General features: G+C 38.2%; 1 protein-coding gene and 1 pseudogene across 1 annotated transcript; one reads left to right on the top strand and one right to left on the bottom strand.

Annotated features, from left to right (window-relative positions):
• Positions 1-27,191: 27,191 nt before the first annotated feature.
• On the top strand, positions 27,192-67,313 carry LOC125136751 (disintegrin and metalloproteinase domain-containing protein 20-like). Its single transcript, XM_047797542.1, is given in 4 exon segments — positions 27,192-27,220; positions 27,222-27,320; positions 27,322-29,397; positions 67,169-67,313. Coding segments are annotated over 4 exon segments (2,349 nt in total).
• Positions 67,314-67,499: 186 nt separating this feature from the next.
• LOC125136238 (disintegrin and metalloproteinase domain-containing protein 21-like) lies at positions 67,500-69,966 on the bottom strand (annotated as a pseudogene).
• Between the last annotated feature and the right edge of the window lie 2,123 nt (positions 69,967-72,089).

Here is a 72,089-nt window from a genome sequence, read left to right as displayed (position 1 = left end):
AACCATAAACAAAATGAAAAGATAACCCCCAGAATGGGAAAAAATCTTTGCAAACAAAGTAACTGACACGGGATTAATCTCCCAAATATATAAACATCTCATTCAGCTTTATACCAAAAAAATCAAACAACCCAATTAAAAAAACGGCTAGAAGATGTAAACAGACAGTTCTCTAAAGACAACAGACAGATGGCCAAAAAGCACATGAAAAGATGCTCAACATCACTAATTATTAGAGAAGTGCAAATCAGAAGTACATTGAGGTATCACTTCACACCAGACAGAATGTTCATCATCAAAAAGTCTACAAACAGTAAATGCTGGAGGGGATATAGAGAAAAGGGAACCCTCCTATACTGTTGGTGAGAATGTGAATTGGTGCAACCACTATGGAGAACAGTATGGAGGTTCCCTTAAAAACTAACTATAGTACTACCATATGATCTAACAGTCCCACTCCTAGGCATTTATCCAGAGAAAACCATAATTACAACAAAAGATACATGCACCCTAATGTTCACTGTAGCACTATTTGCAATAGCCAAGATATGGAAGCAACCTCAGTGTCTATCAACAGATGAATGGATGAAGAAGGTGTGGTACATATATACAGTGGCATATTACTTAGCCGTAAAAAATGAGATAATGCCATTTGCAGCAACATGGATAGACCTAGAAATTATACTAAATGAAGTAAGAGAAAGAATTAAATGAGATCACTAATATGTCATGTCTAAAAAAAAGTGATTCAAAAGATCTTACAAAACAGAAGCACTGAAAGATTTTGAAACCAAATTTATGGTTACCAAAGGAGAAATGTGTGTGAGAGGGTTATATCGGGGGTTGGGATTGATATATACACACTACTATGTATAAAATAGGTTGTAAATCAACTACACTTTAATAAAAATAAAAATTCAGAAATCAGTCACATTTCTGTATACTAACAATGAAATATAAGAAAAGGAATATGAAAATACAATACTTTTAAAAATTGCACCTCAGGAGTTCCCATCGGGGTACAGTGGTTAACGAATCTGACTAGGAACCATGAGGTTGCAGGTTCGGTCCCTGCCCTTGCTCAGTGGGTTAAGGATCTGGAGTTGCCGTGAGCTGTGGTGTAGGTTGCAGACGTGGCTCGGATCCCGCATTGCTGTGGCTCTGGCATAGGCCAGTGGCTACAGCTCCGATTCGACCCCTAACCTGGGAACCTCCATATGCCGTGGGAGCGGCCCAAAGAAATAGCAAAAAGACAAAAAAAAATTGCATCTCAAAAAATCAAATACCTGGGTATAGACCTAACCAAGGAGGTGAAAGACTTATATGCTGAGAACTATAAAACAATCAAGGAAATTAAAAAGTTTCAAAGAAATGGGAAGATACCCCATGCTCCTGGGGTGGAAAAATTAATATTGTAAAAATGGCCATACTACCCGAAGTGATCTACAGATTCAGGGCAATTCCTATCGAATTACCCATGACATTTTTCACCAAACTAGAACACACAACCCAAAAATTGATATGGAACCACAAAAGACCCAGAAGTCCCAAAGCAATTCTGAGGAACAAAAAGCAAGTAGGAGGTATAACTCTCCCAGGCTTCAGGCAGTATTACAAAGCCACAGTCATCAAGACAGTGTGGTATTGGTACCAAAACAGAGATACAGACCAATGGAACAGAATAGAGAACCCAGAAATAAACCCAGACACCTATGGTCAATTTGTCTTTGACAAAGGAGGCAAGAGCATAAAATTGGGAAAAGACAGTCTTTTCAGGAGATATTGCTGGGTAAACCTGGATAGCTGCATATAAATCAATGAAACTAGAACGCACCCTCACACCATGCACAAAAATAAACTCAAAATGGCTTGGAGGGGGTGTGGAGAAAAGGGAACCCTCCTGCACTGTTGGTGGGAATGTAAACTGGTACAGCCACTATGGAAAACAGTATGGAGATACCTTAGGAAACTATGCATAGAAGTATGTGACCCAGCAATCCCACTCTTGGGCATATATCCAGACAAAACTTTCCTTGAAAAAGACACATGCCCCCCTGCCCCCTGCGCACGTTCCTTGCAGCTCTATTCACAATAGCCAAGACATGGAAACAACCCAAATGTCCTTTGACAGACGACTGGATTAAGAAGATAGGGTATATATACACAATGGAATACTACTCCAACATAAAAAAGAATGAAATAATGCCCTTTGCAGCAACATGGATGGAACTAGAGACTCTTCATACTGAGTGAAGTAAGTCAGAAAGAGAAAGACAAATACCATATGATATCACTTACATCTGGAATTTAATATACAGCACAAATGAACTTTTCCATAGAAAAGAAAATCATGGACTTGGAGAACAGACTCGTTGTTGCCAAAGGGGAGGGGGAGGGAAGGGGATGGATTGGGAACTTGGGGTTAATAGATGCAGCTATTTCTTTTGGAATGGATTAGCAATGTGTAGCACTGGAACTATGTCTAGTCACTTATGATGGAGCATGATAAAGAGAAAAAAGAATGCATACTTGTATGTGTGGTTGGGTCACTTGGCTGTACAGTAGAAAATTGACAGAACACTGTAAACTATGTATAATAAAAAATCATTATATAAAAAGTTAAAAAAATAAAAATAATAAAAATTACAGTAGGTTACAAGGACCTACCACATAGCACAGCGTAACCTGCTCAATACTGTGTAATAACCTATATGGGAAAAGAATCTGAAACTGAATGGATATATATGAATATATATAACTGATTTAATTTATTCTTCACCTGAAAGTAACACAACAGTAAGTCAACTATACTCCAATAAAATCTCTTAAAAATTGTGGTAAAATAGAAATAATGTAAAATTTACCATTTTAAGCATTTTTAAATAAACAGTGGCATTACCTAAATTCACATTGTTGTGCAGCTGTCACCACCATCCATCTCCAGAACTGCTGTAGGTATCTTACATAAGTGGAATCATACAATATTTGTTTTTTTGTGTCTGGCATATTTCACTTAGTATATGGTCTTCAAGGTTCATCCCCATTCTAGTATGTGTTAGAATTTCCTTTTTGAGGTTAAATAATATTCCGTCATAGGTATGTATGTGTACACTTACATTCTGTTTATTCATTCATCAGTCAGTGGGCATTTGAGTTGTTTCCACTTTGGGTTATTGTAAACAATGCTGCTATGGACATTGATGTACAAATACCTGGCGATGCATGTGGGAAGGGGTACAGAGCCTCCATGCTCTTTTTGGTTGCATCACTCTGAATCTCCACATGTTCATCAACCCTGAAGTTCTCAGAACCCTGTCCTTTTGGGGGTTTTATAGAGGATTTATTGCTTGGATACAATTGATAAAGTAATGGATATAGGTAATTGAAACCAGTCTTCAGCCCTTTTCCCTCCCTAGAGGTGGTAGTGGATGGAATGGGATTGAAAGCATCTAATCACAAGGTTGTTTCTTCTGGTGACCACTTCCCATCTTTAGGTGACAGAGAGGCTTTATAAAAGTCATCTGATTACAATTAATAATATTTTATGATTCTCCTCTCAGGAAATTCCAAGGATTTTGAGAGTTCTGTGCCAGAGAAGACCATACATATATTTCTTATAAATTACAATATTATAGCTAACAGTTAATGATGTTGACCATCTTTTCATGAGCTTATTGGCCATTTTTACATATTTTTATATATTTTAATAATAGTCAAAATTAATACAGGAAATGTGTGTATCATCTTTGGAGAAATGTCTAAGCCTGACATTTAAAAATTTTTAATTATAGTTTATAATATGAGTTTCAGGTGTACAACATAGTGACTTACAATTTTTAAAGACTGAACCTGATTTATTACTATAAAATATTGGCTATATTCTCTTTGATATGCAATATATCCTTGTAGCTTATTTATTTAACACTTGGTAATTTCTACTTCTTAATACTGATCTCCTATCTTGCTCCTCCCTCCTTTTTCTTTCCCCACTAGTGACCCCTAGTTTGTTCTCTATGTTTGCCTCTGTTTTTTTGGTCATATTCACCAGTTTGGCTTTTTATTTTAGATTTCACAAATAAGTGATAACGCACAGTATTCGTCTTTATCCGTCTGACTTATTTCACTAAGCATAATACCCTCTAAGTCCACTCATGTTGTTGCAAATGGCAGCACTTCATTCTTTATGGGTGAGTAGTATTCTGTTATGTGTGTGTGTGTGTGTGTGTGTGTGTACCAGATTGTCTTTATTCATCTGTTCATGTACACTTAGATTGCTTCCACATCTTGGCAATTGTAAATAATCCCACTATGAACATTGGGGTGTATGTATCTTTTTGAATTGTTGTTTTTGTTTTCTTCAGATAAATACCCAGGAGTGAATTTCTGGATCATATGGTAATTGTATTTTAGTTTTTTGAGGAAACTCCATGATATTTTCCACAGTGGCTGCACCGGTTTACATTCCCACCAACAGTATGAAGGGTCACTTTTCTTCACATCTTCACCAATGCTTGTTATTTATGGTTTTTTGATGATAGCCATTCTGATATGTATAAGGTAATAGTTCACTGTGGTCTTGACTGGCATTACTCTGATAATTAGTGATGTTGAGCATCTTTTTATGTGCCTTTTGGCCATCTGCATGTCTTCTTTGGCAAAAAAATATCTATTTAGGTCTTCTGCCCATTTTTTTAATTGGGTTCTTTGTTTTTTTGATGCTGAGTAGTATAAGCTGTGTGTGTATATATATATATATATATATATATGGTATTAACCCCTTGTGGGTCATATAATTTGCAAATATTTTCTCCCATTCAGTAGGTTGTCTTTTTATTTTGTTGTGGTTTCTTCTGCTCTGCAGAATCTTTTATGTTTAATTAGGTCCCATTTGTTTATTTTTGCTTTTATTTGTTTTGCCTTAGAAGGCAGATCCAAAAATCTTGGATTTATGTTAAAGAATATTCTGCCTATTTTTTTCCTAAGAATTTTATGGTTTCTGTTTTATCTTTTAGGTCTTTAACCCATTTTGAGTTCATTTATGTATATAGTGTGAAGGAATATTCCAATTTTACTCTGTCACATGTAGCTGACCAGTTTTCTCAATCCTGCTTATTGAAGACTGTTTTTTTTTCACTGTGTATTCTTGCCTCCTTTGTTGTAAATTCATTGACCATAAGTGCACTGGTTTGTTTCTGGGCTTTCTCTCTATTCTGTTGCATTGATGTATGTGTCTCTGTGTCAATACCATATTGTTTTGATTGTAATATCTTTGTAATATAGTCTGAATTCAGGGAATGTGATTCCTCCAGCTCTGTTCTTCTCTTCAAGATTGTTTTGTGTGTGTGTGTGTGTGTTTGAGTCTTTTGTGTTTCCATGCAAATTTTAAAACTGTTTGTTCTAGTTCTGTGAAAAATGTCATTGGTAATTTGATAGGGATTGCATTGAATCTGTAGATTGCCTTGGGTGGTATATTCATTTTGATAATTTTGATTCTTCCAATCAAAGTACATGGTATATCTTTCCATCTGTTTGTGGCATCTTCAATTTCTTTCATCAGCATCTTATAGTTTTCAGAATACAGGCCTTTTGTCTCCTTAGATAGATTTATTCCTAGGTATTTTATTCTTTTTGATGTGATGGTAAATGGGTTTCCTTAATTTCTCTTTATGATATTTTATTGTTAGTATATAGAAATGCAATGGATTTTTGTATGTTAACTTTGTATCCTACAGCTTTACCAAATTCATTGATGATCTCTAGTAGTTCTCTAGAGGTATCTTTAGGATTTTCTTTGTTTAGTATCATTTCATCTGCAAACAGTGACTTTTACTACATCTGCAAACAGTGACTTTTACTACTTCTTTTCCAATTTGGACTCCTTTTATTTCTTTTTCTTCTCTGACTGCTATGACTAGGACTTCCAATATTATGTTAAATAAAAAGTGGTGAGAGTGGGCATCCTCACCTTGTTCCTGATTTAGATGAAATGCTTTCAGCTTTTCATTGTTGAGTATGATGTTAGCTGTGGGCATACCATAAATACCCTGAAATTTGTTGAGATACAGTCCCTCTATATCCAGTTTCTGGAGAATTATCGTAAATGGATGTTGAATTTTGTCAAAACCTTTTTCTGCATCTATTGTGATGATTATTTGATTTTTATTCTTCAGTGTGTTAATATGTATCACATTTATAGATTTGTGGATATTGAACCATCCTTGCATTTCCTGGGATAAATCCCACTTTGTAATTGTATATGATCTTTTTAATGTATTATTCAGTTTGTTTTACTAATATTTTGTTAAGAATTTTTACATCTATGTCCATCAATGATATTGGCCTCTAATTTTCTTTTTTGGCGATATTTTTGTGTTTGGATATCAGGATGATATTGGTTTCATATGATGAGTTTGGAAGGCTTCCTTCCTCTGCAACTTTTAGGAATAGTTTGAGAAGGATAGGTGTTAACTCTTCTCTAAATGTTTGGTAGAATTCAGCTTAAAACCCTCTGATCCTGGACTTTTGTTTTTTGGGAGTTTTAAAAATTACAGATTCACATCTTGTTTGATCCACCTCCTAGAATAATGACAGTAAAGACAAAAAGAAACCAATGGGACCAATTAAACTTAAAAGCTATTGCACAGCAAAGGAAACCATTTTTAAAAAGTGAAAAGACAACCCACAGAATGGGAGAAAATCTTTACAAATGATGCAGCCGACAAAGGCTTAATCTCCAAAATATACAAACAACTCACGCAACTCAACAACACGAAAACAACCCAATCAAAAAATGGACAGAAGACCTAAATAGACATTTTTCAAAAGAAGACATATAGATGGCCAGCGGGCACATGAAAAAATGCTCAACTTCACTAATTATTAGAGAAATTCCTATCAAAACTACATTGACGTAGTTTCACAGCAGTTAGAGTGGCCATATTATTAACAAGTCAACAAACAACAAATGCTGGGGAGGATATGGAGAAAAGAGAACCCTCTTGCACTGTTGGTAGAAATGTAAATTGGTACAACCACTGTGGAAAACAGTATGGGGTACCTCATAAAACTGAATATAGAACTGCTATATGATCCAGCAATCCCACTCCTGGGCATCTATCTGGACAAAACTTTCACTGAAAATGATACATGCACCCCTGTGTTCATTGCAGCACTGTTCACAATAGCCAAGACATGGAAACAACCAAATGTCCATCGACAGAGGAAAGGATTAAGAATATGTACATAAATACAGGGGAATACTACTCAGCCATAAAACACAAAATAATGCCATTTGCAGCAACAGGGATCGAACTAGAGATTCTCATATTAAGGGAGGTAAGTCAGAGAAAGACAAATGCCATATGATATCACTTACATGTGGATCTATAATATGGCACAAATGATCTATCTACAAAACAGAAACAGATCATGGACATAGAGGGCAGACTTGTGTTTTCCATGGGGGAGTGGGGAGAGAGGGGGACTGACGAGTTTGGGGTTGGTAGATGCAGACTGTTACATTTAGAATGGATATGTGATGGGGTCCTGCTGTATAGCACAGGGAACTGTGTTCTGTCACTTGGAACATGATGAAAAATGAATTTAAAAAAGGATGTGTGTGTGTATGGACTGCTGGTCACTTTACAGCAGAAACTGATGGACCGTTGTAAATCAACTATACTTTAATTTTAAAAAATTAAAAAAATAAAAATTACCAATTTACTTTCATTACTGATAACTGGTCTGTTCATATTTTCTATTTCTTCCTGGTTCAGTCTTGAGAGATTGTACATTTCTAAGAACTTGTACATTTCTTCTAGATTCTTCATTTTATTGGCATAAAATTGTTAATAGTAATCTCTTTTGTATTTCTGTGGTTATAACTATTTTCATTTCTGATTTTATAGATTTGGATCCTCTTTTTGTCCTGTAGCTGGTGCCTGTCCACTAGTGGGAAGAGTTTGATCCCAGTGTTTCTGGTTGCAGGGCCTTGGAAGTCTTGGGTCTAGTGTTTGTACACTGGTATGTGGTGCTGGGTCCTGGGCCTTCTTTTGGGCAGATCTATGACCAGGGGTGGCTGTGGGCTTGGAGGTTCTTAAGGCAAGGTGTCTGCTGGTGTATGGGTCTGTGTTCCTGCCTAGTTAGTTACTTGGTCTATGGCATCCCAGTATTGGTGCCTTTAGGCTGTTGGGCAGGGGGAAGGCTGAGTCCTAAGGCTAAAAACTAGAGGGAAGAGTGTCCATGTGATAGAACGATCTCTCAAAAATGGCCGTTGCCAGTGTCTGTGTCCCAAGGGTGAACTCTAGTTCCCTCCTGCCTCTCAAGAGACTCTCCAAGATGAGCAGGTAGACCTGACCTGGCTTCTTTCAAATTAGTACTTCTGCCCTGGGTCCCTAAGCATGTGAGATTTTGTGCATGCCCTTTAATTTGTCTCCATTTCTCATTCCATCAGTTCAGGTCAAGGAAGTAACAAGGATAAAAAGATCATGAGGTGGGGTTATGCTTTGGTGTGTTAGTAGATTATCAAGAACAGCTGAAATGGAATGAATAAAGGGCAGGATAGGTAGGAGATAAATCAGAGAGACAAGGAGGAAGGACAGTGGGAGCAGGAGATGTGTTGGGTAGGACCCTGTAGAGCATTCTATAGCATTTTATTGTGAATGAGATGGGAAATCATTAGAGGATTCTGAGCAAATGTCTGGTGATGTGACATCATTACATGTAACAGAATTTACTCTGTCTCCTATGTGGGAATTCAGTGTTAAGGATCAGAATGGAAGCAGAAGACAAGTTAGGAGGCTATGGCAATAATCAAGGTGAAAGATGATGGTGGCTTTGACCATGTGATAATAGTGGGGATGGTGAAAAGTGATCTGATTCTATGTATATTCTGAAGGTTTGAACAGTAGGATTTGCTGACAGATTGGTTGTGAAGTATAACAAAAAGAGGAATAAAGGATGTAAGATTTTTGTCCTGGGTATATCAAAATATAGATTTGTCATTAACTGAGATGGGGAAAAACGGAGACAAGCAGATTTAGGGATGAGAGTGGGTGGAGGAGATAAATAGTTCAGTTTGGACATAATTATTTTGAAATACTAATTAGACATTTGAGAGGTGATACCAAGTGGGCAGGTGGAAGCATATATCTGGATATTAAGAAGTCTCAGACTGGAGATACATATTTTGGAGTCATCAGTATATATATGGTCATTAATAGAATGAGATTACCAATAGGATGAGCATGTAGAGAGGGGAAAAAAATGTCCAAGGACTGAACACTAGAACAATCCAGCATTTACATTTGGGCAGATAGGAAGAAATAGCCATGAATATGAGAAACAGCAGTCAGTTAAGTGAGCCTCTGAAAACCAAATGAGGAAAAGCAATTCAAGGGGAGGGAGTGATCAATTTGTCAAATGCCAATGATAAGTTTTTGTATGTATTTCCTTTTGCATTCAGTTTGTACATTCGGCTTCCTAGCTTGCTTATTTTTACTTCATTTCCACATCACAAGTCAAGTGTCTCTTTCTCAGGGAAGCTTTTCTGACTCAGACTAGTTCATAACTTTTCATAGGCTCTAACACTCCCTTTTGGGGGTTTTCAATACAGTTGTACTTAATTATTTGTTTAAAGTCTGACTCCTGTATTATTTAACGTTGCTAACGTCCATAAGCAATGTCAGATTTGATCACTGCTATATCTGCAGCATTTCTCACAGTGCCCAACGTCAGTAAACATTAATTGGATGGAAGTATGAATGAGTGAACACCCATATCCATGTGTGCTGTGACTGGCACATTTTAGGATAACTTAGAAAACTCCACCCTAAAAGTCTTGGCCCGATTCATACTTCGGAGCTTATACAACAGCAAAGCAAAAGGCCAAGTTCTTGGCCTTGACTTTTGCCCATGGGGAATAGCAGAGCATTTGGAGGACAACATCACCATACTTTCTATGCGACAGGTTTTTTTGCATGTGCTGTCTTTAATGTTTGCGTGAACTTTGTATGCTACAGATAGTGGTGTTGCAATCAAGGATGTAAAAATTTGCAGAGATTAAAGTGTCGAGGTATTGTTGTACTAAGTGGCAGATCTTGGATTCTCCCACTTTAAAGCCTGTACTGTCTTCTATGCTGTGCAGATTTTTAACTTTTACTTGCAGTCTAATGATTAAGAACACAGCTGAGGTTTAAATACTGTTTCACTTTGCCAGCTATGTCCTTGGGTTTATTATCCAATCTTTTTGTGCCCAGTTCTCCAACTATAAAATGGAGACCTTAGAAATACTACGTCAGGATTTTTTTGAAAGTTAGATGAGGTAATATTTAGACTAGAACCTGATACTTGGTAAAGCATTCAGTAACAGGTAGCTACTTTCATTATCACTCCTCCTTTTGAGTTAACTCAATTTAGCTGTTACCCCTTTGGGGAAGGCTTTCTGATGGCCTCCTCCCCCCTCCAATAACTGGTGCTTACAAGAATCCTGTGCACACCATTTAGAGCACATGTCCTACTCTATTGTAATTCTGTAAATTCTCATGTTTGTTTCCCCAGCTAGACATTAAACAACTTTAGAGGGCTGGAGAGTCTCCACAGCTCTGTGCCATGTACCTGGCACTACACACACACACATATGCCCAAGCACACAGGTGCACGCATGCGTGCGCGCGCACACACACACACACATACACACACACACACACACACACAATATGTTTGAAAAGTTAATTCATCAGCACCACTACCTAGAGACATCTTATTGGGTGTGAAAGGCAGCTAGAGTATCCAGGGTTCCTTTCTAGTAGCCATTATAAGGTTTGGTGCCTATTTTTATTTTAGACTAGACTTGCCCTTGCCAGATCCCTTTGTGGAGCTATTCACTGGAGATCTTTTCAGACCGTTAACCTGCTTTTATGAAAACCATAAAAACAGAAAGCAGGAGTTCCCATCATGGCTCAGCGGGTAATGAACCCAACTAGCATCCATGAAGACACGGGTTCAATCCTTGGCCTCTCTCAGTGGGTTAAGGATCCGGCATTGCCGTGAGCTATGGTGTAGGTTGCAGATGCGGCTCAGATCCTGCATTGCTATGGCTCTGGTGTAGGCCGGTGGCTTTAGCTCCAATTGGACCCCTAGCCTGGGAACCTCCATATCCTACAGGTACGGCACTAAAAAAACAAAAAAAAGACAAACAAAAAACAAAACAGAAAGCACATATGCCTGTGCTTTCCTTTGACTCCGTGAGCTTTACTTCTTGTCTCTTCTGGCTCTCTTCTTATCTCTCCTCTGGCTATTTTGTTTATTAGCCTTATTCTTTCCCTGATATCGTCTGCCATTTCTACTTCAGCTATTACAAAGAGAGCCTTTGTTTTTTTAATGCTTTGTTTCAGTTATTGGGCCACACACTTGTTACTTTATACATGATTAAAGGGTGTAGCCACGGAGCTAATATAATGAAATCATTGGAACACATTTCCAGGGTTTCCTGCAGAGAGCAACCCTGCCTTAAATGGAAAGAACTAAATATTAAGGAAAAGTGAACGGCATTTAATTTTAGAAGTTAAGTGCCTGCCTATCTTTCAGTATAATGCAGAGAACCAAGAATATCTGCTGTTAATCAGACCTTCTAAATTAATGACCTGTGGGTCATTGGACAATGGTCATGAATGTCTTCTCTTTCCAAAGACATTTTCTTTAAATCAGTGGATATTTTGTCGTTGTCTGTTTCCTGTCTTAAATTCTAAGGATATTTTCTTGAAATTACTCTTAAAGTAGTGTTCTGATAAGAACATAAGATACTGAGGCAAGAAAAAAGAGAGGGACTAAGGTGACTGTGTAAAGACTTGTCAGTAGTGAGGGGAGGATGTTGCCTCTTGGAGCAGGGTCACTGAGCTTTCCCTATAGCCTGTAAACTCATGTTAGAGAGCAGCACACCCATACTAATGGTGGAAGTGTTTTTTAGCCTTGTATACTCCTCTCTTAAGACATTTTTTTAAATTTGTAGTCATCGTTGGCCGTCAAATAATTGACATAGCTCCTTCTCAGTATGAAGAGTCTCTAGTTCCATCCATGTTGCTGCAAAGGGCATTATTTCATTCTTTTTTATGTTGGAGTAGTATTCCATTGTGTATATATACCCTATCTTCTTAATCCAGTCGTCTGTCAAAGGACATTTGGGTTGTTTCCATGTCTTGGCTATTGTGAATAGAGCTGCAAGGAACATGCGCAGGGGGCAGGGGGGCATGTGTCTTTTTCAAGGAAAGTTTTGTCTGGATATATGCCCAAGAGTGGGATTGCTGGGTCACATACTTCTATGCATAGTTTCCTAAGGTATCTCCATACTGTTTTCCGTAGTGGCTGTACCAGTTTACATTCCCAACAGTGCAGGAGGGTTCCCTTTTCTCCACACCCCCTCCAGCACTTGTTATTTGTGGACTTATTAATGATGGCCATTCTGACTGGTGTGAGGTGGTACCTCATGGTAGTTTTGATTTGCATCTCTATAATAATCAGGGATGTTGAGCATTTTTTCATGTGCTTGTTGGCTATCTGTTTATCTTCCTTGGAGAAATGTCTATTCAGGTCTTTGGCCCATTTTTCCACTGGGTTGTTGGCTTTTTTGCTCTTGAGTTGTATAAGTTGTTTGTGTATTTTAGAGATCAGGCCCTTGCCAGTTGCATCATTTGAAACTATTTTCTCCCACTCTGTAAGTTGTCTTTTGTTTTCTTTTTGCCCTTGCTGTGCAAAAGCTTGTCAGTTTGATTAGGTCCCATTGGTTTATTGTTGCTTTTATATCTGTTGCTTTGGGAGACTGACCTGAGAAAACATTTGTAAGGTTGATGTCAGAGAATGTTTTGCATATGTTCTCTTCCAGGAGTTTGATGCTGTCTTGTCTTGTATTTAGGTCTTTCAGCCATTTTGAGTTTATTTTTGTGCATGGTGTGAGGGTGTGTTCTAGTTTCGTTGATTTGCATGCCACTGTCCAGGTTTCCCAGCTGTTCTTGCTGAAAAGACTGTCTTTTTCCCATTTTATGTTCTTGCCTCCTTTTTGAAGATTGACCATAGGTATCTGGGTTTATTATCCATTCCATTGGTCTGTATGTCTGTTTTGGTACCAATACCACACTGTCTTGATGACTGTGGCTTTGTAATATTGCTTGAGGTCTGGGAGAGTTATGCCTCCTTCTTGGTTTTAGTTCCTCAGAGTTGCTTTGGCACTTCTGGGTCTTTTTTGGTTCCATATCAATTTTTGGGTTGTGTGTTCTAGTTTGGTGAAAAATGTCATGGGTAATTTGATAGGGATTGCCCTGAATCTGTAGATCGATTTGGGTAGTATGGCCATTTTTACAATATTAATTTTTCCACCCCAGGAGCATGGGATACTTTCCATTTCTTTACATCTTCTTTAATTTCCTTGATTAATGTTTTACACTTTTCGGCATATAGGTCCTTTGCCTCCTTGGTCAGGTATCTTCCCAGGTATTTAATTTTTTGGGGTACAATTTTAAAAGGTATTGTGTTTTTGTATTCCTTTTCTAATTTCATTGTTAGTATACAGAAATATGACTGATTTCCTTCTTTTCTTTTTTTTGTCTTTTTCTAGGGCTGCTCCCACGGCATATGGTGATTCTCAGGCTAGGAGTCTAATCTGAGCTGTAGCCACTGGCCTATGCCAGAGCCACAGCAATGCACGATCCGAGCTGCGTCTGCAACCTACACTACAGCTCATGGCAGTGCCAGATCCTTAACCCACTGAGCAAGGCCAAGGATCGAACCCGCAATCTCATGGTTCCTAGTCGGATTCATTAACCACTGCGCCACAATGGGAACTCCAAAATGTGACTGATTTCTGAATGTTAATCTTATATCCTGCTACTTTGGTGAATTTGTTGATCAGTTCAAGTAGTTTTTGGGTTGAGTCCTTAGGGTTTTCTATATATAGTATCATGTCGTCTGCATCCAGTGACAGTTTTCAAAACTGAATCAAGAAATAGATCAACTGAACAGACTGATCACTAGAACTGAAATTGAATATGTCATAAAAACACTCCCTACAAATAAAAGTCCAGGACCAGATGGCTTCATAGGCAAATTCTACCAAAAATACAAAGAGGAACTTATACCCATCCTTCTTAAACTTTTTCAAAAGGTTGAAGAAGAAGGAACACTCCCAAAGACATTTTATGATGCTACCATCACCCTAATTCCAAAACCAGACAAAGATACCACCAAAAAAAAAAAAAAAGAATACTGTAGGCCACTATCTTTGATGAATATAGATGCAAAAATTCTCAACAAAATTTTAGCCAGCAAATCCAACAACATATCAAAAAGATAGTATACCATGACCAGGTGGGATCCATCTCTGGTTCACAAGGATGATTCAACATATGCAAATCAATTGACATCATACACCACATTAACAAAAGAAAAGTCAAAAACCACATGATCATCTCAAAAGATGCAGAAAAAGCATTTGACAAAGTCCAATATCCATTCATGATAAAAACTCTTACCAAAGTGTGTATAGAGGGAACATTCCTTAACATAAAGCAATTTATGACAAACCCACAGCAAATATAATACTCACTGGAGAAAAACTGAAAGCCTTCTCACCAAAATCTGGAACAAGACAGAGATGCCCACTCTTACCACTGTTACTCAACATAGTACTGGAAGTCCTAGCCACAGCAATCAGACAAACAAAAGAAATAAAAAGCATCCAAATAATAGAAGAGTTAAAACATTCTTTTGTTTTACGTTTGTTTCAGTTGTTCCAGCACTGTGTGTAAAAATACTGCCCTCCTTGCTGTACAGTGGAAAATTGACAAAGCACTGTAAACCAGCTATAATGGAAAAAAAATTGTAAATTAAAATAAAATAAAAATACTGTCCTTTCTCTAGTGATTTACCTTTGTACCTTTGTTAAAAATCTTTTGTCATATTTGTGTGGGTCTATTTTTAGTCTCTCTGTTCTGTTCTATTGGTCTACCTATTGTAACACAAATATCCCATTGTTTTGAGTACTCAAAACAGAAATATATATGACTTTAGATATCTTGAAATCAGGTGGTAATAGTCCTCTATTTTTTTATTCTTTTTCAAACTGGGTTTTGATTATTATAGATTCTTTGCATTTTTATGTGGATTTTAGAATCAGTTTGCAAATTCTACAAGAAAAACTTTGGATCTCTTTGATCATTTTGGGGAAGATTGATATTTTAATGATTGAATTTCAGATCAATGAATAAGTCTCTTATTCATTGATTTAGTTTAGTATTTATTTAGTGTAGTATTTATTTCTCTCAATGATTTTTATAGTTTTAAGTTAGAGTTCTTTCACAACTTTTGTCAGAATTATTCCTAAGTACTTAATTTTTTTTGCTGTGTGACAGTATTCTTTAAAAATTTTTATTTCCAATTGTTCATTGCTAGTATATAAAAATAGAATTGATTGTTGCATATTCAGTTTGTATTCTTTGAACTTATTAAACTCATTAGTTGTAGCTTTTTGTAGATTCCATCAGATTTCTACATAGACATCTATAAATGTCATTTATAAATAAAGATATTTTTAAATCTTCCTTTTATTTCTCTTACTTTCCTGATTGCACTGCCCAGACCCTCTAATACAGTGTTGAATAGAGGTAGTGGGAGTAGGTGTTCTTGTCTTGTTCCTGATCTTAGGAGGAAATTGCTCCATCTTTTACCATTAAAAGCTACCGTTAGTTGTAGATTTTTCCATAGGTGCTCTTTGTCATATTGAAAATCTCCCCTTTTTTTTTTTGTCTTTTTGTCTTTTTTGTTGTTGTAGTTGTTGTTGTTGTTGTTGCTGTTGCTATTTCTTGGGCCGCTCCCGCGGCATATGGAGGTTCCCAGGCTAGGGGTTGAATCGGAGCTGTAGCCACCAGCCTACGCCAGAGCCACAGCAACGCGGGATCCGAGCCGCGTCTGCAACCTACACCACAGCTCACGGCAACGCCGGATCGGTAACCCACTGAGCAAGGGCAGGGACGGAACCCGCAACCTCATGGTTCCTAGTCGGATTCGTTAACCACTGTGCCACGACGGGAACTCCAAAAATCTCCCTTCTTTTGTCAGTTTTCTGAGAATTATTAGAAATGGATGTTGGATTTTGTCAAATAATTTTTCTGATCCTTTGATGTGATTATATTGTTACTGGGCTTTCTCTGGATTCTTGGATAGCAGTACTGTAGAAATGAATATTACTCCCACAAGATTCTTCGGCCCAGGAATATTTTTTATTAGAAGGATAGCCTGCACACAAGGGAGAAGGCGAAAGAGTGCCAACTTCTCAAGGAGCTTCAGGGAAGGGTTTTAAAGGCAGTGTGAGGGAGGGGGCCGCAGAGTGCCTTATATCAGCTTGTGCTCAATTCTCAGATTGGCTGGCATAAAAGTGTAATTTTGAGCATCATTAGCCTTCTTGTTTTAATCAGTCTGAGGTCTATATGCTTGTAGTTATCAGTTTTCGTCTGGTGGGAGTCTGCTTCCTGCAAAAACAACTTAGGAATGGTGTGTCAGGCCTTTATATCTTTCAGGGAACTGAGAATTTGGTGATTCTGCTATGTAGTGGATTTATAGTTCCACTTCTGTCCTTTGGAAACTAGGTACATACATACATCAGTGGAACAGAAATAATCTACTTCTGTGGTTCTCTAATTGTTGTCTCCAAGACCCAAGCCTTCAGGGACTTTGTTTTACTGGACTTGTTAGGCCTGTTTGCTCCACGCTGTTCCTTCAGTCCTTTTCCAAAATGGCTGTACTCTTTTATCTTCCTGTCTCAATATGATCATTCATTTTTAGTTTTTTAATATGGTAATAATGTACATTAATTAATTTTTAGATCAACCCTGTATCCATAGGATAAACTTCATCTGGGCTTGGTGTATTACCTTTTTTATATATTGGTGGTTGCTAACATTTTATTTTGGATTTTGCCATCTATATTCCCAAAGGACACTGATTTGAATTTTTGTATTAATGTAGTGTTTTTATTTGATTTTCACATCCGGGATAATGCTGGCTGCAAAGAACTAGCTGTATTTCCTTCTCTTCAGTTTTCTTGGAGAATGTGTAGAATCATTATGTTCTCTTCCTTGAATTTTTGATGGTATTCATTAAGTGAAATTGGTGTGGGCTTGGAGTTCTCTTTGTGGGAAAGTTTTAACTACAAATTGTTTCTTAAAAAGATACAGGGCTATATAAACTATCCATTTCCTCTTGCATTAATTTTCTTAGTTTGTGTCTTCCAAGGACTGTTTCACCTCAAAGTTGTCTAATTTATAGACACAGTTACTTATAATTATCTTTTATTATCCTTTCAGTAGTCATGGAATCTGTGACATCATCCTTTAACCATTCCTCACACTGATAATTTTTATCTTTCTCCTGATCATTATGACTAGAGGTGAATGAGTATTTATGGCTTTCTCAAAAAAAAAAAAAAAAAAAAAGAGAGAGAAAGCCCTTTTTTCTCCCTTTGTTTTTCTGTTTTCCATTTCATTAATTTTCATTCATTGTATGTTTCTATGAATTTATCCAGTTTTTCTGTGTTGTCTAATTTGTTGGCATGTAGTTGTTCACAGTGGTCTTTTATGATCCTTTATATTTCTGTAGTATTATTTGTAACATCTCTGCCTTCATTTCTAATTTTATATGGGTACTGTTTATTTTTTTCTTGATGAATCTAGCTAAAGGTGTCTTCTATTTTGTTTATCTTTTAAAAAAACCAGGTTTTAGTTTCATTCATCTTTTCTATTATCTGTTTAGTCTGTTTCATTTATTTCTGCTTTGATCTTTATAGTTTTCTTCTTTCTGTCTTTCTGTGAACTTTAGACTTGGTTTGTTTTTCTTTTCCTATTTCCTTGAAGTATAAGGATGGTTGCTTGAAATTTTTCTTGTTTCTTAGTGCAGGCATGTATTGCCATGAATTTTCCTCTTAGAACTGCTTTGCTGTATCTCATAAGTTTTGGTATGTTGTATTTCCATTTTTATTTCTCTCAAGATACTTTTCGAGTTCTCTTTTGATGTCTTATTTTGATCCATTTGTTGTTATAACATGTTTGATCTCCATGTTTTTGAATTTTCCAGGTTTTTTCCTTGTATTTGATTTCTAGTTTTGTACCATTGTGGTTGGAAAAGATGCTTGATATGATTTCAGTTTCCTTAAATTTGTTAACACTTGTTTTTGGCTCAACATATGACCTATCTTAGAGAATGTTCCCTGTGCACTAGAGAAGAATGAGTGTTCTGAAAGCCTTCTCACTCAAATCTGGAACAAGACAGGGATGCCCACTCTCACCACTGCTCTTCAACATAGTTTTGGAAGTCCTAGCCACAGCAATTAGACAAACAAAAGAAATAAAAGGCATCCATATAGGAAGAGAAGAGATCAAACTGTCACTGTATGCAGATGACATGATACTATACATAGAAAACCCTAAGGACTCAACCCCAAAACTACTTGAACTGATTCATAAATTCAGCAAAGTAGCAGGATATAAGATGAACATTCAGAAGTCAGTTGCATTTCTGTATACCAGCAATGAAATATTAGAAAAGGAATACAAAGATATAATACCTTTTAAAATTGCACCTCACAAAATCAAATACCTCGGAATACACCTGACCAAGGAGGTAAAGGACCTATATGCCGAGAACTATAAAACTTTAATCAAAGAAATCAAAGAAGATGTAAAGAAATGGAAAGATATTCCATGTTCCTGGATTGGGAAAATCAATATTGTAAAAATGGCCATCCTACCCAAAGCAATCTACAGATTCAATGCAATCCCTATCAAATTACCCAGGACATTTTTCACAGAACTAGAACAAACAATCCAAACATTTATATGGAACAACAAAAGACCCAGAATCGCCAAAGCAATCCTGAGAAACAAAAACCAAGCAGGAAGCATAACTCTCCCAGACTTCAAGAAATACTACAAAGCCACAGTCATCAAAACAGTGTGGTACTGGTATCAAAACAGACAGACAGGCCAATGGAACAGAATAGAGAATCCGGAAATAAACCCTGACACCCATGGTCAATTAATCTTTGACAAGGGAGGCAAGAACATCAAATGGGAAAAAGAAAGTCTCTTCAGCAAGCATTGCTGGGAAACCTGGACAGCTGCATGCAAAGCAATGAAACTAGAACACACCCTCACACCATGCACAAAAATAAACTCAAAATGGCTGAAAGACTTAAATATACGACAGGACACCATCAGCTCCTAGAAGAAAACACAGGCAAAACACTCTCTGACATCAACATCATGAATATTTTCTCAGGTCAGTCTCCCAAAGCAATAGAAATTAGAGCAAAAATAAACCCATGGGACCTCATCAAACTGAAAAGCTTTTGCGCAGCAAAGGAAACCCAAAAGAAAACAAAAAGACAACTTACAGAATGGGAGAAAATAGTTTCAAATGATGCAACCGACAAGGGATTAATCTCTAGAATATATAAACAACTTATACAACCCAACAGCAAAAAAACCAATCAATCAATGGAAAAATGGGCCAAAGACCTGAATAAACATTTCTCCAAAGAAGATATACAGATGGCCAGCAAACACATGAAAAAATGCTCAACATCGTTGATTGTAAGAGAAATGCAAATCAAAACTACCATGAGATACCACCTCACACCAGTCAGAATGGCCATCATTCATAAATCCACAAATAACAAGTGCTGGAGGGGCTGTGGAGAAAAGGGAACCCTCCTACACTGTTGGTGGGAATGTAAACTGGTACAGCCACTATGGAGAACAGTTTGGAGATACCTTAGAAATCTATACGTAGAACTTCCATATGACCCCGCAATCTCACTCTTGGGCATCTGTCCGGACAAAACTCTACTTAAAAGAGACACGTGCACCCGCATGTTCATTGCAGCACTATTCACAATAGCCAAGACATGGAAACAACCCAAATGTCCATCGACAGAGGATTGGATTCGGAAGAGGTGGTATATATACACAATGGAATACTACTCAGCCATAAAAAAGAATGACATAATGCCATTTGCAGCAACATGGATGGAGCTAGAGACTCTCATACTGAGTGAAATGAGCCAGAAAGACAAAGACAAATACCATATGATATCCCTTATAACTGGAATCTAATATCCAGCACAAATGAACATCTCCTCAGAAAAGAAAATCATGGACTTGGAGAAGAGACTTGTGGCTGCCTGATGGGAGGGGGAGGGAGTGGGAGGGATCAGGAGCTTGGGCTTATCAGACACAACTTAGAATAGATTTACAAGGAGATCCTGCTGAATAGCATTGAGAACTTTGTCTAGATACTCATGTTGCAACAGAAGAAAGGGTGGGGGGAAAATGTAATTGTAATGTATACATGTAAGGATAACCTGACCCCCTTGCTGTACAGTGGGAAAAAAAAAAAAAAAGGAATGAGTGTTCTGATGCTTTTGGAGAAATGTTCTTTATCAAGTTCAGAAAGTTTCTATTTCTAGTGTGATAAGAGTTTCTCTCTTGAATGGGTACTGGATTTTATCAGATTCTTTTTCTGCATCTGTTGAAAGGATTATGTGGATTTTTCCTAGTCTGTTTATATGATGCATTACATTAATTGGCTTCCCATACCTAAAATAAATCTCACTTGGTCATGGTGTATAATTCTTTTTATACATTGTGAATTTGAGCTGTTGTATATTTCAAACGATTTTTGCATGTATGTTCATGAGTAATATTGGTCTGTAGTTTTCTTGTAACATCTTTGTCTGCTTTTAGTATTAGGATAATGCTGGCCTCAGAGAATGAGTTAGGAAATATTTCCTCTGCTCCTATTTTTCCTCTGCTCTATAATAATTTCCTGAATTCTTTCCTAAATTATTATATAGCAGAGAATAATAATAATAATTTCATATAAAAATTATTTCATAAATTATTATAATTATTTCCTAAATTATAAATTTCTATATTATTATATAGCAGAGGAATAATAATAATAATAATTTCATATAATAATTATTTCCTAAATTATAATAATTTCTTAAATTATTATAGAGAATTATTATAATTTCTTCTTTAAATATTTGGTGGAATTTACCAGTAAATCTATTTTGGGTCTGTTTGGAAGGTTATTAATTATTGATTTAAGTCCCTTTTTTTTTTTTTTTGTCTTTTCACCTTTTCTAGTGCCGCTTCCCGTGGCATATGGAGGTTCCCAGGCTAGGAGTCTAATTGGAGCTGTAGACGCTGGCCTACGCCAGAGCCACAGCAATGCAGGATCTGAGTCGCATCTGCAAACTACACCACAGCTCATGGCAATGCCAGATCCTTAACCCACTGAACAAGGCCAGGGATCGAACCCACAACCTCATGGTTCCTAGTTGCATATGTTAACCACTGCGCCATGACGGGAACTCCCATTGATTCAATTTCTTTAATAAATATAGGCCTGTTCAAATTATCTATTTCTTGTATGAATTTTGGCAGATTGTATCTTTCAAAGAATTGGTCCATTTTTTTTGGTTATCAAATTTGTGCTCATAATATCCCTTCATTATCATTTTAATATCCATAAGATCTGTAGAGATGTCTTCTTTTTCATTCATGATATTAATAATTGTGTCTTCTTTTTTTCTAAGCCTTCCTGATCTTACTGATTTTATTGATCTTTATTTACCTCTTCAAAGAACAAGCTTTTTGTTTTGTTGTACTTATTTATCTTTATTAAAGTATAGTTGATTTACAGTGTGCCAATTTCTATTGTACAGCATAGTGACCCAGTCATACATATATATACATTCTTTTTCTCATATTGTCTTCTAGCATTTTCTATCCCAAAAGATTGGATATAGTTCCCTGTGCTGTACAGTAGGATCTCATTGCTTATCCATTCTAAATGTGATAGTTTGCATCTACCAACCCCAAACTCCCCGTCCATTGAATCACTTTGTTGTGCAGCAGAAATTATCACAACCTTGTAAATCAACTGTATTTCAAAAAACTTAAAAAAAAAAGAAAAAAAAAGTGTGAGGGTCCCCTTAAACTGGCCCTTCCTATAGTTTTTAATTCTGTGACCTGTCTACACCTAGACTCCAGCAGATTGTCAATTATAGTGTAGGTTTTCCTATCCCATTCCTGTTTCCCACAGAGGTTTCTGCTTCTGGGTTTCCACTCTGATAAGTTGTGGTTGTCTAGATTCACTGGTGGTCTCTTCACTTTTGAGGACAGTAAAATTTCTCGTGATCTCAATTCTTTTATGGATCTAAGAAGAGTTAGTTCGTTTAACTTTTTACTTCTTGTTAGGATGGAGTGATGACTTGCCATTTCCATATATGTTTCACCAGAAACACCAAGTCTCCTTATGTACATTTTTCTTGGTGTTTATGTTGATTGGTGGTATTTTCCCATATTGCTAAAATTTTCAAATTTTTGACATGAAATTATTTAAATGTTCATTTTTTAAATGTCTATATGAATGGTTACTGTATTTTCTCAATTTAATTCTTGATTAGTAGTGCTGGATGTTTGTCAGTTCTTTACAAGGAACCAATTTTTGGTTTTGATTTTTTAAAATATTCATCTTTTATGTCATTGTTATGCACTATTTCTTAATTCTACTGTTAAGGATTAATTAGCCATTATCTTTCTAGCTTTGTAATATTCTATCTTATAATAAAATATTTTCAATTTTCTCATTTTCTCCAAAGCCAAAAATTTCAATGTAAGCGTTACCTTAACTGCAGTCTCTAAGTTTAATATGTTAATTTTCATTTAGACCAAAATAGTTTTAATTACACATTTTAATTATATTTGGACCATAGCTTATTTAGAGGGCTATTCTTTAACTTTGAAGCAAATAACTATTTTCTAGTTCTTTTTCTCTTTATTTCTTCTTTTTCTTTGATATAATTTTCTTTTTAAATTCTGCAGGTAAGGAACATTATGCAATTTTTATTTTTATCATTTGTAAGACTTCCTTTATGATCATGGATATCATTGATTCTGGTACATATCATGTGTATTTGAACCTAGTGAGTATTCAGCATTGTTGCTAGTAGTGTTTTATATGCGTCAGCAAGGTTAATTTGATTAACTTTGCTTAAATCTTCTACTTCCTTACACTTTTTTGTTTTGGTCTGGTTTTTCTATCCATTGCTGAAAGATGTGTGTTAATACATACAAATACATTTTAAATTTTTGTATTTCTCTTTTTGGTTCTTTCAGTGTTTGCTTCATATATTTCAAAGCTATTAAGTAGACAGAAATTCCAGTTGAGTTTATCATATTAAATATATCTTTATCTCTGTAACTACTTTATCTTTTCTGCTATTAATATGACTTCTTTCCTTTCATTTGCCAATATAAATTAGTAAACTATTGTCACTATTTTAGAGTAGATGTTCTTTCCTTTCAGTTCAGATGCTTAACTTTTTCCTCTGGAGCATGTTGAATTAGATTCTGATTTGCTTTTAGAGCCAATAAAGGGGAATAGGAATATGTCTTGAGCACACTAGGCATCCCCTAGCAGGGTAATTTCACCAGCTGAGATAATTAGAGGATGTAGGCTCCCTCTGTGGTGAAGGACAGTCAGGAATACTTGAGAGAATCTGGATACTCAGAACCAGTCCAGTCCTAGAATTCCCATTTTCAAGTGTCAAGGTTTTCCCCTTCTCAATCAGATTTCCTACCAGAGTCTTGGGAAATCTCTGTATTCAGTTTACACTGTAATTCTGCAACTCTCCAATTAAATTTTTATTTTCTTTGAGGTTGGCCTTGTGGCTAAAAGAGAGATAGAAAGATTTTTTTCGGTCCACTTATTAGCAGTCTGAGCTTAGAATTTAGAGCCTTGAGCCTCATTGTGCAAAATCTCCATTAGAATTCAGTATGGCCATTCCACCCCTCAGTCCTTAGGATACCCATAGGCATCATTACAGCCATCCCTTGGTCCCCCACACACTTAGGGCACTTCATCACAATCAACATTGAGTAGTAATTTAATTAATTGTGATGCCACTATGTACCCATTTTCCATTCAACAGAAATTTAACACTATGTTAAGGCCATGGACATAGCCAAGTGAATTCCATAGTCCCCTTTTGTCTGTTTCTCTTGGCAGCACTCTTGGTACCAACTCCTTTATCTGTCAAAATTTAGTCCAGAAAAGAGAAACCCATCAGGAGTAATTACCCTTGGGAATTCTTGAAAAGGTATTAGAGGACTGAACAGGTAAAAAGGGAACACTGAGTTACACAGAAATAAGAGTTGATAGAAGCATTTCTACCCCTGAGATTGGGAGAATAAAGGGAAGAGGTTGGGGTTATCATAACCTAGAAGCTGTCACAATTGTCCTCATAGATCTGAACGTGAACTCAAGAAGATAGGGCATTACCAGCCCAGGTAATGATGGTAATTAGAAACTCAGAAAAGGGTACTAGCTATTCTGAGGTTAATAGCTGTACCTGTTATAATGTGATGCTGAGCTGGCACTGGTTCTTTAGAGATTTGGAAGAAGGACCTCCAAAACTCTGACTCCTCTGAGAGAGAGAGGTGCTACTTGCATGGGGCTTCTATTAAGGAGTTCTGTGGTATGGCTGGGAACGTCGGAGAAAGAGACACTGGCTGGCGGGGCGAGGGTTACCCAGGGTACTAGAGGATGGTTCTGAAAATCTGGTTCTGAGAGTTCAGTGGAGGGTACACTCTACACTGGGAATCTTTGACAGGGCTTGAAGGAGGTGATTCTGTGAATTTGGTACCAATTCTCACCACCAGAGCAAGGTCCCATTGCAGGGGCCTTCCTGAAAAGTAACAGCAGGCAACAGGTAAGCCCCTCTTCCTTGCTTTTGCCTTTTATTCTCCTTCTTGTGCCCTTCTTGACAAAACTCTTTGGGCAGCCAGCTAGAAATGGAGAAATAAAATGTGCAGATTTCCATCTCCAGCTCCATAGACAAAGGATAAATTTACCTTTGGGGTTCGAAAAGCAGATGATAATCAGTTTAAGATGTGCCAGCAGAATGCTGCTATAGCTTCTGTGATGACAGGTAATAGTGGGTGACCCTGATCTATATGAAGCTCTCTGCTATTTTCTGTTGTTTCATTTAGTTGTGGCTCACTAAATCAATCTCATGACTCTGTATGGTTTTTGACCTGAATTTGAGAAACACTGAGTTAGCTATGACTAAGAGTGGATGAAGACACAGTAAGTAAGGAGTCTTGAAGAGTTTGAAAGAGCTCATAGAATAGCAGAAAGAGTTAGCTAGTGAAGCAGAGAAAGATTTTCACACTGCTTGAAGTTCGGGTCATGTTAGAAAGAAGGGCTGTGGAATGATAACCAGTCCACATACTCGGTGGTAATATTTCTCCAAGACTTGTCTTTGGAGTACTGCAATGGTGACAAAGACGGGTCTGTCTCAAAGATTCTTGGCAGGGAACTTTTTTTTTATTATTACCATGACTTATTTTTGAAAAAGCTTAATATAGGTTACTTTCCTCTTTATAATTCTTTTTTTTTTTTTTTTTGGCTTTTTAGGGCTGTACCCAAGGCATATGGAGGTTCCCAGGCTAGGGGTCCAATCGGAGCTGTTCTCTTTATAATTCTTTTTTTTTTGGCTTTTTGCCTTTTCTAGGGCCGCTGCCACGGCATATGGAGGTTCCCAGGCTAGGGGTCTAATCAGAGCTGTAGCTGCTGGCCTACGCCAGAGCCACAGCTGTGTCTGAGATCTACACCACAGCTCACTGCAATGCTGGATCCTTAACCCACTGAGCAAAGGTAGGGATCGAACCCGCAACCTCGTGGTTCCTAGTCAGATTTGTTAACCACTGAGTGATGATGGGAACTCCTCTTTATAATTCTTGATCTTTACTAATCTCTTCCAACTCCACATTCCCATCGTAATAACCCCAAATCTGTAGCAGATACCAAGGATATCATGAAGGAAGACATAGAGAAGAAATCTGGTAATTAGGTAATTAGGATTTCACCTCTATCAGGGCTGCTTTCCCTAAGAGATTTTATCTAGTATTCTGATAGCCATCTGTTAGTTCTGGACAAGTATCCAGGTATGTCCATGTGTTCTTGACATCATAATGCTGAGGATGTTCCTCCTGCTCTACATTGCTGACCCCATTTGTGTCCTTGTTTAGAATATTCAGTATCTGTTCAAATGTATCTCCAAATGTGTTTTCACTCTTGTTTCCACATATCAAGCAAATTGTTGATACTTTAAGTGAAAGTCAGCGAATGAGTGAAATTAGCTTTTACCTGTATGTATGTTTTCAGCAGAAATGAAGTAAGTCCATTCAAATTGTGGTCTTTGAACATTTTAATGGACGGACTCTAGTTTTAGATTCCTCAGTCCAGCTTTCTTTAGCGAATTTAGCTAACTCACCAGCCATGTAAAATATAGAGTGGAATTTAAATGCCGAGATAGGTCTCTTGTGAATGAGAACATGATACTGCTGGGCTGGGTGAAGAGAAGTCTGTTGCCTCAGTGCCCAGACTGGAGGCAGTTGTGCTGCTTGCCTTGTCCCCAAACAAATAGCAGCCCCTTTCCCTGTTACTCCATCAGTATGGCTGCCTTGCTTTGAATGCCCAAGGATTTCTGCACATAAAAATGTGTTATAAAATAAAAATTTGTCTTGACTGGAGGGGGTCTCCCAAAACAAATGAGTCCTTTAAGTGAGTTTACCTTGACTGCTAACCTGAAGCAGAATGGGACTAGATAAGATGTCCATAGAAGAACAAAGGGAGTTAGAGCAAAAGGTCTGAATAAAGGGGAAAAAAATGTGAGTTTTGAGTGGGTTGTCCACATTCCTGCAGAAGATAGTAGGGTACAAGTTGATTTTTTGGGTGATAGGGAAATGGGGAGTCAGATGTCAGTCTCTTTACTGTGGAAAATATCATGCCAAATTACATGTTAAGAGAACAGTATGTAATGACTCCTTATCAGGTTTAACCAGCCTGTTAAGGTTTAACCAACCTTCCTTCTTCTTTCTCCCTGCAAACCTGCCCTTCCCCACCACTTGCCCTTTTTACACACAGGAGACAATCTGAGGAATATTACTGATTCAAGCTTTGTCCCAGATGAAATCACTTTCTCCTCTCCCCTCTCTCTCCTTCCCCACCCTCCCTATCCCTACCACCCTCTCCTAGCTCTTTGTTCTGCTTTCACTTTCAGCACTGCAGCTCTGATGGTCCAACTCTTCCAGGACACAGATCCATAAAGGTCAATCCTGCACCCTGAACATCTCAGAGGGAGGAGCCAGACCAGTCGTGCCTGATATCCTGCCCTCTTCTGCCCTGGACAGAGGGCTTCATAATGGCAGGGGGTGAGGCCCTGGTCCACATCAGAGTTACTCTCTTGCTGCTCTGGCTTGGGGTGTGTCTATCCATTTCTGGCCACTGTCAGGCCAGGCCCTCCCATCACTTCTCCTCCCCAGAATTGGTGATTCCCTTGAAGGTGACTGGCAGGAGCAGAAATGCAAAGGCTCCAGGCTGGGTGTCCTACCGCCTGTGGTTTGGGGGCCAGAGACACATTGTCCACATGAGGGTCAAGAAGTTCTTGGTTTCCAGACACCTCCCAGTGTTCACCTACACGGACCAGCATGCCCTTCACCAGGATCAGCCTTTTGTTCCCAATGACTGCTACTATCATGGTTATGTGGAGGGGGTCTCTGAGTCCCTGGTTGCCCTCAGTACCTGTTCTGGAGGTTTCCGAGGAATACTGCAGATAAATGATCTCGCTTATGAAATTGAACCAATTAGATTTTCTGCCACATTTGGACACCTGGTATATAAGATAGACAATGATGCTACCCATTTCCCACCTATGAGATGTGGATTAACAGAAGAGGAAATAGCACACCAATTGGAGTTGCGTGCATCACATAATTTTACTCTGAGGCAAAGTTCTTACACAGGCTGGTGGACCCACTTGCGGTTTCTTGAGCTGGCAGTGGTTGTAGACAAACTTCGATATGTTCACTTGGGAAGTAATGTGTCAGTAGTGCAGCGTGACATAGTTGATGTTGTCAACATAATTGACAGCTTATATAACGCCTTGGAACTTGATGTAATTTTAGCTGGGATTGAAATTTGGACTGAACAAAACCCAGTTCCCACTGATGACATAGATAAGCTTTTGGAGGATTTTGCTATTTGGAAGTATTTTGACCTTGATGCCCGATTGCCACATGATGCTGCCCATCTTTTCATTAAAAAATCATTTGGCATAAAACTTGGAGTTGCCTACGTTGGTGGGATATGCCAGAGTCCTTTAAATAGTGGAGTTGATGTTTTCGAAGATGAGAGGCTGTATGATTTTGCGGTTGTTGTGACCCATGAACTTGGTCATAATTTAGGTATGCAGCATGATACTACATGGTGTGTGTGTGAACTTCAGTGGTGCATAATGTTTCCTGCCAGACGGGTGACAAATAAATTCAGCAACTGCAGTTATGCTCAGTATTGGGACAGTTTTATCAGGGATGGATTATGTCTTTATTCTCCTCCACAACTAGGGAGTATCTTTACACTACAGTATTGTGGGAACCTAGTGGTCGAAGAAGGAGAGGAGTGTGACTGTGGAACAGTAGAGCAGTGTGCAGATGATCCCTGCTGTCGGTTGAATTGCGCTCTGAAGCCTGGAGCTGCTTGTGCTTTTGGGCTGTGTTGCAAAGACTGCAAAGTCATGCCATCTGGGACTTTGTGCAGAGAACAGATCAGTGAATGTGACCTTCCAGAGTGGTGCAATGGCACATCCCATCAGTGCCCAGAAGATGTATATGTGCAGGATGGAATTCCCTGTAGCAACAGTGCCTACTGCTATAAAAGGAGATGTAACAACCGTGATGAACAGTGCAGGGAGATTTTTGGCAAAGATGCAAGGAGTGCATCTCAGATTTGCTACAAAGAAATAAACACCCAAGGAAATCGATTTGGTCACTGTGGTATTGAAGACACACAATATGTAAAATGCAGACCCCCAGATATCCTGTGTGGGAGAGTTCAGTGTGAAAATGTGGAAGTAATCCCTAATCTGACAGAGCATTCCACCGTGCATCAGCTTCACTTCAATAACACCACTTGCTGGGGCACCGATTATCACTTGGGGATGTTTGGGTCTGATATCGGTCAAGTGAAAGAGGGTACAATATGTGGTCCAGAAAAGATTTGCATCCGCAACAAGTGTGTCAGTATGGTTCGTGAGCCACAAGCCTGTCAGCCTGAGACCTGCCACATGCAGGGGACCTGCAATAATAAAGAGCATTGCCACTGCAACCCTGGATGGGCACCTCCCTACTGCAACCACAAAGGCAATGGAGGTAGCGATGATAGTGGCACACCTTCTCACGGGCAAGGAGAAGAGGTAGACATGAAGCAGAACCAATCATTTTTGTGGCTTATTTCTTTGATTTGTTTATTTATTTTTTGCTTCCTTGTGCTTTGTAAGAAATGTAAAAAGAAAAAGGACAATACCAAGGAGGAAGAAGGGATGGAGGAAGAAGAAGATGAGGAGGAAACAGAAGATTAAGGCTCCTACTTCTCTAAAAACAAAACAAAACAAAAACCCACTAGTTTTTCTTTTAAGAGTAGGGACTCATTAGGGCATGTCAATTTCAAGAACCATTTAAGGATCCCTCATGTCAGGGTCAGAAGCATTAATATTACAGTGAAGGATTCCTACTGTGTTTTTACTCTTCAGTGTTTCAAGCAATATTAAATGTTCCTTTTTTCCCTTGTGAGTCATCTCTATATGTTTCCTGAGCAAAGCATGACAAAGTAACATGTTGAAGCTAATGTATATCAGTGGTAAACTTCCTGCCACCTTTGTACTCTTGAAATGTAAGGTCTGGGATGTGCCAACACATACCACATTTCTGTTTTAGTTGCTCTTTTCCAGATAGCTGTGCCAAAAGTGGGTGGTAGAGTAGCCTGGAATGATGGGTGGTAGGCAAAGGGAGTTTACTTTCTTCTGTGCTGAAAGTGACTCTGTGTTTTTGGTGGGGACCTTCATTCTGGTAGACATGATTAATTTTGACTTCCAGTTTTGTTGACTCTGTTAGAACCCCTGTCATTCTTCATTAGAAGTGCTAGCATCATTTGACTACTGATTCTTTCAGAGATCTGAGTTGGAGGTCCAGGGTTAGCAGTGTGGTTCTCCTCTGAGTTACTGAAGTCCCAGCAGCAGCTGGTTCCTCGGCCTCCTTGGAAGTCTTGGTCCCTGCTCTGCAGAGGATCTCCTTAAATCATCAGTACTAGAATGAACCCAACTTCTTTCCTGTGTTCCCAGCCTGCCTGGATTGTGTTGTTATTGTTGTCTAATGACCTTAATCTCAGGCCATGGTTATATTAAGACATAACTCTTCCTTACCCTATTATGGAGTAGGAGTCCAATTTCCTGTTGGGAATCAGGATCAATTACCCCAGCCATCACCATAGCTCCATTCATTGCCTATTGATTCAGAGGTGTGAGGAGCCAAAATTGGTCAGGTGGTAGTCTTGACTTCCAGTTAATAGAATCATTGTTGTATCTCCTGTGGAAGCATTCCTTCCTCTAGGACTAAGACCTCTAGGCTAGCATAGCTTAAAGTCATGGGAACAAGAAGCAAAAAGTTTTTTGCTAGTGGATCACTAAGGTAAGTACTGAGTGGTATCACTTCCATTTCCCCCCCTTAATGCCTGGACCCATGAATCCTGGGTCTGGGAGAAACAGCACCATATATTGGATACTGGTTCAGGGTATACACTCCACTGCCTCGAGAACCTCTCCTGAGCCCTGCAAAGTGTTGCTACCTAGCTGGCAGTGTGATAGCCTTCAAAAGACTTTAACACCTAACAAGACAGCTGCTTCAGGATAGTGGGGAGCATAGTAAGACTTCTCTAAGAAGTCATAGTAAGAATTCTCTGAGCATGGACCCATTGCCACATTTCTTTTTCTGTGAAGTGAGTTTCTTGATCAGAAGCAGTGCTATTTGGAATACCATGATTGTGGATGAGGCCTTTGTTAAGTCCATGGCTGGTATCTTTGGCAGAAGCATTGGGTTCAGTGAAGGCGGGTTATATCCAGCTTTTTTACTTCAATAAGAATAAAATCCCCCCCGCCCCCGCTTCTGTTTTGGAAGCAGTTTAGTGTAATGAACTTCTAGCATGCGCCTCTAGGTAGCTGGCTGATCACCCCAGGAAATGGTGCCATACTGGGAGTTCAGTGCTGGTCTCTGCCACTGCAGGTTGGGCAGTTATTGGTGGCTAGAGCCTGGTCATCCTTAGTGAGGGGAAGTCTATTTTGCTGAGCCTATATGTAACTGCCAAGCCTGCCTTGCCTACCACAGCCACTTTTTTTAATGAGCGCCTTTAGCGGTGATGAGTGGCTGGGAAAAGAGGCTGACTGGTATCCACAAAATGGGTCATCCCATCCACTTGTTTGTTAAAATTCCTCTTCTGAGGTAACCATTTGGTGAGCATTGTAATAGCACACAAATGCTTCCTTTTTTTTTTTTTTTTGCCTGTTCAGAGAGGTCTATCCATGTACCTCTTTCCAGCATTTCTTTGTCACCCATTTTCAAATCATGTTCCTTCCATGTCCTTGACTGCAGACAAACCGTTGGCCACAGCCTAGGAATTGGTATGTAATCACGGATCTGGCCATTTCTCCTTGTAAACAGTGTGCACAACTAGATGCTATACCTGGTGATCTGTTTCCTAAGAAAATTTCCCTTTACTGCCGTACTTCAGGGATATCTAGGAGAGAGTGTGTCTGTTGTCCATAATCAGGTGATGCATGTATATCGTGTAGAACCATCTGTAACTCAGTCTCGGGTCTTTTAGTTCCCTGTCAACTGATCAAAGAGAGCTCCCCGTGAGGCTATCTGTTCCAACCCTTAAAGGGCCTGTTTGGCACTGGCCTTCTGACTTTCTCTGTCACTTCTCTTTGTTGATGGAGTGTAAGTGCATAGGCCCTTTGTGGCCTTGTAGGGCAGATAAGACCCAGTCCTTATGGGAAGCTCAGGTTGTATGGTAATAAATGGCCTATTGTCAGGCATTCCGTGTCTGCTATGGCCTAGTAATAGGCCAAGAGCTGTTTTCAAAAAGGAGAATAGTTATCCAAAGGTGATGGCAGATCCTTGCTCCAAAATCCTAAAGGCCTGCACTGTGATTCACCCTTAGTAGCCTGACAATAGCTCCAAACAGCATCCACACCTGCCACTTACACCTCAGTCACCACTGGATCTGTTGAATCATATGGCCCAGTTGGCAGAGCAGCTTACATATAGCAGCCAGAACCTGTGGCAGAGCCTTTTCTTCTTGGACCTGACTCCAGAGTAGCAATTTTCAGGTCACTTGGTAAATAGACTGGAGTAGGGCTCCAAATGAGGTATATATTGCCCCTCAAATCTAAAGTGCCCCACATTGTATTGTGCTGCTTTCTTGGTTGTAAGAGAGCCAGATATGACTGATTATCTTTGAAGTGATAACTTGACCTGCTCCACACTACAGGACCCCTTAAAATTTCCCTGTATTCAGATCTACTTCCTACCCTCTGACATTGAAAATGTCTTTCCCTTTTTTTTTTTTTTTTTTTAAAAAAAATCTTTTGTCTTTTGAAGGCTGTACTCATGGCACATGGAGGTTCCCAGGCTAGGAGTCTAATCGCAGCTGTTGCCGCCAGCCTAAGCCACAGCCACACCAGATCCGAGTGGCATCTGCGACCTACACCACAGCTCATGGCAATGCTGGATCCTTAACCCACTGAGTGAGGCCAGGGATCGAACCCGCAACCTCATGGTTCCTATTCGGATCCGGTTCCACTGCACCACGATGGGAACTCCGCAAATGTCTTTCCATGATCCTAGTGTCATTGCTACTTCTCACTCACTAGGTCTAATCAGTGCAATATCGTTAATATAAAGGGCCACTATGGTATCTTGTGGAAGAGAAAGGTGATTGAGATCCCTGAAAACTAAATTATGACATAGGGCTGGAGGATTGCTATGCTTCTGAGGGAGAAGAGTGAATGTGTATTGCTGGCCTTGCCATTTGAAAGCAGCCAGCTTCTGGTGGGCATTAATGGACAGATATGGAGAAAAAGACCTTTGCTACCTCAACAGTTGCCTTCCAGGTACCAGGGGATGTGTTAATTTGTCTAAGCAATGAAACCACATCTAGTACAGCAGTACTAGATGTAATTTAAGTCACCACCTGGTTAAACTTACGATAAAGTAGACCACTTCCATTCTCCCGGATCCATCTGTCCTCTGCACAAGCCATATAGAATTGAAAGAGGATGTGTTGTGAATCACCACCCCAGCATCCTTCAAGTCCTTGATGGTAGCACTAATCTCTGTGATCCCTCCATGGATATGGTATTACTTTTGGTTTACTCTTTTTTTTTATTTTTAAATTTTTTATTGTAGTTGATTTATAATGTTCTATTAATTTTGTCTGTGCAGCAGAGTGACCCAGTTACACACACACACATATATATATATATACATTCTTTTATTTTCTATTGCTCAATGAATTTATTACATTTATATTTGTACAATGATCATCACAACCCAATTTTATAACATTTCTATCCCAAATCTCCAGCATCCCCTAACCCCCAGCCTCTCTCCTTTGGAAACCATACGTTTTTCAAAGTCTGTGAGTCAGTATCTGTTCTGCAAAGAAGTTCAGTCTGTCCTTTTTTCAGATTCCACATGTCAGTGATAGCATTTGATGTTGGTGTCTCATTGTATGACTGACTTAAAATGATAATTTCTAGGTCCATCTATGTTGCTAAAAATGCTGTTGTTTCATTCCTTTTAATGGCTGAGTAATATTCCATTGTGTATATTTACCACATCTTCTTGATCCACTCCTCTGTCGATGGACATTTAGGTTGTTTCCATGTTTTCACTATTGTAAATAGTGCTGCAATGAACATCGGAGTACATGTGTCTTTTCCAGTCATGGTTTTCTCTGGGTAGATGCCCAGGAGTGGGATTGCTGGATCAAATGGTAGTTGTATTTTTATTTTTCTGAGGAATCTCTATACTGTTTTCCACAGTGGTTGCACCAATCTACAATCCCACCAACAGTGTACTAGGGTTCCTTTTTCTCCACCCGCTCTCCAGCACTTATTGTTTGTAGACTTTTTGATGATGGCCATTCAGGCTGGTGTAAGGTGGTACCTCATAGTGGTTTTGATTTGCATTTCTCTAATGATGAGTGATGTTGAACATCTTTTCACATTTTTTTGGCCATCCGTATGTTTTCTTTGGAGAATTGTCTGTTTAGATCTGCCCATTTTTTGATGGGGTTGGCTTGGTTTTTGTTGTTGTTGTTGTTGTTGTTGTTTTTTGGTATGGAGCTGTAGGAGGTGTTTATAAATTTTGGAGATTAATCCCTTGTCAGTCCATTCATTTGCAAATATTTTCTCCCATTCTGTGGGTTGTGTTTTTGTGTTGTTTAGGGTTTCCTTTGCTGTGCAGAAACTTTGAAGTTTAATTAACTCCCATTTACTTATTTTTATTTTTACTGTCATTACTCTAAGAGGTGGATCTGAGAAGATGTTGCAGTCGTTTATGTCAGAGAGTGTTTGGCCCATGTTTTCCTCTAAGTTTATAGTATCTGGTCTTATATCTAGGTCTTTAATCCATTTTGAGTTTATTTTTGTGTATGATATTAGGAAGTGTTCTAATTTCATTGTTTTCCATATGGCTGTCCAATTTTCCCAGCACCACTTATTGAACAGGCTGTCTTTTCTCCATTGTATATTCTTGCCTAATTTTTCATAGATTAGCTGACTGTTGGTGTGTGGGTTTGGTTCTGGGCTTTCTATCGTGTTCCACTGATCTATATGTCTGTCTTTGTGCCAGTACAACATGGCTTTGATGACTGTTGCTTTGTAGTATAGTCTGAAGTCCGGGAGCCTGATTCCTCTAGCTCCATTTTTCTTTTTCAGGATGTCTTTGGCTATTCTGGGTCTTTTATGCTTCCAAACAAACTTTAAAATATTTTGTTCAAGTTATCTGAAAAATGTCCTTGGTAATTTTTGTTTGTTTGTTTGTTTTCTTGCTGTTTGTCTTTTTAGGGCTGCACCCATGGCATTTGGAGGTTCCTAGGCTAAGGGTTTAATCGGAGCTGTAGCCACCGGCCTACACCAGAGCCACAGCAACATGGGATCCGAGCCGTGTCTGTGACCTACACCACAACTCATGGCAATGCCAGATCCTTAACCCACTGAGCGAGGCCAGGGATCGAATCTGCAACCTCATGGTTCCTAGTCAGATTCGTTAACCGCTGAGCCATGACAGGAACTCCTGTCCTTGGTAATCTGATAGGGATTGCATTGAATCTATAGATTGCCTTCGGTAGTATAGTCATTTTCATAATATTAACTCTTCCAATGCAAGAGCCTGGTATGTCTTTCCATCTGTTTGTGTCATCTTTGATTTCTTTCATCAGTGTCTTATAGTTTTCAGAGTACAGGTCTTTTGTCTCTTTGGGCAGGTTTACTCCTAGGTATTTTATTCTTTTGGATGCAATGGTAAACAGGATTGCTTCCCTAATTCCTCTTTTTGCTCTTTCATTGTTAGTGTATAGAAATGCTGTCGATTTCTGTGTATTAATTTTGTATCCTGCGACTTTGCCAAATCCATGGATGAGCTCTAACAGTTTTCTGGTAGAGTCTTTAGGGTTCTCTAGGTATAGTATCATGTCATCTGCAAATAGTGATAGTTTTACTTCTTCCTTTCCAATTTGGATTCCTTTTATCTCTTTTACTTCTCCAATCGCTGTGGCTAGGACTTCCAAAACTATGTTGAAGAGTAGTGGTGAGAGCGGACATCCTTGTCTTGTTCCTGATCTCGGCAGGAATTCTTTCAGCTTTTCACCATTGGGAATGATGTTCGCTGTGGGTTTGTCGTATATGGCCTTTATCATGTTGAGGTAGGTTCCCATTATGCTCACGTTCTGAAGGGTTTTTATCAGAAATGGGTGTTGGATTTTGTCAAAGGCTTTTTCCGCATCTATTGAGAGGATCATATGGTTTTTAGTCTTCAGTTTGTTAATGTGGTGTATCACACTGATGGATTTGCGGATATTGAAGAACGCTTGCATCCCTGGGATGAATCCCACTTGATCATGATGTACAATCCTTTTAATGTATTGTTGGATGCGGTTTGCTAGTGTTTTGTTGATGATTTCTGCATCGATGTTCATCAGTGAAATTGGCCTGTAGTTTTCTTCTGTTGTGGTATCTTTGTCTGGTTTTGGTACCAGGGTGATGGTGGCCTCATCGAATGAGTTTGGGAGTGTCCCTTCCTCTGCAATTTTTTGAAATAGTTTCAGAAGGATAGGTGTTAGCTCTTCTCTAAATGTTTGATAGAATTTGCCTGTGAAGCCATCTGGTCCTGGACTTTTGTTTGTTGGAAGATTTTAACCACAGTTTCAGTTTCAGTTCTTGTGATTGGTCCATTCATCTCTTCTATTTCATCTTGGTTTAGTCTTGGAAGATTGTACTTTTCTAAGAGTTTGTCCATTTCTTCTAGGTTTTTCCGTTTTATTGGCATATAGTTGCATATAGTAGTCTCTTATGTTCCTTGGTATTTCTGTGATGTCCGTTGTTACTTCTCCTTTTTCATTTCTAATTTTATTGATTTGAGTCCTCTCTCTTTTTTTGCTTGGTAAGTCTGGCTAAGGGTTTATCAATTTTGTTGATCTTTTCAAAGAACCAGCTTTTCATTTCATTGATCTTTTCTATGGTTTTCTTCATTCCTATTTCATTGATTTCTGCTCTGATCTTTATGATTTCTTTCCTTCTACTAACTTTAGGTCTTGTCTGTTCTCCCTCTAGATGCTTTCCATGTAACGTTAGGTTGCTTATTTGAGCTTTTGCTTGTTTCCTGAGGTGGACTTGTATTGCTATAAACCTTCCTCTTAGAATGGCTTTTGCTGCATCCCATAGGTTTTGGAGTGTCGTATCTTCATTGTCATTTGCTGCTAGGTATTTTTAAATTTCCTCTTTGATTTCTTCAGTGATCCATTGGTTGTTTAGTAGCATGTTGTTGAGTCTCCACGTGTTTGTGTTTTTTGCAGTTTTTTTCTTGTTGTTGATTTCCGACATATAGTGTTGTGGTTAGAAAAGATGCTTGACAGGATTTCAATTAAAGTTACTGAGGTTGGACTTGTAGCCCAAGATGTGATCAGTCTTAGAGAATGTTCCATTTGAGAAGAATGTGCACTTGAGAAGAATGTGTACTCTGTTGCTTTTGGATGGAATGTCCTATGAGTAACTATTAAGTCCATCTGGTCTAATGTTTCATTCAGGGCCTGTCTTTCCTTTTTGATTTTCTGTCTGGATGATCTGTTCATTGCTGTGAGTGGGGTGTTAAAGTCCTCCACTATTATTGTGTTATTGTTGATTTGTCCTTTTAAGGTTGTTGGCAGGTGCCTTATATATTGTGGTGAACCTATGTTGGGTGTGTAGATATTTAAAATTGTTATATCTTCTTCTTGGATTGATCCTTTGATCATTATGTAATGTCCTTCCTTGTCCCTTAAAATATTCTTCATTTTAAAGTCTATTTTGCCTGTTATGAATATTGCTCCTCCAGCTTTCTTTTGATCCCCATTTGCATGAAATATTTTCTTCCCTCCTCTCACTTTCAATTTGTATGTGTCCCTAGAAGTGAAGTGGGTCTCTTGAAGACAGCATATATATGGGTCTTGTTTTTGTATCCATTCAGCCAGTCTATGTCTTTTGGTTGGGGCATTTAGTCCATTAACATTTAAGGTAATTATCAATATGTATGTTCTTATTGCCATTTTATTGATTGTTTTGGATTTGTTTGTGTTGCTCTTTTTTCTTTCCTTCTTTTCTTGTTCTTTTCTGCCTAGAGAAGTTCCTTTAGTATTTGTTGTAAGTCTGGTTTAGTGTTGCTGAATTCTCTCAGCTTTTGCTTGTCTGTGAAGGTTTTGATTTCTCCTTCAAATCTGAATGAGAGCCTTGCTGGGTAAAGTTGTCTTGGTTGGAGGTTTTTTCCTTTCATCACATTAAGTATATCATGCCACTCCCTTCTGGCCTGCAGAGTTTCTGCTGAAAAATCTGCTGATAACCCTTGTATGTTACTTGTTTCTTTTCCCTAGCTGCTTTCAAGATTTTCTCTTTGTCTTTAATTTTGGTCAGTTTGATTAATATGTGTCTTGGGGTGTTCCTCCTTGGGTTTATTTTATATGGTATATTCGTGTGCCTCCTGGATTTATTTTTGCTCTATTATAGCAGCAAAAGCCATTCTAAGAGGAAAGTTTATAGCAAAAATAAGCAAATGGGACCTAATCAAACTAAAAGTTTCTGCACAGCAAAGGATACACTAAACAAAATGAAAACACAACCCACAGAATGGGGGAAAATATTTGCAAGTGAATCAGTGGACAAGGGATTAATCTCCAAAATTTATAAACACCTCCTACAGCTCCATACCAAAAAACAAACAACCCCATCAAAAAATGGGCAGATGATTTAAACAGACCATTATCCAAAGAAGACATACACATAGCCAAAAGACACATGGAAAGATGTTCAACATCACTCATCATTAGAGAAATGCAAATCAAAACCACTCTGAGGTACCACCTTACACCAGCCTGAATGGCCATCATCAAAAAGTCTACAAACAATAAGTGCTGGAGAGCGGGTGGAGAAAAAGGAACCCTAGTACACTGTTGGTGGGATTGTAGATTGGTGCAACCACTATGGAAAGCAGTATGGAGATTCCTCAGAAAACTAAACATATAACTACCATTTGATCCAGCAATCCCACTCCTGGGCATCTACCCAGAGAAAACCATGACTGGAAAAGACACATGTACTCCGATGTTCATTGCAGCACTATTTACAATAGTGAAAACATGGAAACAACCTAAATGTCCATCGACAGAGGAGTGGATCAAGAAGATGTGGTAAATATACACAATGGAATATTACTCAGCCATTAAAAGGAATGAAACAACAGCATTTTTAGCAACATAGATGGACCTAGAAATTATCATTTTAAGTCAGTCATACAATGAGACACCAACATCAAATGCTATCACTGACATGTGGAATCTGAAAAAAGGACAGACTGAACTTCTTTGCAGAACAGATACTGACTCACAGACATTGAAAAACTTATGGTCTCCAGCGGAGACACTTTGGAGGTGGGGGGATGTGGTTGGGTTATGGGATGGAAATCCTGTGAAATTAGATTGTTATGATCATTAAAAAAATAAATAAAGTAAAATTTTGTTAAGAATTTTTGCATCTGTATTCATCGAAGATGTTGGCCTATAATTTTCTTTTTTGGTAGTATCTTTGTCTTGTTTTGGTATTAGGGTGATGGTGGCTTTATAGAAAGTCTTTGGGAATGTTCCTTCTTCAACCTTTTGGAAACGTTTAAGGAGCATGGATATGAGTCTTCTTTGTATGTTTGGTAGAATTTCCCTGTGAAGCCGTCTGGTCCTAGACTTTTGTTTGAGGGAGTGTTTTTTTATTACATATTCAATTTCATTTCTTGTGATTGTTCTGTTCAATTGATCTATTTCTTCTTTTTTTTTGTCTTTTTGTCTTTTCTAGGGCTATGTATATATGTGTGTGTGTATATATATATGTTTGTATATATGTATGTATATATATGTATATATATGTGTGTGATATATATATATATATAAGTTCTTATATTTCTGCAGTATTCATTGAGATTTTGCCTTTTTCATTTCTTATTCTGTTTGTTTGAGTTCTTTCTCTCTTGTTGAGTCTGGCCAAAGGTTTGTCAGTTTTGTTTACCTTTTCAAAGAAGCAGCTCTTGGTTTTATTGATTTTTGGTATTGTTTTTCTCATCTCTATTTTATTGATTTCCTCTCAGATCTTTATGATTTCCTTCCTTCTGCTGAGGTTAGGGTTTTTTTTTGTTGTTCTTGTTCTTTTCCTAATTCTTTAGGTGGTGGGTTAAGTTGTTGATTTGACATTTTCCTTCATTTCTGAGGAAGGCCTCTATCACTGTGAACTTCCTTCTAGGTACTGTTTTTGTGGCATCCCATTTTTTTTTTCAAATAATTTTTATTTTTTCCATAATAGTTGGTTTACATTGTTCTGTCAGTTTTCTTCTGTACAGCCAAGTGACCCAGTCACACATGCATATTCTTTTTCTCACAGAATCTCTCATCATGCTCCATCATAAATGACTAGATGTAGTTCCTATTGCTATATAGTAGGATCTCCTTGTTCTCCCATTCCAAATGCAATAGTTTGCATCTGTTAACCCCAGATTCCCAGTCCATCACACTCCTTTCCCCTCACCCTTGGCAAACACAAGTCTGTTCTCCAAGTCCATGAGCTTCTTTTCTGTGGAAAGGTTCGTTTGTGCCATATATTAAATTCCAGATATAAGTGATATCATATGGTATTTGTCTTTCTCTTTCTGACTTACTTCACCCAGTATGAGAATCTCTAGTTCAATCCGTGTTGCTGCCATTGGCATTATTTTGTTCTTTTTTGTGGCTAAGCAGTATTCCATTGTGTATATATACCACATCTACTTAATCCAGTCATCTGTCAATGGACATTTAGGTTGTTGCCACGTCTTGGCTATTGTGAATAGCGCTGCAATGAACATGCCAGGGCATGTATCTTTCTCGAGGAAAGTTTTGTCCAGATATATGCCCAAGAGTGGGATTGCTGGGTCGCATGATAGTCCTATATTTAGTTTTATGAGGTACCTCCATATTGTTTTCCATAGTGGAAATTGGTTTTACCAATTTACATTCCCACCAGCCAGTGTAGGAGGGTTCCCTTTTCTCCACACCCTCTCTAGCATTTGTTATTTGTGGACTTATTAATGATGGCCATCCTGACTGGTGTGAGGTGGTACCTCATGGTAGTTTTGATTTGCATTTCTCTAATAATCAGGGATGTTGAGCATTGTTTCATGTGCTTGTTGGCCATCCATGTATCTTCCTTGGAGAAATGTCTATTCAGGTCTTTGGCCCATTTTTCCATTGGGTTGTTGGCTTTTTTGCTCTTGAGTTGTATAAGTTGTTTTTATATTTTAGAGATTAAGCCCCTGTCAGTTGCATTATTTGCAGCTATTTTCTCCCATTCTGTAGGTTCTCATTTTGTTTTGCTTTGTTTTATGGTTTCCTTTGCTGTGCAAAAGTTTGTAAGTTTCTCTAGGTCCCATTGGTTTATATTGTTTTTATTTCTGTTGCCTTGGGAGACTTACCCAAGAAAACATTGTAAGGTTGACATCAGAGAATGTTTTGCCTGTGTTCCCTTCTAGGAGTTTTATGGTGTCTTGTCTTATGTTCAAGTCTTTAAGACATTTTGAATTTACTTTTATGTGAGGGTATGTTTCAGTTTCACTGATTTATATGTTGCTGTCCAGTTTTCCCAGCTGTTCTTGCTGAAAAGACTGTCTTTTTACCATTTTATATTCTTGTCTCCTTTGTCAAAGATTAATTGACCATAGGTGTCTGGGTTTATTTCTGGGTTCTATATTCTATTCCATTGGTCTCTGTGTCTGTTTTGGTACCAGTAAAACAGTATCTTCATGACTGTGGCTTTGTAACATTGCCTGAAGTCTGGGAGAGTTTTGCCTCCTGCTTGATTTTTGTTGCTCAGGATTGCTTTGGCAATTCTGGGTCTTTTATGGCTCCATATAAATTTTCGATTGTTTGTTCTAATTCTGTGGAAAATGTCATGGGTAATTGGTTAGGGATTGCGTTGAGTCTGTATATTGCTTTGGATGGTATGGCCATTTTAATGATATTAGTTTTTCCACCCCAGGAGCATGGAATATCTTTCCATTTCTTTGAATCCTTTAAAGTATCCTTGATTAATGTTTTATAGTTCTCAGCATGTAAGTATTTTACCTCCTTGGTCAGGTTTATTCCCAGGTATTTAATTTTTGGGAGGATCCCATATATTTTGAATGGTTGTATTTTCATTATTGTTTGTCTCGAGGTATTTTTAAATTTCCCTTTGATTTCTTTATTGACCCATTGGTTTTTTAGTATCATATTGTTTATTCCCCACGTATTCAGTTTTTCTCATTTCATTTCCTCTGGTTGATTTCTAATTTCATGCCATTGTGGTCAGCAAAGATGCTGGAAATAATTTCTATACTCTAAATTTGTTGAGATTAATTTTGTTCTCCAGTATGTCATCAGTCCTTGAGAATGTTCCATGTGCAGTTGAAAAGAATGTATATTCTGGTTTTTTTGGATGTAATGTCCTGAAAACGTCAATTAAGTTTCCCTTTTCTAATGCGTCATTTAGGGTCTCTGTTGCCTTATTGATTTTCTGTCTAGAGGATCTGTTCATTGATGTGAGTGGTGTTCAAGTCTCATATTGTTATTGTGTTCCCATCAGTTTCTCCTTTTATGTCTGTTAGTATTTGTTGTATGTATCTGGGTGCTCCTATATTTGGGGCATATATATATTGGGAAGAGAATATCCTCTTGCCATTTTAAACCTTGTTTTCCAGTTGATTCTATGTTTCTCCTTTGTTCCTTTCTTTTTTTGGTTGGATGATTTCCTTTTATTTTATGCTTGTGTCCTTTTCTTTTTAGTTTTTGTGAATGTAATGTTTGGTTTTAATTTGTGGTTTCCCTGTTTTTCCAGTATGTTAGCTCCTTCCTATATCTGCTTCCTTTAGCCTGATAGTCATATAGGCTCAAACACATTAAAAAAAAAAAAGAGTCAAGATTTTCTTACTCTCCTTCCCCATATTTTGTAACTTTGATATCCTTATTTAACATCTTCATGTTTATCCTTTTGCTGTTCCTTATGTTAATCTTTGCTTTTACAGTAGTTTTTCCCTTTTAGATCTGTGTACTGGCTTATTTAAGTGATTAGTTTCCAACTGTGATTTCCATCCTGTATCTTCTTACTTCTTGCCTATTTGGAGGAGACCTTTCAATATTTCTTTTAGAATGGGTTTAATATTGTATTCTTTTAGTTTTCATTTCTTGGAGAAATTCTTTATTTCTCCTTCTCTTTTAATGATATCCTTCCTGGATAGAGTATTCTAGGCTGCAATTTTTCTTTTCTAGAACTTTGAATGTACCTTGCCAGTCTCTTTTGGCCTGCAGTGTTTCTATAGAGAAATGAGCTGATAGCTTTGGGGGGTTCCCTCATAATTAACTCATTGTTTTCCTCTTGCTGCCTTTAGAATCCTCTTCTTATCTTTAATTTTTGCCATTTTTATTATAATATGTCTTGGTATGGGTCTGTTTGGATTCAACTTGTTTGGAACCTTCTGTGCTTCCTGTATCTTGATATCTGTTTCCTTTATATTTGGAAAGTTTTCAGCCATAGTTTCTTCAAATATATTTTCAATTCCCCTGTTTTTTCTTCTTCTGGAATTCCTACTATGTGTAGGTTGGCCCACTTTATGTTATCCCATATCACTTATATGACTCTCATGTTTTTTCATTTGGTTTTCTCTCTGGTGTCCTGATTGGGTGATTTCCATTATTCTATCTTCCAAGTCACTGATTTGTTTCTCTACATTATTCATTCTACTCTTTAGTGTTTTTTAACTCAGCCTGCATCTCTGCAAATGAATTTTCTAATTTTTCTTGGTTCCTTATATTTTCTAGTTCCTTTCTAAAGTAATCTGCATTACTATTCATATCTGCTTAATTCTTTCATATTGGCTCTTAATTCCTTCAGTATTTTCAATATCCTTTTTGAATTTGGTGTCTGTTGGACTGCAGAGCTCTGTTTCATTGTTTTCTCCTTCAGGGGAATTCTTCTGTTCTTTAAACTGGGAATGGTTCCTGAGCTTCTTCATTTTGTTTATACTTTTCTTAATCTTTGGAGCCTGAGTCTAAGCATCTCAGGCTGTGATGTCCAGTGTGGTGGTACCGATGGTTTGTGTGGCTTTCTCTTTGCTCTGCCTTCCTCAGTTCAGTTGCTGTGCTTTTTTCCAAGGCTTTGATTCCCTCCGTCTCAGCTGATCTCCATATCAGTTAGGTGGCTTCCTAGGGTGCAGGTTCTTTTCCTCTTTCACAGCTTCCTCTCAGGAGTGGTGGTTTTGTCCTGATTCCTTTTCCCTCATCCCTCTTTATTTTTTCCTTTTGTTCTACCTAGTTATATGGAGGGTTTCTTGCCTTTTTTGGAGGTTTCAGGTCTTCTTCCAGCATTCATTAGATGTTCTGTGCTAATTGTTCTACATGTGGTTTTTTTGTTTGTTTGTTTGGTTGGTTTTTTTAATGTGTTTGTGGGAGAAGGTCAGCACCATTTCTTACTCCACTGCCATCTTGATCCTGAATCTGGCTTACTCCTTTCTTAGGTAGAGACATTACTGATGGCTTCCACTTGGATTTTTTCTTTTTCTCTTTCTATATCTCTCTTTCTTTCACCATAATAGTCCTCACTGCACAAGTAGGGAAACAATCATAGGATTTTTCCCAGCTGCTAAATATGTCTGTTCCAATTATGCATTCTGAACTGTGGCAATAACCACAGCCTGGGTCCAGAGAGCCACTGGGCCTATTGTGAAATGGGCCTGCACTAAAAATCTGTTGACCACCTGACCTCCATAAGCACCTACTCTGACTGGAGCCCCACAGTAATATTTTGGGTCTTCAGAATCAGTGTCATTTCAGAGCCAGTGTCTAGCAGTCTCTAAAAGGTATAATTTTTCTCCCCAATGTACTGTAACCCTGGTAAAAGGCTACAGGTCCCTCTGAAGAAGGCTGGCAGAAAAGTTAACTGTATAAATTTTCATTAGTGTATTAGGGTCCTTCCTCAAGGAGACTTGGTCTCCCATTCATTCAAGGGCTTCTGGGTCTGTAAGCTGGCCCAACTCTGGGCATTGAGTGAGTGGCTGTGACTGTATTTTTCTGATTTGAGTTAGACTTTTGTTCACTTGACTTAGAGCTTATATAGATCAAGAGAGAATTTCTCTTTCACTTCTAGGAACATCATGATTAAATCTCCAACGTTATAGGTTTGTGTGAGCCAGACTATTATAATTGCTGCCTTGGCTCTAGTTCAGTATGGTAACCATGCCTACCTTATCTTTGGTGGTTAAATTCTGCCACTTGGTCTCTGCCACCCTAGATTCCATATATTACCATTGCATATAGGTTTCCCAATGGAGTGCTTGTTTTTCCTACTCTAAGATCTGTCTTATAGAAAAGAGCCATCATGGAGCCCTTCAAGGATGTTGGGCTCCCCTTGCAAATTTATTTCTCAAAATATTAGTGAAAGATATGGCCTCTGGACTTTGCCAGTGTGGGTTAGTGGGTCTTCAATGGCAAGTTCACTGTGACATACATTTCAGTCTTCCTAAGCCTTTGAATCCCTTCCTCTACATTAAACCAAGAGAGGTTGGGTATTTCCAGTTGGCTCACAGTGGGCTTTATTTTGGTCCATGTTTCATCCAACCAAGCAACAGTGTTAGAGCCCTTTATAACCCCCCAAGCCACAACATTAAATGCAGAATCTCAGCTTAGTGAACCCATATCAATAAACTCAGCCTGACCCTACTTTATGTTCCCTTCCCCTTAGAATCCATTAGAATCCGTTCCCACACTTGTTCCGTGGATGTCTGCTTGTATAAATTAGACAACTCAAATAGTTCTTTTGGTGTGTAATGTACCTCCTTCAGGGGTTTGCTAAGTCTTGACTGTAGTGGTATGTCTAGAAGCAGAGAGGGGTGGTGGGGTGGGTCCTGAGGAGAATCAGCATTGTCTTGCCTGGCAGCTATCTCAGGGGAGGCCATTACTGTTTCCTCATGAAATATAGGGTTAATTCCTCAGGTGGAGATGGAGAAGCTGCACTGTGGTTGTGGGGCTGCTGCTACAGGGGCTGGGGAGGCCAGTTCCACTGGGCATGGGGAGGGCTCTTCCCCCAGTCATGAAGACTCATTAGAGAAGTTTCAACATCTGCAGTTTTTTGTTTTTGTTTTTTTGTCTTTTTGCCTTTTCTGGGGCTGCTCCCACAGCATATGGAGGTTCCCAGGCTAGGGGTCTAATCAGAGCTGGAGCCACTGGCCTACACCAGAGCCACCGGCCTACACCAGAGCCACAGCAATGGGGGATCTGAGCTGTGTCTGCGACCCACAACACAGCTCATGGCAACGCCAGATCCTTAATCCACTGAGCAAGGGCAGGGATTGAACCTGCAACCTCATGGTTCCTAGTCGGATTCGTTAACCACTGCATCACGACGGGAACTCCAGTGTCTGCAGTTTTATCAAAATTAAATAGACCCCATATCTCAAGGGAAGAGTATTAAAGCAGTTGAAGCCCTCTTTAATCTATCAATACATCCCCATCCCAACTTACATGTTCTCATTCCTAACAGTCCCTTCTCTTTAACAATGGATACCTTGTGAGGCTGGGAGTTCAACTTGTGTTTTAATTCAGCCAATTGCCAAATGAGGTTCTGTATTTGATTTTCAGCCCTGTGGCTCCAGGAGATAAGACTCTCCTTCAGGGCATGAAAAGGAGCTCTTAGGTCATTTATGGAGTGCTTGAGCTGTGAATTGGAATCCTTGAGTTCATCCCTTTTCTTTTACCACTTTGTCCGGCAACATTAGGGAACCAACCAACGTCATTTATCCTTTAGTTTTCAAAAAATATCCAAAAGCATCTACTTCTCTCTTTGCTTCATATAGTGTTGATTACGAGTTTCCAATGCAGACATATTGTGTATCTTTAATCAACCATTTGTCAGTGCTCTCTTTACCACTATAAAGAGTCATTAGGATCTTTAACCAGATTAGAGAGTGAATTTTAGAAATCCCAGAACCGATTCAGAAAACTCATCCCTGAAATTCTGTTCCTCTAAAGCCATTCTTGAGAACCAAGGACACTCATGTCAAGCAGAGAAAGCAAATTCACCCTTCCCTGCCTTTTTGTATTTTCTAGGCCTCCAATGACTGGATCATGCCCACTTGAATTGGTGAGAGCAATTTTTTCACTCAGTCTACTTATTCAGAAGCTAATATCTTTCAGAAATACTTTCATAGACACAGCCAGAAATCATGCTTTAGCAGATGCCTGGGCATCCCTTAGTCAAGTCAGATGATGCATAAAATTAAATAGACCCCATATCTCAAGGTAGGCATGTTAAAGCAGTTGAAGCCCTCTTTAATCTACGAAATATATCACGTTCTGTTGCTGAGATTATGGGGAAGATAAATTCACATGCAATGCAAATGGTAACAACAACTGGTAGAACCTCTAAGGAGGGGAATTTGTTGATATTCAGCAAAAATACATATATACTTAACCTTGGATCCAGCACTCCTTCTGGAACTCTATCCTAAAGATACACTTCTGAACTTTGAAATTACTTTGGTATAAGGTTATTTGTGGCATATGATGGCAAAATATTGGGAGCCACACCATGCCTACTCATAGAAGATTAATTGAATAAAATATGATACTTATATACAACAGATATTGACAACATTTAAAATGGATAAGCAAGATTTCCTTACATTGATGACATCATCTCTAGGACCTGTTCTTAAGGGATACAAAACCATGTTCATCACATATAATATACTGCTGCTCTTTTTGTAAGAAAGAGAATTGGTTCAAATATGTACATTTACTTTTATTTACAAAAGAAGATTGAAAAGACAAAAGCTAATAAAATGGTTTATTCAGAGGGGAACAGGGAAAATAAGCTGGGGGAGCGCCTAGGATAAAAATAAGACTTACTTGAACAGCATTGGTCATATGATTTCAGTTTAGGATCATGTAAATTACTGATACAAATAAAAATTGACCTCTGAAATACCAATTACTCATAACTGAAAACAAACTAATAAATGAACAAATGCATATCATATTGATGACATAATCACACAGACCAAATAATTGTTTCAGGTGACTTTCAAACACTGTTAGTGTAAAGAAGGCTGTTAGTAATAATATTTTTATTATTATTTTGAATTTATTTGGCAGTATAGGATAAAGCAAAAAAGTAGCAAAATTAATGCAACAGAGAAAAGTTACAAGTAAGCAATAAAAAGAGTCAAATAAGAATTTTATAATCTTTGGAGTTCCTGCTGTGGTGCAGTGGGATCAGCAGCGTTTCTGGAGCATGGGACATAGGTTCCATCCCCATCCCAGCATAGTAGGTTAAGGATCTGGCATTGCCGTGGCTGCAGTGTAGGTCATAGCTACAGCTGCCTGGTAACTCCATATGCCATGGGGCAGTCAAAAAAGGAAGAAAAAAAGAAAAAAATCATATAATCTACTTTTAAAGGAAATATTAATACAAACTCATAATTTTTAGTCAACTTATTCATGTCTAATTTACATACAGTATCACAAATGCGCCCATTCTAAGCATAATGATATGATGAGTTTTGACACATAATGCATATGTATCGAGGTATAGAACGATACCATTATCCCTCAAATTTCCTTGTGCCCCTAAGTATTCAGTCCCCCTATTCTCTACTTTATGCAGCCACTGCTGTGGTTTCTGTCACTATAGACTGTTGCCTATTCTAGAATTTCATGTAAATTCAATCTAGTAGTATTATTCTTTTGAGTCTTGCTTTGTTCACTTCTGGCTTTTTTTTTTTTTTTCTGACATTCATCCATGTTGTTGCTTATATCAGCTTATTATTCCTCTCTAGTTTCTCAGAATTCTGTTATATGATTCTAACAAAACTTGTTTTTCAGTCACCTGTTAGTGAAACTTTGGGTTGTTTCCAATATTTATCTATAAACAAAGCTGCAGTGGACATGCATATACATGTTTTTTGGAGAACATGTTTAATTTTTGGGGGACAAACATGTGAGAGTAGAATTATTGGGCATAGAGTTAAGTATATATTTAATTTTATAAGAAACTTCCAAAAATGTGCTCCAAAGTAATTAGAGCAGTTTATAGTCTTACCAGCAATGGATGAGAACTCCAATTACTCTACCCTCCAGACTACTGGTACCATTAGGCTTTTAATTTTTACCATTTTAGTAGATTTGTAGTGGTATATAATTGTGGTTTAACTTGCATTTCCCCTGTAACTATGTTAACCATTTTTCATGTGTTTACTAACCTTTTTTATATCTTCTTTTGAAAGTGTTTTTACATTTATGTACATTGAATATTTTCTCCCTATCATTTCCTCACCAGTGTCATGGGAGAGCATAGAATTTTAATTTTGTTTAAATCCAGTTTACCAATTATTTTATGGTTAGTGCTTTTTTCTCTGTTATATAAAAAAGTATTGGTTACCCTAATGTTATGTAGATTTCCCCCTATTTTTGGAAAAGTCCCTTTGTTTTAACATTTGTAGCAGCATCTATGATACATCTTGGGTTTATTTATTTCTCTGTACTATAGAAGGTGGTGATAGGTTTCTTAATAGTCAGTTGTGGCAGAGAGATCAATATGGTGGAGTAGGAGAATGCTGGGCTCTCCTCCTTTTGTGAACACATCAAAACTACAACTTTATATAAAGTGACTGTGTCTGAAGTAGACCTGGGAACTAACAAGAAGGCTTTTGTACAACCAAGGCTGTAAAGAAGGATCCAAATAGAGTCTGGTAGGAAGGGAGGAGACCCACACCCCTAACAGGGGACACAGAAGAGAAGGAGTAGTATATCACAGGCTTTAGGATCCTCCATGGAAAGCAAGGGGATTGAGCCACGCCATAGATACTCCAGCCTTAGGGGCCCAACCCTAAGAAGATGAGCCCCTTTAGGTGGTTTGAAAACCAATGGAACTTACCAGAAGATTGTAAGAAACTGAGACTCTGCCCTTAATGAACACACACACAGATTTTCTCACTCAGCAAATCAGTCACAGCATGGAGGCAGATGAGTGAAAACTACCTGGGGTTCTGGCTGGCTTTCTAGAACTACCCCGAATATCTGTTCCCCCCCTCTCCTCCATAGCCTGCACTAGGCTCCTGCTCCAGCCACTCTTTCTTTCCACTAAGATAGAGGTCGCCATTGCCAATGAGACTGCACACACTTGGAAAGAATGGAGCTGGCTCAGTGCCCTGGCCCTGCCCTGACTAGGATAGAGGGAACCTACTTCAAAATAATAAAAAACATATATGAAAAACCCACAGCTAACATCATTCTCAATGGTGAAAAATTAAAAACATTCCACTAAGATCAGGAGCAAGACAAGGATGTCCACTTTCACCACTATTATTCAACATAGTTTTGGAAGTTCTAGCCACAGCAACTAGAGAAGAAAAAGAAATAAAAGGAATCCAAATTGGAAAAGAATAAGTAAAACTGTTTGCAGATGATATGGTACTATACTTAGAAACCCCTAAAGACAGCACCAAAAAACTGTTAGAACCCATCAGTGAATTTTGCAAAGTTGCAGGCTACAAAATGAATACACAGAAATCAATTGCATTTCTATATACTAATAATGAAAGATCAGAAAGAGAAATCAGAGAAACCATCGCATTTACAATCACATCAAAATGAATGAAATACCTAGGAATAAACCTACCTAAAGAGACAAAAGACCTGTACTCTGAAAACTATAAAATGTTGATGAAAGAAATCAAAGACAACACAAACAGATGGAAAGATATACCATGATTTGGATTGGAAGAATCAATAATGTCAAAAGGACTATACTACCCAAGGTAATATACAGATTCAGTGCAATCCCTATCAAATTACCAAAGACAGTCTTCACAGAACTAGAGCAGAATATTTTAAAATTTGTATGGAAACACAAGAAACCCCCAAATAGCGAAAGAAATATTGAAAAGAAAAATGAAAATGGAGGAATCAAACTTCCTGACTTTAGACAATACTTCAAAGCTACAGTCATCAAAACAATATGGTACTGGCACAAAAACAGAAATATAGACGAATGGACCCAGGATAGAAAGCCCAGATATAAACCCAAGTATCTATGGGCAAAAGAGGACAAAACATACAGTGGAAGAAAGATAACCTCTTCAATAAATGGTGCTGGGAAAACTGGAAAGCTACATGTAAAAGAATGAAAGTGTATACAAAAGTAAACTAAAAATGGATTAAAGACCTATAAAACTCCTAGAGGAAAACATAGGCAGAATGCTCTTTAACATAAATCATAGTAACATCTTATTTGATCCACCTCCTAGAATAATAACAATAAAGACACAAGTAAACCAATGGGACCTAATCAAACACAGCAAAGGACCTAATCCACCTCCTAGAATAATAACAATAAAGACACAAATAAACCAATGGGACCTAATCATTTAAAAAATGAAATGACAGTCCACAGAGTGGGAGGAAATCTTTGCCAACAATGCAACAGACAAGGGCCTAATCTCCAAAATATATAAACAATGCATGCGACTCAACAACAGCAAAAAGCAATCGAATTGAAAAATGGGCAGAAGACCTGAAGAGACATTTCTCCAAAGAAGACAGATGGATATCCAATAGGCATATGAAAAAATGCTCAATTTCACTAATTATTAGAGAAATGCAAATCAAAACTACAATGAGATTCCACCTCACACTTGTCAGAATGGCCGTCATTAATAAAACAACATGTAATAAATAATGGAGAGGACATGGAGAAAAAGGTACCCTCCTCCACTGTTGGTGGGGATGTAAATTGGCACAACCACTGTGGAAAACAGTATGAGATACCTCAGAAAACTAAATATAAAGCTATCTTATGATCCAGCAATTCCACTGTTTGGCATGTATCCAGACAAAACTTTCCTTGAAAAAGATATGCGCACACCTAAGTTCATTGCAGCACTGTTCACAATAGCCAAGACATGGAAACAACCTAAATGTCCATCGACAAATGAATGGGTTAAGAAGATGTGGTACATATATACAATGGAATACTACTCAGCCATAAAAAGAACAAAATAATGCCATTTGCAGCAACACGGATAAAAATAGAGACTCTCATTCTAAGTGAAGTAAGCCAGAAGGAAAAAGACAAATACCACATGATATCACTTAATTGTGGAATCTAAAATATGGAACAGATAATCCTATCTAAAAATAACAAACAGGAGTTCCTGTCATGGCACAGCAGAAACAAATCCAACTAGGAACCATGAGGTTGCGGGTTTGATCCCTGGCCTCGCTCAGTGGGTTAAGGATCCAGCCTTGCCGTGAGCTATGGTGTAGGTTGCAGATGTGACTTGGATCTGGCATTGCTGTGGCTCTGGTGTAGGCTGGCAGCTACAGCTGTGATTATACCGCTAGCCTGGGAACCTCCATATGCCGCCATATGCTGTGGGTGCAGCCCTAAAAGGACAATAAATAAATAAATAACAAAAAATAGAAACAGAACATGGCCAAGAAGAGCAGACTTGGGTTTCAGGGGTTGGGGGAAAGAGGAGGGAGTGGGAAGGATGGGCATTTTGGGGGTTTCTGGGGATGCAAGCTGTTATATCTGGAGTGGATGGGCAATGGGAATCCTACTGTACAGCATAGAGAAGCGTGTGTGATTGGGTCACTTTGTTGTACAACAGAACTTGATGAAACATTATAAATCAACTATACAATAATAATAATAATGGTATTTGTCTTTCTCTTTCTGACTTACTTCACTTAGTATGAGAGTCTCTAGTTCAATCCATGTTGCTGCCAGTGGCATTATTTTGTCCTTTTTTATGGCTGAGTAGTATTCCATTGTATATACATACCACATCTTCTTAATCCATTCATCTGTCAATGGACATTTAGGTTGTTTCCATGTCTTGGCTCTTGTGAGTAGTGCACATGTAACTGGGTCACCTCACTGTACAGTAGAAAATTGACAGAATTCTGTAAGCCAGCTATAGTGGAAAAAATTAAAATCATTATAAATGAAAAAAAAAAGAAAAAACGCAATGTGTCAATGAAGAAATCAAATAGAAATTCAGATAATACCTGAAGGCAAATGAATATAAAATGACAACTTTCAAAAATCTATGGGGTGTAGAAAAAGCATTTTGAAAAGGGAAGTTTATAGTGATACAGGCCAACCACAAGAAAGAAAAATCTTAAATAACCAACCTGACTTATCATCTAATGGAATAGAACAAAGCACAGTGTCAACAAAAGGAAGGAAATAATAAAAATCAGAGAGGAAAAAAATGAAATAGAGACCAAAACAAGTAAACAAACAACAGTAGAAAAGATCAATAAAAATAAGAACTACCTTTTTTTAAAACAAAAAGAAAATTAATAAACCTTTTTAGCCAGGAAAAAAAGAGAAAGGACCCAAATAAACAAAATAAGATATGAAAGAGGAGAGATTACAACCAGTGTCACAGAAACTCAAACAATCATAAGAGAACACTGTGAATAGTTATGGACAACCTAGAAGGCATGGGTAAATTTCTGAAACATAAATCTTCCAAGAATGAATCAAGAAGAAAAAGGTAATCTGAAGAGTGAAATTGAATTGAATTAGTAATCCAAAAACTCCCAGCAAACAAAATCTAGCCCTGGAGGGCTTCACAGGGGAATTCTACCAAAGAAATAAAGAATTAGTACCTATTCTCAAACTAATCCCCCAAATTGAAGAAGACTAAACCTTCCCAAATTTATTCTAGGAGGCTGCCATTACTCGTACACCAAAATCAAAGACACTGCCAAAATAAAAAGAATATTATATGAATATATATGAAAAAACTCTCAACAAAGTACTAGCAAACTGAATTCAACAGTGTGTAAACATGATTATATACAACATGATCAAATGGGATTTATTGCAGAGATCCAAGAATGGTTGAACATTTGAAAAAAATTGATGCCGTACACATTAACAAAAGGAAGGATAAAAATCACATGATCATCTCAATAGACACAAAAAACACTTGACAAAATTGAACATTCATTCAAGATAAAAATTTTCATCAAAGTGAGTATAGAGGGAACATATCTCAACATAAAAAAGGCCATTTATCAGAGTTCCTGTCGTGGTGCAACAGAAACGAATCCAACTAGGAACCATGAGGTTGTGGGTTCAATCCCTGGCCTTGCTCCTTGGGTTAAGGATCTGGTGTTTCTGTGAGCTGTGGTGTATGTCACAGACCCGGCTCTGGTCCTGCATTGCTGTGGCTGTGGCGTAGGCCGGTGGTTACAACTTCGATTAGACCCCTAGCTTGGGAACCTCCATATGCTGCCACCGGTGTAGCCCTAAAAAGACAAAAGACAAAAATAAAAAAATGACTTTCATTTCCTCATTGAATTACTTTGACAAATTTGCCATAATAAAATCAATAGAGTGTGCATGGATCTCTTTCTGTACTCCCTATTTTATCACATTGATCTATGTATTTTTTTATGTCAATACTACTGAGACCTCATGAATAGGTAGCATGAATGAATCTCACAAAATATGTTTAGTGAAAAAAGCAATTCTCAAAAAATGCATGCCATTAAAATTTATAGGAAATCCTAGACTAGGCCATGTTCTAGAGTAACTATATATTCTATATTTTATTTGAATATTTGAATTATAAATTTAGACATGTAGTAACTTTATTTTCATTCAGTTCAAGTATTTTCTAATTTCCCTCATGATTTTCCTGTCACCCACAAGTTATTTAAAGCTGTGCTGATTAATGTACAAATATTTGAGTGATTTTCCTAATTTCTTTTCTAATTTATTTACATTTTCAGAGAACTTTCCTTGTATAATTTTAAAACTCTTAAATTTCCAGAGATTTGTTTCATAGTCCAACATAGTGAATGTTCCATATGAACTTGGATTTATATTCTGCTATTTGTTGGTTGGAATGTTTTACATATATCATGTAAGTCTAATTGGTTGACATTGCTGTTCAAGTCTTCTATATCTTTACTGATATTCTGCTAGTTTATCCAGTTAGTGAGAAAGGAATGTTGAAATCATCATATCACATTTAATGGCCTTGCTTACTTCTCTTTTTTTCCTGTGAGTTTGTTTGTTGTTATATATATTTTTTTGACTGCGCCCACCACATAGAAAATTTCCTGGGACAGGGATCCTTAACCCCTTGAGCCATCAGGGAAATTCCTGCTAGTTTTAAACTTTATTATGTTTTTATTATTATGCACCTTAACAGTTAGACTTGTTATGTTTTATTTTCTTTCTTTTTTTTTTTGGCCGTGCCTGTGACATGTGGAAGTTCCTGGGCCCAGGATTGAACTCGCACCACAACAGCGACCTGAGCCACGTTAGTGATGATCAGATCCTTAACTGAACCACAAGGGAACTCCAGGATTGTTGTTTTCCTTTATTGTGAAATATCCCTTTCTATCTCCAGTAGTAATTTTCTGTCCTGAACTTTCTCTGGTGTCAATTTATGAACTGTACTTTTCTTATGATTAGTGTTTGTATAGCCAACATTTATTATCCTATTTTCCTAATTTATGTGACCTCCTTAAAGAATATTTCTTGTAGGGAACATACGATTACACCTTACTTTTTAAAACCATTTTGATAATCTCTGCCTTTAATTGCTCTATTTAGACTATATTAGTATTTAAGTAATTATTGATGTAGTTGGATGTAATATGACCATGTTGCTATCACTGGTTTTCTATTTGTGTCATCCTCTTGTTAGAATGTTTTTTATTTATCTTCTCTCTTGGCATATGACTTATACCTCTTTTTTTCTTTTTCTTATTTTTATTTATTTTTAAATTTTATTTTTATTAGAGTATAGTTAATTTACAGTGTTGTATCAATTTCTGCTGTATAGCATAGTGACCCAGTCATATATATATGTGTGTGTGTGTGTGTGTGTGTGTGTGTGTGTGTGTGTGTGTGTGTATTCTTTTTGTCATATTCCATCATGGTCTATCCCAAGAGACTGAACACAGTTCTCTGTGCTACACAGTAGGACCTCATTGCTGATCCATTCTAAATGTAATAGTTTGCATCTATCAATCCCAAATTCCCTGTATATCCCACTTCCTCCCCCCTCTCCCTTGGCAATCACCAATCTTCCCTTCATGTCCATGAGTTTGTTTCTGTTTTGTAGCTACATTCTTTGTGCCATTTTTTAGATTCCACATATAAGTGATATCATTTGGTATTTGTCTTTCTCTTTATGACTTCACTTAGTATGAGAATCTCTAGGTCCTACCATGTTGTTGCAGATGACTTTATTTTGTTCTTTTTTATGGCTTAGTAGTATTCCTATACACACATATACACACACACACAATGGATATATATATATATATATATATATATATATATATATATATATATATCCATCCCACATCTTCTTTTATTATTTAAGATTTTTATTTTTATAGTTGATTTACAGTATTCTGTCAATTTCTGTTGTACAGCAAAGTGACCCAGTTACACACACACACACACACACACACACACACACACACTCTTTTTCTCACATTATCCTCCAGTATGTTCCATCTCAAGTGACTAGATATAGTTCCCTGAGCTTTACAGCAGGATCTCATGGCTTATCCACTCCAAATGAAATTGTTTGCCTCTGCTAACCCCAAACTTCCAGTCCATCTCAATCCCGCCTCCCCCTTGGCAACCACAAGTCTGTTCTCTGGGCCCATGAGTTTGTTTCTTTTCTGTTGATAGGTTCATTTGTGCCATATATTAGATTCTAGATATAAGTGATATCATATGGTATTTGTCTTTCTCTTTCTGATTTACTTAGTATGAGAGTCTCTAGATCCATCCATGTTGCTGCAAATGGCATGAGTTGTTCTTTTTTATAGCTGAGTAGTATTCCAGTGTGTGTGTGTGTGTGTGTGTGTGTGTGTGTGTGTGTGTACAACATCTTTTAATCCATTCATCTGTCGATGGACATTTAGGTTGTTTCCATGTCTTGGCTATTGTGAGTAGTGCTGCAATGAACATGTATCTTTTTCAATGAAAGTTTTTTCCAGATATGTGCCCAGCAGTGGGATTGCTGGGTTATATAGTAGTTATATAGTTTTCTGAGGTACCTCCATACTGTTTTCCATGGTGGTTATAACAGTTTACATTCCCACTAACAGTGCAGGAGGGTTACCTTTTCTCCACACCCTGTCCAGCACTTATTACGTGTTGCCTTGTTATTGATGGCCATTCTGACTGGCATGCAGTGGAACCTCATTGTAGTTTTGATTTGCATTTCTCCAATAAGTATTGATGTCGAGCATTTTTTCATGTGCCTACTGGCTATCCATATGTCTTCTTTGGAGAAATCTCTATTTAGGTCTTCTGCCCATTTTTCTATTGGGTTGTTTTTATTGTTGTTGTTGAGTTGTATATGAGTTGTTTTATATTTTGGATATTAGGCCCTTGTTGTTTGCATCATTTGCAAATATTTTTTCCCATTAATTTTATTTTTTTAAAAAATAGTTTCCTTTGCTTTGCAAAAGATTGTAAGTTTGATAAGGTCCCATTGGTTTATTTTTGACTTTACTGTTATTATTCTAGGAGGTGCATCAAACAAGGTGTTGCTGTGATTTATGTTGAAGACTGTTCTGCCTATGTTTTTCTCTAGGAGTTTTATAGTATCTGGTCTCACATTTAGGTCTTTAATCCATTTTTAGTTTTTTTTTTTTGCCTATGGTGTTAGAGAAAATGACAGGCCAATGCCACGGATGAACATAGATGCAAAAATCATCAACAAAATATTAGCAAAGAATCCAAATGTATTTTAAAGGATCATACACCATGATCAAATGGTATTTATCCCAGGAATGCAGGAATTCCTCAATATCCACGAATCAATCAGTGTGATACATAACATCAACATACTGAAAAATAAAAACCGTGTGATCATCTCAATAGGTGCAGAAATAGCTTTTGACAAAATTCAACATCCATTTCTGATAAAAAACTCTCCAGAAAGTGGACATAGAGGAAACCTACCTCAAAATAATAAATGCCATATTTGAGAAGCCCACAGCTAATGTCATTCTCAGTGGTGAAAAACTGAAAGCATTTCCACTAAGATTAGGAACAAGACAAGGATGTCCACTTTCACCACCGTTATTCAATGTAGTTTTAGAAGTCCAAGCCACAGCAATCAGAGAAGAAAAAGAAATAAAAGAAATTAAATTGGAAAAGAAGAAGTGAAACTGTCACTGTTTGCAGATGACATGGTAATATACCTAGAAAATCCCCAACACATTACCAGAAAACTGTTAGAGCGCATCAATGAATTTGGTAAAGTTTCAGAATGCAAAGTTAATACACAGAAATTGATTGCATTTCTGTATACTAACAGTGAAAAATCAGAAAGAGAAATAATCCCATTTTCCATCACATCAAAATGAATAAAATACCTAGGAATAAATGTACCTAAAGAGACAAAAGGCTTGTACTCTGAAAACTATAAGATTCTGATGAAAGAAATCAAAGATGACACAAACAGATGGAAAGATACACCATACTCTTTGATTGTAAGAATATTGTCAAAATGACTATACTAACCACGACAATCTACAGATTCAATACAATCCCTTATTATGAATAATGTTCTTCACAGAACTAGAGCAAAATATTTTAAAATCTGTATGGAAATGCAAAAGACCCAAATAGCCAAAGCAGTATTGAAAAAGAAAAAAGGAACTGAAGGAATCAGGCTCCCTGACTTCAGACTATACTAAAAAGCTGCCATCATCAAAACAGTATAGCACTGGCATAAAACCAGAGATATAGATCAATGGAATAGGATAGAAAGCTCAGAAATAAACCCAAGCACCTATGGTGAAGTAATCTATGACAAAAGAGGCAAGAACATACAGTAGAAGAAAGATAGGTCTCTTCAATAAGTGGTGCTGGGAAAACTGGACAGCTATGTCTTTTTCTTGTTTTTAAATTGTTGCTTTGAGGTTTATAATACATGTCACTAATTTTTTACATTCTGCTTTCAAATAATGTATTTTTAATATATTACCACTTCATACAAAATGTCAGAATCTGTTCTACATATGCATACTGAATTGCATAGCGGTTTAAAGCGTAAAATCTAGGATTTGACTTACAAATATTTCAATAGAAAAAAATCAGGTGAAAATGAAGCAGGAGTGGCAAAGTCTTCAAGTGTGTTGAATGTAACTGGTAGGAATATAGGAGTTCATAATTATATTCTTTTTATTTTTGTATATATTTGAAAATTTTAGGAAAATTTCAATGATTTTTTATGAGGCCCAGAAATTTTTATAGGAAGTTTCACAAATTTATTTAAAAATTAATGCAGAAAATCAAAGAGAAAGAAGAGGAAGGAGGTGAAAGAAGAGAAGGAAGCAAAGGAGGAGGAGAGATGGGGCAGGAGGAGTTACTTACCCTATCAGACACTGTGCTGCTTTTTTTTTTTTAATTTGTTTTTTGCTTTTTAGAGCCACACCCGCAGCATATGGAGATTCCCAGGCTAGGGGTCCAATTGGAGCTACAACTTCTGACCTACACCACAGCCATAGCAACATCAGATCCAACCACATGTGCAACCTACACCACAGCTCACAGCAATGCCAGATCCTTAACCCACTGAGCAAGGCCATGGATCCTAGTTGGATTCATTTCTGCTACACCATGATGTGAACTCCTGGCACTGTGTTTCTTTATCAGTGTTAGGAGATAATGAGTTGCATTAACTTGTTTTTTAGATTGAAGTGAATCTCAGGATGCCACAGACTGTTATATCCCTAAAAACTGTGCTAAATGTGGCAGGCCCCCTAAATATTTGTGCAGCTTTTCTCTTATGTTCTGACATACATCTTTCTGTGGCATTCATAATACTTGCCATTTCCTATTCTCTAGTTTTGATTAACATAATACCATAGATATAGTGGACAAGTATGATGTTCTGATAAGTATTAAGATGATCAAATTATTTTCAAGCTATATTGTGGCAGAGAAGAGAAGTTATTAACAAGCTTTGAAGCAAGATTTTGAGTGTATACTGCTTTCCATCCCACAAATATGCTAACTACATTTGATCCTTCTTCCTAATAGAGATAAAAAATAATGTATCTGTCAGATCAATAGCTTTATAACATCTGCTAGATAGTGTGTTGATATCTTCTAGTAATGTTACTATATCCAGCATACTGTGCTTGACTGGGGCTTCTATTTGGGTAAGTTTGTGGTAATTCACCATTATTCACCAAGATTCATTTGATCTTTGTAGCAGAAATACCATAAATTAAATAGGAATATGATATGTGGGTCACCACCCTGCAACCTTTAAGTCATTGGTGATCTGCTGTTTCACTTAGGATATATTAGTCCTTCTGTTTTACTATCTTAGCTGGAGGTAAGTGGGTATGGAAGGAATTTTAGATCCTCTCACTTTGTCTTTGCTTCCATGACAGCTTTTATTCCACAGATCAAAGAACCAGTATGAGGATACTGTCAGCTTCTGAGTTTTTGCACCCAGCACCCAGAAAAATTACCACAGAGTGGGTTCATGGACCCATTGGGCCCATTGTGAGACATCTTTGGATCAGGATTTTTATTTCTTATATAGTCTCCTTCATGTATTTGGGGTTCTGTGGTATCTGTGTCAGGTCAGACCTTGAATCTGATAGACCTCAAAAGACCTCAGTATTCCCTTTTTCCCCATTGTATGGTTACTTTGGTACATGTATATCCATTTGGGGAACAGTCCCCTTTGTGAAATAAGGTCCTGTTGGGGGAACAAGTTAGGAGAATATTTATTGTATATATTTATAATGATATAAATAGGGTTCTTCCTAAAAAGTGGCCTGTCCTTCCTTTAAGTGTAAATAAATTGGTATTTATTTACACTTAAAGTGATATTAAGTGATATTCTGACTAAAGTCTGAAAAATGGATAAGAGATGCCCATTGCAAAATTTGGCTTTAGTCTACTGATTACGAGTTTTTGATCTTTTTTGGCTGTATAAGGTAATAAATACCCTCATTGTCGGCCCACCTATCTCATCCCTATGAGAACCAAAATCTATTAGTCGTGGTCTCAAATACACTTAGGTCAGGGCCCAGTCGTCTTGTCCATTATAGTAATCACATCCACCTTTGTTTTTGGTAGCTAAAGGCTATCTCCTTTTCTCTACCATTGTTGCAGGCTATCAATTCTGGCTTAAAAGACAGCTACCATTGAGATCCCAACAATGCCTACTCTCCCCTGAGAAGTGAATTTTTCACTGCTTGAGTGAAGATAGTGTCCTCTTGGGCTTCCAAATAAACAGAGTCAGCAGTGATTTTTCTGGTCTTTTGTAACAAATGCATTCTACCATCTTTCTTCCTTGAATATTCTGATCCCCAAATACACTTATCTACCAAGTAGTTCTAGCATTTTCACCTCAATTATTATAGTCTGCCAATATTTTCAAGCCATGAAGATGCAGTAATTCCAGCATAACATTAGGATAAGCTCTGGGCATCTTTGCAAGAATGTTAAATCCTAAGAACCCTCTTATTTAAAGCTCTCCCCTATATAATCTGTCTTCTCTTTCTCCTGATCCACTATCCTCAGGATTATTCTTATGTATGTATATTCACCTGGTTTCTGATGGCATATATCATCCAGTTCCCAAAGTTCTCTTGAGCAATGATCCAGTTCCTTGCATACTAAGAACTGTACATTCCCACCTGGGCCATTTTGAGGACTGATCCTAGTTATTAGTCTGGATGCTGTGAGGAGAGATATAGATCTTCAGGAGGATAAGTATAATCTTTGGTGAAGCCTGATCTCTTCTGGCAAAGGTCTAAGGAATGAGCTCTACTACTGGCCAAGAGTGTTCAAGAAAATCTAAGATTCAAATTTTCAAATACATCCACTCAAATGTCCTCATCCAAAATCTTAGAATAAGAGTTCTTCCCTAATAGGACCTTTGACTTTTATATAGGAAACATACCAGAGATCTAAATTCAGGGAACTTTATAATTCTGCTCATTTATGACAAATCTGGATATTATTTTCAACAGTCTGTAGGATGAGATTCTCTATAAACATTGTCATAGAGGTGTTATGACTTTCACAATGCCCAAGTTATTTGACCTGAGCCTGTCATTTTCTTTCTTCATGGATTATTCACTGTTTAAGTAACATCATAAATTTTGCAATTCTAACTTCAATATTAGGGCTAATATATAGACTAGGGCACTACTTCTATCTGTACCTCATCCTAACATACCACAGTGAGAGTCTTAGTTTACAATGTTGCAGCACACCACTTGTCACAAATCTCCTGGCTGGACTATGAATCCTAGTTGCAATCTGACAAGTAACTGATCCAATTCAAAGATCTCACATCTTATGAATCTGCATTTTGAAGAGCACTTCTGGTACCAACTGTCATAAATACACCTAAGATGAGGATTTGAATATGAGCAGTTTATTTGGGATGTAATTCCAAGATTTGAGTGCATGGTAAAGCAGTGAGAAACTGAGACAGGAAAGCAATCAAAGCAAATCAAGTATACATTAATTAATGTGTGAGTGATGATGTGAGCAAGCAGGACACAACTGTACTATGGACTCTCTTGAGAAACACGTCAGACACCTTAGAATTCTCATGAAGCCTGGGGATGTTGTGAGATTTACTCACAAAACATTTGTGGTTAAGAGTTGTTTCCAGATGAATTAACTTTACTTGCTCCTAGCCAGCTCCATGAGTGGGCCACATACACTTCTGTAAAGTAGGAAACCACTAGTCTGTATAGGAATTCTCACCATACTGCAGAAGATACGTATGTTTTTAATCCTTGCCTCAGTGTCTATTTTCTATGTAACCTGCATACAGAAGATTCTAATAGCTGACCCTGTATCCCCCCATTCCACCTGAGTTCACTGGCAGCTGCAGGAGACAATTTCCAGGTTCTGACAGTTTCCTGTTTCAAGTGCTGTATCTCACTTCTTTTCCCCACAGCTATATCATGAAGGAATATTCTTTTTTTTTGCTTTTTTTTTGCTTTTTTTGACCACAGGGCATATCCAGGGCATATGGCATATGGAAGTTCCAGGCTAGGGGTCGAATCGGAGCTGCAGATGCCGGCCACAGCTACAGCCAGAAGGGATCCGAGCCGTGTCTGCAATCAAGCCACAGCTCACAGCTACACTGGATCCCCCACCCACTGAGGATAGGGATCAAACCCAAGTCCTCATGTATACTAGTTGGATTCACTTCCACTGCAACACAATGGGAACTCCCTGAAGGAATATTCTGAGGTGTTTTTTCACATGCCTTTTAGATAATCCACAGGCAATGATCCCAGGAGTCCACAGTGGAAACCTGCTGATAATATACTCTTTTTTTGTGCTACTCAAATAAACTAACTCCACCTAAACCCTTGTCTCAGAACCTGCTTTTTTGGGGAATCCAAAGTAAGGTAGTAGGTAAGATTCTGTGTTTGTTAGAAGGAGTTTAATTTTACCCACTAATTTTGATATAATTGATGGATTCAGTCCCGATTAACTAAGCCAACATAAAATAACAATGCAGCTTTTTCCTAAAATTAGAAAAATTACAAAAGGTATATAGCTTCTTGTAAAAATGTTCAAGGAAAATAATGTGACTGTAACAAATTAACTTTAAAATATAATAGAGAATCTTAATTTACCAATAAAGCAGTGAACAGTTACTTATTCAATAATGTGTTATAGGACAGCTGGCTAGCCATTTGACAAAAAACAAATTATTGGATTTCTATTTCACTAGTTATAGCAAAATAAATTCCAGATTTAGGCATGAAAACTGAAGTCAGCATAACCCTGGAAAATTAAAAAGGATTCTCTCAAAGTTATCTCAAACAAAAATATAAAACCCAGTAAATATAAAAGAACATTAGATTGATAAGTTTGATTGTAACCAAAGTTAACTTTACTTAATAGAAAAAAATTTTGCAAAGTGTCAATAAATTAGAGCAGCTGCCATTATCTCTGTATGAACATGTACACTTAAAACATGTGAGTCATTCTCTGATTTATTTTTGAAAACTAAATTTAATCAGATTGTCTTCTTGGTTCATGCTTCCCTATTTCTGTGGCTCCAGGAGATGTCCTTTTCTTCTTTCTGTCTCTGGGTGATACATTGTTACCATTTATGTCTCCTCTATTCCTAGAGTGCTCAAAAGAATGACAAAAAGGTGACTGGAGCACACAAGTAGACATCTAACATTTCACAAGGAAATGCTTTACCAAAGATGTGGTGTTTTACCTCTGTTGAGAGAGAAATAGGAATTTCCAAAGCAAAGGGGTTGGGTGGGGTGATAAGCAGAATTTTGGGAATGGGGATTGATGTACAGATGTACAGAGACATAACACAGCCAAGTGTATTTAAAACAGAAAATAGCTAGAGGATGCAAACTGTGCAAAGCATAATGGAAAATGGTATCAGAAAGGTTTTTTGATTCAGTTGACGAGAGTGGCATTTTGTAGTTATCTGGACCATATGCAGAGGGTATCAGATTAGACATGTGTTTCAAGACACAAGACTTCCAGAAACACTGAGAATAGACTGAGGAGAAGGGAGGTTAGAGATTAAAAAGCTGGCAATGGACAAGTACAAAAGGAGCATTATAAATACACATTTTCGATATTCAAAGTTCAATTTTGAAGAAAAGCTACAGTTTTAAAAATGGATTAAAAACCTAAATGTAAGACCACGTGTGGTAAAACTCTTAGACAAACATGTGCAGAATTCTCTTTGACATGTCGCAGCAGTATCTCTTTAGATCCACCTTCTAGAGTAATGAAAATAAAAACCAAAAATAAATAAATGATATCTAATTAAGCTTAAAAGTTTTTGCACTGCAAAGGAAACTATAAACAAAGTGAAAAGATACCCCATGGAATGGGACAGAATACTTGCAAACAAAACAATGGGCAAGGGATTAATATCCAAAATATGCAAACAACTTATGCAGCTCAATCAAACAACCCAATCCAAAAAAAAAAAAATGCGAAGACCTAAATAGACATTTCTCCAATGAAGACATACAGATGGCAAAAAAACACACACACATGAAAGATGTTCTACATTGCTAATTATTAGAGAAATGCAAATCAAAACTGCAGTGAGGTATCACATCAGTCAGAATGACCATCATCAAAAAGTCTACGGAGGAGTTACCATCGTGGCTCAGTCATTAACGAACCTGACTAGTATCCATGAGGACACAGTTTGATCCCTGGCATTGCTCAATGGGTTGAGGATCTAACATTGCCATGAGCTGTGGTGTAGGTCACAGATGGGGCTCGGATCCCATGTTGTTGTGGCTGCGGCGTAGACCGGCAGCTACGGCTCTGATTTGACCTCTAACCTGGGAACCTCCATGTGCCATGGGTGTGGCCCTAAAAAGACAGAAGAAAAAAAAATTCTATGGAAATAAATGTTGGGTAGCATGCAGAGAAAAGAGAAACCTCCTACACTGTTGATAGGAATCTAAATTGGTACAACCACTATGGAAAATAGTATGGGGATTCCTCAAAGCTCTAGAAATATAAGTGCCATATCATCCAGCCATCCCACTCCTGGGCATATATCCAGAGAACACCATAATTTGAAACGATATATGCACCCCAGTGTTCATTGCAGCACTATTTACAATAGCCAAGATCTGGAAGCAACCAAAATGTCTGTTGACAGAGTAATGAATACAGGAGATGTGATACATATAAACAATGGAATACTACTCATCCATAAAAAAGAACAAAATAATGCCATTTGCAGCAACATGGAGGGACCTAGAGATTCTCATACTAAGTGAAATCAGACCAAGACAAACATCATATGATATCACTTATATGTGGAATCGTTAAAAAAGGATTCAAAGGAACTTTTTTACAAAACAGAAACAGACTCACGGACTTGGAAAACAAATTTATTTATTTATTTATTTATCTTTTTGCTATTTCTTTGGGCCGCTCCCACGGCATATGGAGGTTCCCAGGCTAGGGGTCTAATCGGAGCTGTAGCCCCCAGCCTACGCCAGAGCCACAGCAACGCAGGATCCGAGCCGCGTCTGCAACCTACACCACAGCTCACAGCAACGCCGGATCGTTAACCCACTGAGCAAGGGCAGGGACCGAACCCACAACCTCATGGTTCCTAGTCGGATTCGTTAACCACTGCGCCACAACGGGAACTCCGGAAAACAAATTTAGATTTACCAAACAGGACAGGTGTTGGGGGGAGGGATGGATTGGGGGTCTGAGATTGGCGTGTTCGTAGTATTTTATATGGAATGGATAGTCAACGGGGACCTGCTGTATAACTCAGAGAACTCTACCCATTTTTCTGTCATAACCTGTATGGGAAAAGAATCTGAAAAAGAATGGATATGTGTATATGTGTAACTGAAACATTTTGTTGATTCAGAACAAAGCTGAAATTATCACAACATTGTAAATCACCTATAATAAAACTTTTAAAAATGAAAAAAGAAAAAAAAGGAGCAGAATATTTTTACTTTTCCTAATTTCATATAATTAATAATCCATTTAAATATTTATTGTGTATTAGGCACTGTCTAGGCATTGGGACACAACAGTGAGCAAAAGAGTTAAAACAACCCTGCCCGCATTAAGATTATATTCTGCCCTCATGAAGATTATATTTTGGGAGTTCCCATCGTGGCTCAGTGGTTAACAAACCCAACTAGTATCCATGAGGACTTGGGTTTGATCCCTGGCCTTGCTCAGTAGGTTAACGATCTGGTGTTGCTGTGGCTGTGGTGTAGGATGGCAGCTACAGCTCTGATTCAACCCCTAGCCTGGGAACCTCCATATGCTGCAGGAGTGGCCCTAAAAAGACAAAAGACAAAAAAATTACATTCTGGTAGTCAAAAAAATACTCTAAGAGGATACCCAAACTGCCAAATTAAAGCAGAGTTGCACCAGGCCCATTTGACTATGAAGCAGAGGGAACAGAATCAGGAGGTTTTGTTAAACATACAGCAAGTTGTTTATACTTGAACAAAAAGTTATTCTTTTCTCTCTTTTGGTTACCAAATAAAAAAGAGGTTGGGTGGGTCAAGCATTCTTATTATTCTTTTCAGATTTTGGAGCACAATGTTAGAAAATGTAAGTAATTTTGCCAACTTAATTACATCACTTTTGATAGCAGTAGGCACTGTCACTACAGGGAATCCTGTCCTGCACATAAACATCTTCTGGACATTGATGGGATGTCCCATTGCACCACTCTGCAAGGTCGCATTCATTGACCTGATGTCTACAGAGTTCCCCTGATGGCACGAGCTACCTTGCAGTCTTTGCCTGTTCTAGCTCTTCATTGAGAAAACATTGCCATGATTCCAACGGCCAGTCCCAGTCAAAATCACCTAAGAACACAACTCCTGATAAATGGAATCCACTCTGCGGACCACACAGACACATCCTCTGCACCTCTGAGATGTTACTTTGGGAATAAAAGGAGGAGAGCAAGACTCACCCCCGCTCCCGCCCCGCCCCCCCGCTGGGTCTGAGATGTCTGTCTCCTGTCTTTCCCATGAGTCATATCTACGCTCAAGAAACACAAAGAGGGCTAACTCAGGGGGAAAACGGAGCTTTATTTGCAGCTTACGACAATGAACCGTAGATAGGAAAGTGTTAGGGGTTACCTTTGCTTGATGGCAAAGTTTCTGATACTGACAGAAGGGAAGGTCTCTCTGCATTTTTCTGTCAACTGTCAGAAATGGGTTCAGTGTCAGGTATGTAGTAAAACTTCTACTGCCAATAGACTAAAACTTAATCGTGTAGAGGATATTAAGTTACAGGCATGTTCTTAATCTGAAGAATGAGCCGTAGTCTTCTTGGGCCCAAAACGTTGTCGAAGGTGCATAAATATAGCAGCCAAAGGTAAAAGCAAAAGAGACAAGCTAAGAGTCACAACCAGTGGCAAGAAAACTCTTCTGGCGGATGCCGGGCCACTGTCAACACTACCTCCATTGCCTCTGTGTAGGCAGTAGGGTGGGGACCACCCATGGCTGCAGTGGCAGTGATGCTTATTATTGCAGATCCCATTCATGTTGCAGGTGTCAGGCAGGCAGACTTGTGACAGGAGAGACAGACTGACGCACCTCTTGTGTATGCAGAGCTTTCCTGGACCACACACTGTGCCATCTTTCACTTCACCAGCATCAGGTGTATTCATCCCTAAGTGATAGTCGATACTCCAGCAGGTGACATCATTGTATCGCGAGTGCAAGTGGTCATGTATTCGCGATGTGAGATCGACAGCTCAGGTACTACTCCACTAGTGATCGATCTCAGTGCATTCATACATTCTGTCTGATCACATAAATGCTGTTGAATAGGACATTTTAGGTATGTTTGCATTGATGGCACAGTGGCCAAAAGGATTTCCCTGGGAGTTGATTTCTTTGTAGCAACTCTGGGATGCACTCTTTGCACCTTCACCAAATATCTCCCTGCACTGTTCATCATGGTCATTACAGCTCTTTTGATAGCAGTAGGCACGCTCACTACAGGGAATCCCATCCTGCACATATACATCTTCTGGGCACTGATGGGATGTGCCATTGCACCACTCCGGAAGGTCACATTCATTGACCTGACGTCTGCAGAGTTCCCCTGATGGCATGAACTTGCAGTCTTTGCAACAAAGCCCAAAAGCACAAGCAGCCCAGGCCTCAGCGTGCAGTTCAGCAGACAAAGGATCTTGTTTACACTGCTTTACAGATCCACAGTCACACTTCTCTTCTCTTTAACCCAACACATTCCCACAGTGCTCCAGCATAAAGACTGTCCCTGGAATTGGAGGATTGTGCAGACACGATCCCTGGTTGAAAGCGGTCTTTGTAAAATCTGCATAACTACAATCGGTGAATCTCTCTGCTGGCACTCTGATAGCATTCATGATGCAAGCACTTTGCCCACACAAACAGGAGTCTTCATCGTGCTTCATTCCCAAAGTATGACCCAACTCATGAGCTACAGTGAGGGCAAAAACAGACCAGGGGTCTCCTCTGAAATTATTAACTCCGCAATTGAGAGGAGGACGACATATTCCTGCAACTTAGGCTATACCAAGTACACTTATAAGTGAACTTTTAATGAAAATATGTGCAGCATCATACTGTAGCTGGGAAAGACCGATTTGTTGCCACTGAGAGAAATTCTCCAGTACCTGTTCTATGCTTATCATTGGGAAAACATTTTCATGGTTCCAAATCTCAATCCCAATCAAAATCACATAAGTACCCAGCTGCTGATAAATGGAATCCACTATATTGATAACAACAAATACATTCTCCTGTACCTTTGAGAAATTACCTTCAGAGTAAATGAAGAAATTGTGATCTACCACGACAACCAGCTCCAGAAACCATGAGTGGGTCCACCAGTTATAAGTAGAATTTTGTTTCATTTTTGATTTATCTGCCTCTTCAAATTCCAACTGTTGGTGCGCTTTATTTGTTAAGCCACACCTCATAGGTGAGAATTGTGTCTCATTAGTGTTTATCTTATAAATCAAGTGTTCAAATGTGGTAGAGTGTCTGATGGGCTGGATTTCATAAGTAAGGTCATTTATCTGTAGCATTCCTTGAAAGCCTCCAGAACAGGTACTGAGGGCAACCAGGGACTCAGAGACCCCCTCCACATAACCATGATAGTAGCAGTCATCGGGAACAAAAGGCTGATCCTGGTGAAGGGCGTGCTGGTCTGTGTAGGTGAACACGGGGAGGTGTCTGGAAACCAAGATCTTCTTAGCCTGCATGTGAACAATATGTCTCTGGCCCCCAAACTGCAGGCTGTAGGAGATCCATCCTGGAGCCTTCTCACCTCTGCCCCAATTGGCAACCTTCAAGGGGATCACCACATCTGGGGAGCTGAGGTTTTGGGAGTGCCTACTCTGGAAGAGGCCAGAAGGGAACAGAGACACCTCAAGCCAGAGCAGTACAACAACTCTCATGGACACCCTGGCCTCCTCAGCCACCATTATGGAGCAGCCGTCATGGAGCCATCTGTCCAGAAAAAGAAACAGTGTAAGGTACTGCTGATCTGGCTCCCCCTCTCTGAGCTGACCTTTCAGGATCTGTGTCCTGTCAGAGTTGGACCATCAAAGCTAAGTGCCTTAAGTAAAACTAAAAAGAAGGGTGGGGATTGTGATGGGATTGGGTAAAGAAAATAGAAAAGAGAAAGGATTTGAATGGGGGAAAATGATAAATGAATCAAGAAAAGTCTTTGGATTGGCTTTCAATAAATGTGGGTAGGAAGTTAGAGGGGGCAGAGATAGTGTTGGCCATATGTTGTAGTTGCTGACTTGGAGATCATTACTTGAGGTTTCATTATATCATTATCTCAGCACATAGAGGTGCTATAACAGTCTCCACAATAAAAAGTTAAAGCAAAACTAGTAGGGTGACTCTGTATCTCTGGTTGTCCAAGACTATGTTGGTTTATGCCTTTTGTCCTTGCATAACTCCTGATAATTTACCTGTGAAAACTGAGATGTCGACACAATCACAGTTCTTAGTCAGTTTGCTTCAGTCTTGTGATTTACTTTAGATTTTAGACTTTCTTTATCTCAAGTATTTACTTATCTCCTTTCTGTATTCTATGGGACTCAAAGTCATTGAGTACAGAGTTTATGATTTTAACTCATTTTAGTATACCCTATAACACCTAATATATAGTTCTATGAGAGAGAAAAATGGAAAAGAGGGGAGGGGTGATGAAGTACATGAGTTATAGATGAATGCCGCTTAAAATTATTCATATTTGAATATAGTTATTTTTTATTTGCGTTTTAGGGCCACACCTGTGGCATATGGGTCCCAGGCTAGGTCTCTAATCAAAGCTACAGCTTTCAGCCTACACCAGAGCCACGGCACACCATATCCAAGCGCATTGTGACCTACACCACAGCTCATGGCAACACCAGATCCTTACCACATGAGTGAAGCCGGGGATCAAACCTGCAACCTCATGGTTCCTAGTTGGGATTCCTTTCTGCCAACATACTTTTTTTAAGTGCTTTTGTTTAAAAAAATTTTATTGTTATTCCCCAATACAATTTTTTTCTTCTGTACAACATGGTAACCTTACACAACATGTGTACATTCTTTTTTCTCCCATTATCATGCTCCATCATAAATGACTACACATAGTTCCAGTGCTACACAGCAGGATCTCATTGTAATCCATTCCAAGAGCAATAGTTTGCATCTATTAACCCCAAGCTCCTGATCCATCCCACTCCAGCCCCACCCCCTTGGCAACCACAAGTCTATTCTCCAAGTCCATGATTTTCTTTTCTGTGGAAAGATTCATTTTGTGCCATATATTAGATTCCAGATGTAAGTGATATCGTTGTGATTGTTCCTTCTCTTTCTGCCTTACTTTACCCAGTATGAGAGTCTCTAGTTCCATCCATGTTGCTGCAAAGGGCATTATTTCATTCTTTTTTTATGGCTAAATAGTATTCATTGTGTATATTACCCCATCATCTTAATCCAGTCGTCTGTCAAAGGACATTTGGGTTGTTTCCATGTCTTGGCTATTGTGAAATAGAGCGCAAGGACATGTGGGGACATGGGTCTTTTTCAAGGGAAGTTTGTCGGGATATATGCCCAAAAGTGGGATTGCTGGGTCATATGGTAGTTCTCTGCATAGCTTTCTAAGGTACCTCCATACTGTTCTCCATATGGAGAACAGTATGGAGGGTTCCCTTTTCTCCACCCCCTCTCCAGCACTTGTATTTGTGGACTTATAATGATGGCCATCCTGATGGTATGAGGTGGTACCTCATGGTAGTTTTGATTTGCATCTCTCTAATAATCAGGGATGTTGAGCATTGTTTCATGTGCTTGTTGGCTATCTGTTTATCTTCCTTGGAGAAATGTCTATTCAGGTCTTGGCCCATTTTTCCATTGGGATGTTGGCTTTTTTGCTCTTGAGTTGTATAAGTTGTTTGGTATTTTAAAGATCAGGCCCTGTCCAGCTGCATCATTTGAAACTATTTTCTCCCATTCTGAAGTTGTCTTTTGGTTTCTTTTGGGTTTCCTCTGCTGTGCAAAATCTTGTCAGTTCGATTAGGTCCCATTGGTTTATGTTGTTTTTATTTCTATTGCTTTGGGAGACCTGGGGAAACATTTGTAAGGTTGATGTCAGAGAATGTTTTGCATATGTTCTCTTCCAGGAGTTTGATGGAGCTTGTCTTGTATTTAGGTCTTCAGCCATT

This window comes from Phacochoerus africanus, chromosome 9, assembly GCF_016906955.1.
Source record: "Phacochoerus africanus isolate WHEZ1 chromosome 9, ROS_Pafr_v1, whole genome shotgun sequence".
Taxonomy (NCBI): Eukaryota; Metazoa; Chordata; class Mammalia; order Artiodactyla; family Suidae; genus Phacochoerus; species Phacochoerus africanus.
This window is presented reverse-complemented; position numbering and strand designations above follow the sequence as displayed.